A 62,241-nucleotide genomic window follows, 5' to 3' on the forward strand; every position below is an offset into this window, starting at 1 on the left:
TGGTCTGGAGCTAGTCAAGATCTCCATCTAGCAGCAGGACACACTTATTATTTTAAAGTGCACGTGAAAATATTAAATACAGTTAATGGTAAACAGTATCACGATGTAGTGACTATGTTGGACATTGTCGATAACAATGGTAAGATATTTGCCAAATAATTTGATACGTTCACAATATTGGCAAGCTCCTTGGTCCATTACCACTTGAAGCTTCTGATCGCCAAAATAGGGCATGAAGTCTGCTGGATATGGTCGATAGCAATGGTAAGATATTATTTGAGAAATACTTTGATAAATTCAAAATATTGTCAAGCGCCTTTGCCCATCATCATTGCGAAGCTTCTTGTCGAAAACAATAGGGCCTGACGTATGTTGGATATTATTGATAGCAATGGTAATATCTTATTTGCTAAAGACTTTGATAAGCTCCTTTGTCCATTAAAAGAAGCTTCTGTCTAAAGGTTCTGACATTCTGCAGCCTATGGATATTTCTTCTTTGCTAAATAGAGGTTGGGTGGTCGAGTGGTTAACGCGTACGTGTTGGATCATAGGGTCTTTTTTTGAATCAAGTGGCGTGTTTTCGATTTCCTGCTTGTACGTGACAAGGAGTAGAGTCGCCTGTCCATCCTCGTGGGTTTTCTCCGGGTCCTCCGGTTTCTCCTTACTGCTAAAGATCCCTACGCGCAAGTGAATTATTGAAATAAAATTGGACCATAATATGTTAGTTCCAAAATCAGCTAGTTTGTGTCGAGTGGACGTAAAACCCCATTCCCCCCCTCTCTCTGCTATAAAATGAAATCAATCAGAAATATTGGCATCGTCCATTTCTCTCATAGCACTGTATGGCACATGGTTAATCTCCATTAGCTCTGTCGGTGCAGAAAATTAGGAAATTAAACCCCATTTCATTTTAATTTCTATCTTTAGGTAACCACAAGTATGATTCACCTGGTTCGACTAAATTTGTTACACCTGGTCAGTGGCATCTTGTGGGTGGTGATTACCACATTCCTAGTAATAGTAAGTATAGCTAAGTGTTGATTACCATACTCCTAGTAATAGTAAGTATAGCTAGATACATACATCGGGTTCTGTTAGCAACGTCCTTTGCACAAATAAAGACGTTGTTCCTGGGGATCATTTGTCAGATTCTTGCTTACTATCGGTTCTTACTACACCAATGCATTCATTAAAGACCATATGTTAATAGGCTTCCTGTGGGTACTAGTGGGTTAAAGCATGAGTGTAGGGTCAGCCGGGTCAGTCAGATTATTGCTTATAGCTAAGTGGTGATACCACATTCCTAGTAATAGTAAGTATAGCTAGATACATACATCGGAAACCTAACATTGAACGAACCTTGAACTTTGTAACTCGATTATCACAGGTAGACATTTTTGCTGGAAAGCGCGAGTCTGGGTATTTGCGATAATCGAGGAATCTGATAGGCTCTCATTCTGGGTCAGTACCGAATTGAGGATGGTTAGCAACATGCTGCACGCAAATACAGACGTAGTTCCTAGTGAACATTTGTCAGATTCTTGCTTACTACCGATTCTTTTAGAACACTATTGCAATCATTAAATGCCACACAGATGCATCGTCCAGACTAGTGGGTTAAAGCATGAGTGTAGGGTCAGTCAGCTTATTGCTTATTATCGATTCTTGCTTACTACCGATTCTTTACAAACATTATTAAATTTATTATACATACGCCTGGTTTCCATGAACAAACCCAGAACACCTAGAACATGGCCCTGCCAGATTCGTACTTCCGATCGGTGAACATGCAAAGCCTTTATAGACATAATAAAGATACCAAATAAGCATAAACCGTTCAATATTACCAACGAGATGAACTATGACTACATTTTTTACTAAGTGTTTTATTTTATGTAATATCCCATATTACTTGTTTTTCTATCTCAGCGAAATCCGTTAGATTTTACGTCCAGACAAAAGAGCCTGGTGTTAATTATTTGATTGATGATGGTGAATTAACACAAGTTCAAACATTATCACAATTTGCCAGCGATGCTAATAAGGGAATAGATCATAATAGAAAAGCCAACTTAAAAATCAGGTACGCTAATCCGAGGTATAGTATAAGGATGAAGACCACTAAATATTTTCGCGTTGGCTTTTTTAAACCTGTTTCCACCTCTAAATGGTAAATCGTCACCCACACAGAACATTCCAGTTAATATCCTCTATTTAACCAGGAGCCACGGTGGCTCAGTAGGTACGATGCTAGATTGCTAACCTGGAGGTCCCGTGTTCGATCCCTCGTTGGCCGGGATTATCCGACGTGGTTCCTCCATGTCAGTGGTGCAGGACCCAGGGCCTGGCAAGGGACAGCGTATAGTCGTTCGAAAACCAGAGGTCCCGTGTACACATCGACGTGCTCGTTAAAGATCCTTTGGCAGCTGGAATTCGACGCTGTTCGAACAGGACAGTAGGACGTTAAACCTGATTTCATTTCTTTTCGATCACAATATCATTAGGAGAGGACGGGGTGGAGTGACTATACATTCATTACAGGTGGTTTACCTCTATATTTTTCATATGTTCTAATAATTCGAGAAGACATCGGTTAAGATGTCAATATGTTTCTATATTTAAGATGATCTGTTATTTGAGAAGAATGACGCATGTGCGTTTTATTAAATTCTATTTCTATTTTATTTTATAGCAAAAGCTATACGATGGATTAAAAGTAATGTAATATCGATTTTGTACAGAATTTGCTGTAACCGAATTAATATAACGTTTAATGAAATAATGCGAATTATTAAAACATTCTACTATTTCTAACAAACCTAATAATAACAAATAATGTAATGTTGATATTGCTGGATCTACTTAACATTTAGTAGCTGACGTCGCTATAGGGTTAAATATAATGACAATATATAATTATTTGTCCACAGTTTAAGCGGAAGTTCTTATCCGTCTGGAATTAAAGTTGAGGTAAGCACTGAATGTTAATGGTATTTTATTTTGAATGGCTTAAATATATATTTAATGGATAAAACGCATTTTATGTCATTATCTGAGAGGAGGTCCCTCGTCTCATCTCGTCGCCAGAACAAGCAATCGATATAATTGTGTAGTTTAAAAATTTGGTTAAAAAAAAATGGAAGTCGACCTAATTACCAAACCAAATGTAGTTTCATCCTTTTTGTAAAACCCTGTCAACAGTGGAAAACCAAATCGGCTGTATGTCAACACATGTTTCATCTAAATACGTCATCTGTCATCACACACACAAAAAAACCCAACAAAAAACAAAAAAATCAAATAAAACACAATACATTGAACAATTTATTTACCCCGATAAGGGCGGTGTAATTATTTTCATACTGTATTATTTAATCTTGTTTCAACGGTAACGGAAGCCGCGGTGGGCCAGGGAGTAAGACCGTGAAAGTTTCCCGGTATGGTAAATGGTGTAGGAACAACGTATAGCCGTTTGGATGGGACGAGCAACGGTGTACACATTGACATGCACATAAAAGTGTAATTCGTAATAACATTTGGCCGTAGCGCCGCTGTCCGGCAAAATTTCCCTCAAAGTATACATCATGGCATTGCAGAACAATAGAACGTTACATCCAATCTCATTTCAATTGTGACAACTAATAAAATCCAATAATATCGAAAATTATTTACCCAAATCAGAGAAGGTTCTAGCCATTTTAACAATGATATATTATCAACAGATTCAACAAACCCGAAGTGAATTTGGTTGGGGTTCCGCCGTTAACGTTAATTACATCCACGACTCCAGTCATAAACGCTATCAAGATTTCTTCTACGATATATTTGAATGGGCAGTATTAGAAAATGCTTTAAAATGGCCATTTCTCGAATATAGCAAGGTAAGGCGCATTTTACTAATAAATAGAGTATCAAACATCAATGTACATTTAATTATTAGTCCAGTGTCATAAGTGTCATTTTGGAATGCAATCAGAACGATAAATGTTCGTGTATTTTACATTCACCGCTATAGTTTAAAAATAAAAGATGTTGGATATGGATGTAAATTCGTTATCTCCGCGGTAAACCTAGCGTAATTTCAAACATCAGTGCCAACTATGTGTAATGCAAATCAAGATGGTAAATGTTGAAGTATTTTATTGTCACAGCCATAACCCATTTAAAATTGAAAAATACTGTGTATGGATGTAAAAGTAATAGGTTTCTTTTTTGTATTCACAGGGGAATTTCCAACCCGGTAATGCCATGAATGCTATTAATTCCATGCGTGTTAAAGGGTAAATTTGATTGATAAATTGCCACAGTATTCAAATTATAATGATTCCAGTCCCGTATTATTGGACGATTGTATTTTGTTACACTTGTCACCACGCCCATCCATCTGCGGAGTGAATTCCTCGAGATTCCCATTTCAATGGTAAAGGACGTAGGGTTTGACAAGGTACAGCTTCTAGTTATTGTGTTGTCCTAAACACCGAGAACACTTGTCCACGCGGGAGTGTAGGCGAGAGAATCCTTGGCAGTTGAAATTGGAAGAAAAGCTGTTTGAAACGTAACGCACTGTTCAGTCAAATTGTCCGTTATAGTGCACTGATGGCAAATTCCAGTTATCATAAGCTCAGTTCGTTCAGAAAAGTAGGACATTAAAGGACCTAAGTCCGTAACTCAAAATCCTCCAAAATCTTCGACATCGAAAACACGAATTATTGGTCAATTTAAATCAACATTGATGAGTTTCTGATATCCGATATTTAAGATAAAATAATTTTTTTAACATTGGTACACGAATCGTGTACCATAATGCGCTTCAGCCCCAGTTGTATTGAGAGACTCGAGGGACGAGGCTAGACACATTGCACCAAATCAAATGGAGTTATGTAGACTAGAATAACTAGACTCTAAAAATTTGCACTCGATTGAGATTGCTGACTTATTTCGCCTAACATAACTGATTTGAAATTGGAGTAAAAACGGAAACCATTTAATGTAAATCAGTTTATATACATTCATATTACAGTATTATATGTGTTGCGACCCACTTTTGTGAATTTCTAGGTCCCAAATGTTAGCGATTTAGCTCCTTTAAACCCTTTTAATGTTGCTTAAAATTCAAGATATTATCACTAATCGAAATGTACCCTTTTTTATTAGTATAAAGGTCAGAGGTCATAATATATTTTGGGGAGGATCGGATGTTGTTCCGTCGTGGCAGAAATCAATGTCTGGATCGGAATTTAAACCACTCTTAGAAAAACATATGAGTGATATGGCTAAAACATTCAGGGCAAAGTAAGTAGATATTTCGTATCCATTAAAGTTTACCAAGGTGCTGGTTGACCGAATGATCTGCAAGCGAATTATATGTTGGTTGGTTGGTTGGTCGAATGTTGTGCAAGCGGGTTATTTGTTGGTTGTCCGAATGATCTGCAAGTGAATGATATGTTGGTTGGTTGAATGTTCTGCAAACGAGTAGTGTGTTGGCTGTCCGAATGATCTGCAAGCGAGTGATTTGTTGGTTCACCGAATGGTCTTTAAATTGTTTTAGTCAGCCAGAGCAATAATGCTCACCTGTAAGTCTAATCTAAGCTTGACATATCTAAAGCATATTAATATGTCTGTCAATTTTACCAAGTGATGTCATGACCTATCGCAATAAGTTAATCACGATTATTGGGCATATCACATGGCCTTCGCCGCATTCACCGAGATGCCGCAATGGCGTTGTGAATAAAGCATTTGATCACTAACCTGAAGATACCGGGTCTGATACCTATGTTGGTCCAGAATCTTCTCCGGAATATTCTAGCGTGGTTCCCCCCCATGTCAGTGGGCGCAGGACGGAGACTCACGTTGGCGTGCACGTAAAAGAACCCTTGAAAGTTGGAATTCGCTATAAGTGAAGACTGTAGCACCACCGTCTGTCTACAGGTAGCTCCACTTTAGAACATTGTGATATATCGATTTTACACACGATCTTCAGGTTCCAGCATTGGGATGTGGAAAATGAAAATCTACATCTCCACTTTTACGAAGATAAGTTACGAGACCCTCACATCACTGAATGGATGTTTCGAGAGATGCACAGAATAGATCCTCCAACTCAACGATATTTGAATGACTACAGCATTGTTGATGGTGGACAGTCGACAATGGTCAGTAGATGTAAATATATCTGATATCTCGAGAATTTCACTCTTCTAAATATCAATCTAATTGAAAGTAGATTCCAATTTTGTTTCGTATATTGTTTAGAATTTTTAAAAAAATAAATCCACTAAGATTACAATTTGTTTCGTTGACTACATTCTGATTTTCACCCCCCGCCCAAGGCAGAGATATCTAGATCTCAATACAGATTCTCCTAAACCATGATCAATCAAACGTTAGTTCCTCGATACAGTTAGTCTAGATATGCCTAGTTGTTAACGTTGTATTGTAATCAGGGCGTATATTAATGTAATTATTTTGAATTCTTCAGGCCTATGTAGACCAAGGAATGCGTTTTAAATCTGCTGGAGTACCTGTATCTGGTATGGGCATACAGAGTCATCTCGTTGGTGATATTGACATTTCTGCTATTAAGGTAAAGTATTATTAAATGAAATGAAATCAGGTTTCATGTTTTAGTTTTGGGCGTTCTCTTATTTCGATCTTTACGTGTACGTCAACATGTACTCTGTTTTTGTCACATCTGTACTTTTCTTGCTTCAAGGGTACGCGAAGGTCAAAGGAACACGTCATATCTATTATCTAAAGTCATGTTAAAGATACATTATGTAAGATTTAGATAAAGCGCTGGTCATTCTCGCTATAATATTTCAAAAATAGATAATAAAAATGAACATACTGTGAATTTCATTCAAATCACTTTATTTTGCTCAAAGTTATCAATGGTTGTAGTTTTGACAAGATGCGTGCATCGATCGTAACTACCGTACTGGTCATTCGAGTCTTAGCCTCGCTTCTCTATTTATAAATTATATAAATAAGGTCGAACTGTTCTTATCTACTTAAAATCGCAGGAATCCGATTGCATCGAGCGTTGGTTATGCTCTTGTGATGTTAATAAATGTCTAATTAATAATTTATATAACATTTAAGGCCCAAAGAAAGATCTACAATAGACAGATTTAGGTCTTACATAATGCCGGTTTAAGTAAACACGTTGATAAGGGGTGGGGCTGTATTCCTGTATTTAATCAACTTGTAATAATGAAGGATGTAGCTCGCGCGAAACAGGATATGCTTACTCTTTACGAAACAGTACACCTGATACACCACGCATTCACTAGAAGCACGTTTATCTGTTCCTGTTGTAATGTCTTCCCGCGGAACTTTACGTTAGCTAGTAGCATATCCTATTAAGAAAAGAGCTAACATCTGACCTATTCGTTCATTCAATTATGGTTCTTAACTTCCGATTTCAACCGGTTGTACTGTTTATATTTTAGAGAAGACTGGACGAAGTGGCTAAAGTCGGATATCCTATCTGGATAACCGAGTTAGATATAAGCCAGGGGGACAATCATAAGAAAGCGCAATATTATGAGGACGTCATGAGACTATACTTCAGTCATCCAGCAGTTAAAGGTGTTATGTTCTGGGGATTCTGGGATGGAAAACATTGGCGACCACAAGCTGCACTTGCAAATGGGAATAATGTTACGGTGAGAGAAGACCTTTCCATTTTTTATATTTAAAGGTACAGCAAATTAGTGACCCAAGTAGCGAACGATGTCGGGCACGGAATATTGTACACCACTTGACACTTCCTCTACTTTCAAATCATGCCATTATTGATGGAATCTTCGATCAAGCATGATAGAACCCATACGATTGAGTAATCGAGGTCCTTCAGGCACAAACCAGGTCATCCACATTAAAAAGTCCACAATATGCACTATTTTCTTTTTACTAGAAAGCACATCCGAGTGGTCAGTACTGAAACAATTCCACCATTATTATAATGAAATAATGCGTTTTTGTAGTTAAGTACATCGGGGTATTTGTGTAATTCACCCGGGGGTTATGGTGCAAAATGTGAACTTCAAGTGACCACAACTATTTATAAATGAAACGACTTCTGTTTGTGGTTGATCTTAAACCAAAAAGGCGCGTTTGTTAGTAATGCAATGGAGGACGTCTTTATAATATTTTACGATTTCGGTATGTTTAAATCAGACGAGTATACCATGACTGAAACTTTCATTATTTAACTTTGTTAATGACATTCACAGCCAAATGAAGCAGGGAAAAGGGTACAGCAACTGCTAAAACATACATGGAGAACCAACGAATCACATAATATAAGTCACGGTCAGACAGTCAGTATCAGAGCTTTTAAAGGTTCCTATAAATTACTGGTACACCATAATGGTAAAGTTATTCATACCGAGAACTTCAGTCTTGGTCAAGCTGGAAACACTCTAAAAGTTAATCTAAGTGGATCAGGTAAGCTTTGTTACTTGACCAGCAACTAGGTACCAAGAAATCCCTTCTTGCTTTTGTTGGTTGATCTTCTTCTTGGGGCGACCAATTCAAGTACGATCGGCATGGTTCTTGACTTGGTTGTTCCTTGGACAGTTGCACGTGGATTGGCGGATATGACATCACAATTCCATGATGGCGGCAAGGGCGTAAAGCTCAGTTTCTGTTCCATAGTACGCCCATACTTGTGTTTGTATAGTTCAGATTACAAATAGTGTGTCTATTATATATCAGTTGTATACAGATAGTTTCATGAATAACTGTAATATTAAATATATATTCCTCAACTTCCGATCGAGCAGTTCACATATCGGGCAGATTTTCATGTCGTTATTGGCCATTACTTCTATTATTTCAACCTCGTAAGTTTTCTCCGGGTCCTCCAGTTTCCTCCAACTGCTAAAGACCCCTACGCGCAAGCGAATTATTGAAATATAAATTGAACCATTGCCTAGTTTGTGTCAAAAACCTATAACACCCCCCCCTCTATCTCTCAATTGTTTCATACTACGAATTTGATATAGTTATAAGAGTTGTACTAGAAAATTATAAAGGAGATATTTTTCTGTTTCCATGGAAACAGATTGGTCTAATTTTTGTTTATACAAGTGTGAGTGAGGCTTTTTGTTATTTTAAATAATAATTTCCAAGACCAGGTTTCTTATAATTGGAACTGGTGTTCCAGAAGTATCATTGAAACTGGATTTTTGTTTGTTACAGGCTCAAATCCACATGTTGATAACGTTTTAATTGGTTGATGGAGGAAAGCGACGCAGATATGGTTTAATGTTAATATTTGAATGTATGAAATAAATCTTAGATATGGTTGTATCGGTGCATTGTTTTATGTAGTGTACCTCCATTACCATAGCCACGAACCTTGATGAGATATATTTTACAATAAAAATCATGTTGGATGTTGATCAGGCAATGCAATTAGATTAACCCGAAATTATAATTTATTTTTGAATATTAATTTTATGGGCGTCGCCATCTTTCCTCCAATATTTCGGGCATGGTAACAAGAAAGACCGGATAATTTAGCATATGTCCTAGATATACCCAAACTATCTGTCTGAATGATAGAGTCTACAGTCATAGGGCGTGTTCCTTACAGATTCAAAATCCGGATTATACCTCGATCAGACAAATCTACACAAAAACCGATTTAATAATATATATATAATAATTTAATAATATTATTAATAATAAAATGATATTAGAACGGATGAGTTCAAGTACGAATATAACAGGGGAATCACGTGGCTAAGTGGGTAAGACGCTGGCTCGCTAGCCTGTAGGTCGGGTGTTCGATCCCTGCATTGGCCGAGAAAGTTCATCCAGATTTTCCGGCGTGGTCCCCCTTGACAGTGATGCAGGACTGTCTAGTCGTTCGGATGGGACGAAAACCGAGGTCCCGTGTACACATTGGTGTGCACGTAAAAGATCCCTTGACTGTTGGAATTCGATATAAGAGTAGGCCGTAGTGCCGCTGTCCGGGCAAAGTTTCCCTCATAGCACACTGTATGGCGTATGCCCGTCTTCATTAGCCCAGTTCGGAGCAGAACAGTAGGACGTTAAACCCCATTTCATTTCATTTCATTTCACGAATATAACAACTACAAATAATAAAATAAGTATACGTACAAATATAACAACGTTGATCAGAATGAATGCACATGTTACTCAAAGTATTTAATTTTACCAGTATTCGTTTGGAGTCTCCTTTACTTTCGGTGCTTCTACTGCTTTGATGTAGTAGTTTGTAGACAGTATTTTACAGATGTCTTCTCGGCGTTGGCGTAGTAATTCCAGAGTTGGCAGAATTACACAGGATCTTGATCTTCCAAACCTGAATAATCCTTCAATCGGTATGATCCGATGTGATAATAATCCACAACAATAATCTTGAACTTGGAGATAATTTCTCTTAAAATAGGAAAAATGTAAAACAGAGAGATAATTTCTTTGAATAAAAGCACAATAAATGCAACGGCACGAAATGGCAATAAATCGAGAAAACAGACCACGTGGGTCAAATAGAAACCTATACGATCAACATCTAGCTCTGGTAAGAAACTTCTACCCTTAGACCGGTCCGGCTTATATAGTTTTAGGAAATTCTAGAACTTTCTGGAACATTCGCCACAACGTTTTCCAAGTACAATCGCCTAAAATTTAAATAAACGATAGATTGTGAGCAATTATCAACTCAACCCTGTCATGAGTCAGGGAAATATTGCCCCCCCCCCCTCGATCTCGATGTAAGAACCGCACACATAATTACATTTATAAAAAACTGAATACAGATAACCCAAGTAGCAAACATACAAAATAGGGTTAAAATTCACCAATTGAGAGAGGTAGTCGCAAATGTCTAATTTTGCTCGGTCAAAACAAAGTTTCACCGCCTTTTTTTTCCTGAGGATTATATTAGTCTCTTTCTGAGACGTATTACTCATCCAAATCCTCTTTGTACTTTTCGTATAATATAGACATGACAGAACCCAGGATTAAAGAGTGGGAACTATTATAAAGTAATAGTTTATATCTTGTTTGTGTCGAGTGGACGTTACACCCCCCCCCCCCAACTCTCTCTCCCCACCCCCTCTCTATCTCTCTCTTATAAAACGAGAATACAATACACAAACGTAGATCTTATTTATTCCCGCTCACACCATATCCTCTCCGTTCAGGCGATAAACTGAAATCACCTCCTCAAAATCGTTGAAGCTAGTAATCAACAGGCATGCAGAAGTTGTAGCCCTTTATTTTGGTTATAACGATCATAATGATTACATTTCGACAGTAATGGTAATGTAATTCATTACATTGGCAACGTAATGACACCAGCCCTGGCGCAAGAAGTCAGAAAATGGAACGCTTTAGAAGCAGCTGTGCGATAAGTAAATAGCCAAACTCAGTACTAATAATATGATGGTGTTTGGTAAACAATACTATAGCATACGTGAAAACTTCACCCAGTATGAAGAACCAATCCAAGAAAAGCATGATGTAACTGATAATGGATTGCTGTATGGAGTTTTGTTCAAACATCTAACGTCAGCTTTAATACGACTTTATATTATATATTGTATAATTGTTTTAATGATTTATCCCCGTTAAAAATCAGTGGTATCTTAAAACATTTAACTGTGGATAGAAGAATTTACCATAAATATTTAATCTGTAAGAGAGCTGATCCTATCAGAAAAGTTGATCTCACTATCACCGTTTATAAGTTATGTTAAACGCGCCATTTTAAGCAATATATATATATCAGTTCTATACTGGTTTAATTTCGTTCATTCAGTATTTAAAAAGATACGTTGAATTGAAATTTCACAGATCTATGCTGCTCGTTATGCAATGAACCCGTATTTTGATTTTGCTTTCTTAATTAAATGTTAAATATGCAGTCTGAGTATACATGTTGGCGTGAAATAAGCTGTAAGAAATCCGATATATTAGAGACAATTGCCAGTTACGAATCGTTACTTGTTTGATTTGAAGAACGTGGTGAAACTGAATAAAAAAGAGTTCTGTTGTTTTTTTTAGATTTTTACAAGATAAACAGAATAGATAACCTCAATGAGAGATAAATAATACGCGGGTTGCAATGAGAAAATCAGCACATTTTAAGGGTCAAGGTGTTCATAGGTGAAATGTTGATTTTAGGTGCTTACTTGTAGAAGACACTTTGTAAAGCCCCAAGGAAAATGATTCAGTGTCTTGTGCTTACTCACTAATACAGAAGTCACGCGTTCGATCCCAGTTGTGTGGCTGAGAAAGTGCCTCGGGTTTTTCCACAGCGGTTTGTCCATACTGGACAGGGGGTGACAAGGAACAGTGTCTAGTTGTGTGGATGGTACGACAAGCCAAGTTCCTATGTAAACGTTACCGTGCACGTAAAATAAGCCTTGACAGGAGGAATTCGAAATAAAAAGAGGCCGTGGCGAATCTTTCTCGACACAATTTCCCTTATTCCAAACTGCATGGTGTATGCCCTTCTTCATTAGCTCATTCCACTTCCGACCCAGGGACTGTTTTATTCTGCTTTATCCAGCAGATGTCCTAATTCTTTTAGTGTAACCATAGCACCTCTTTAAGCTACTATCAACTCTGTCGTCATAAAATTGCCAAAGATAAGATTTATAAGAAATCTTGCTATAAGTGGCGCCTATCTGACAAATCAGTACTCATTCGGGTTAACGCAGAGAGGCGACATGATTTTCATACTCCTGCTCTTGCCTGAACTTCTGGTCGCGCAGAACCTATTTCAGAATCCTGGATTTGAAAGTACCAGTGGTTGGGTATGCAATTCCTGTACTGGTAGCCTTTCGTCTGATAAGCATGGAGGATCCCATAGTTACAAAGTTACAGGAAGGTAGGTGTGAATTAAAGAAAATCGGCTAATGGAGAAGAGTGGAACATTTTTCCCGGAGAGTGACGCTATGGTCTACTCTTATTTTGAATTCAGCCTGGCAAGTGGTCTTTTACGTACACGCCTTTTCTACTTCTAGAAAGACTAAGTAATTGACCCGTGTCAGTTCGCTATGGGGGACATTTTTTCCGAACAGTGGCGCCAGGGCCTAATCTTGTTTTATATTCAACCCGTCATTGATTCTTTTACGTGCATGCCAATGTGTACATAGAGGCCTCATTTTGTTGTACCACCCGGACAACTAGACGCTGTTTCTTGCCAGGTTTCCTGTCCCATGCCTCCTTTCCTAGGCCTCCTGTCTTTTAAAACTGATAAGGGAAAACTGGTAAATCGCCGAGAAACCCCGAGAGTCCCGGACCAAACAGCTTTTTATTCAGTGTTCATAGTCCTTTAGTCTTATTTCTTCATTTGTTGTCGTATTTCGACATCTGTACACTAAAATTAGCATTTATATCTTAAAATCAATATTTGTTTTACAAATCAGACATTTGTCATATCAGATTTGTAAAATGTATTTTAATTGTACTTTAATATAAAGATAAAATTTATTTTAGCCTACAGAGAAATATAACGAAAAACAAATCTGGAACAACAAATTTCTAAATACAAATCTTCAAATACAAATCTTTCAAAACATTTCTCCAAAAACATTTCTTCTATAACATTTCTCCAAAACATTTCTTGGAATCCATCGAACCGGAATATTATGACGACATGAGCGAAAATCAACCTCGAATAAAATAAGTCACCATACAATAATGATGAATCGAGCAAGCATATACACAGTAAGAAAAATCGCTCGATGACCGCGACTCTAGTGAAACCACGTATGGAAGACCAAAAAGGTCTTTATTCAGTGTTCTTAACTCTTAGTTCTTAATTCGTAGTCCTTAAATCTTATTTCTTCATTTGTTGTCGTATTTCGACATTTGTACACTAAAATTAACATTTGTATCTTAAAATCATTATTTGTTTTACAAGTTAGACATCATCATATCAGATTTGTAAAATGTATTTTTGTTTAATTTAATTTTATTTTAATATAAAGACAAAATTTATTTTAGTAAATCAAAAAAATAGAAAAAAATAATCTACATTTACATTTCATCATAGACATACAACGAAACAAAAATCTCGAACAACAAATTTCTAAATACAAATCTTGCAAAACATTTCTCCAAAACATTTCTTCAATACCATTTCTCCAAATTCATCGAACCGGAACACTGAATAAAGAGCTGTTTATTCTTCCATACCGGCGGATCAGCGAGCAATCGCAGCTCCCCGGTTAAAATGGAAGTATCAAGAATGTTATATTTCTAGGCCATGATATGATCGATCTATTTCTGCTTCTAATTCCAACTGTCGATATATGCACTGGGGACTTCGGTTTGTCTCCGCATCCCAATGACCCAGCGGCATTGCTCTGTGCCCACCCCACAGCCGCCACCAATGACAAGTCAGAACTAAGCCCGCAAAATGTCGAAGGTTCTTCTCGATCCATGCCAGAATCCGAACCCTGACATTCGAGTGGCAAGGCTATAGTTTCCTATCGCTACCGACGTTGGCGATGTGTAAATGAAATGAAATGGGGTTTACGCCACACAGTTAGCTATGAGGACAATTTTGCCCGGACAGCGGCACTACGGCCTAATTGTACTGAATTCCAACAGCCAAAGGATCTTTTACATACACATCATTGTGTACACGGGACCTTGTTGTTACGTCAAATCCAAACGACTAGACAGCTGTCCTAATCAGGACGTCCGTCCTGCACCACTGACAAGGGGAAACCACGCATAGCGATGTGTAAGACAGAGTACTTTTAAACCAAGAAGTACTTGTTCTTTAGAAGGAAATCTGTGTCGTTCAGCAGATCCTAAATTAACCTTTTAGCTATATCATTCTGATTTACGGATAACGATCTAAATAATATTTATCTCTCGCTAGATGTTATCTGTTCTATTTAAGAACTTCAGAACCGGGGCTTTATTCACGAAAGGTTAACCAATTGAAGCTCTTGGTCAGTGAAAAGGCACCATTCATGAATACGGTCACTGTTTTTTTTTTATCCAATTTATCCGCGTTCTTCGAATCATTCGGTAATTGTGGTTAATTCCTCAGTGATGCTGGAAGGAGAGCGTGGCAAGGAACAGCGTCTAGTGAATCGCTCGAAAGAAGTTTTTTCTTCTAAACTTATAATATGGGAACTAAAGCCCCTCAACGAGCACAACTAAGTACTTTTGATTTTTAAATAAGGTTTTTTTTCTCGAAGAATGAAGAAGGAAAATTGTTACATGTATTCTCGTCGCCTTATGGGAACAATTATGTTGAGTTATGAAAGATAATTAATTGATTTATTATTTATAATAGACAACATGATTGGGCAGGAGCTAGACAAGATCTCCATCTAGCAGCAGGACACACTTATTATTTTAAAGTGCACGTGAAGATATTAAATACAGTTAATGGTAAACAGTATCACGATGTACAGACTATGTTGGACATTGTCGATAACAATGGTAAGATATTTGCCAAATAATTTGATACGTTCACAATATTGGCAAGCTTCTGGTCGCAAAAATAGGGCCCGAAGTCTGCTGTATATGGTCGATAAATATAAGATATTATTTGAGAAATACTTTGATAAATTCAGAATATTGTCAAGCTCCTTTGCCCATTATCACTGTGAAACCTCTAGTCGAAAACAATAGGGCCTGAAGTATGTTGGATATTATTGATAGCAATGGTAATATCTTTTGCTAAAGACTTTGATAAGCTCCTTTGTCCGTTGACAGAAGCTTCTGGTTTATGGATATATCTCCTTTGCTAACTAATGGAATCAATCCATCTTCTGTCGGTGCAGAAAATTCGGAAATTAAACCATATTTCATGATAGTTTCTATCTGTAGGTAATCATAAGTATGATACACCTGGTTCGACTAAATTTGTTACACCTGGTCAGTGGCATCTTGTGGGTGGTGATTACCACATTCCTAGTAATAGTAAGTATAGCTAAGTGGTGATTACCACATTCCTAGTAATAGTAAGTATAGCTAGATACATACATCGGGTTCTGTTAGCAACGTCCTTCGCACAAATAAAGACGTTGTTCCTGGGGATCATTTGTCAGATTCTTGCTTACTATCGGTTCTTACTACACCAATGCATTCATTAAAGACCATATATTAATAGGCCTCCTGTGGGCACTAGTGGGTTAAAGCAAGAGTGTAGGGTCAGCCGGGTCAGTCAGATTATTGCTTATTATCAATTCTTGCTTACTAGCCATTCTTTAAAAAACATTATTAAATTCATTATACATACACCTGATTTCCGTCAAAAAACCCGGTTTAACAAATACAGACCAACTAGAATATTGTTGCCGACGGACCTGTTAGATTCGTGCTACCGATTCATTAGAAGCGTGATTAGGGAACAAGCAAAGCCTTTATAGACATAATAAAGATACCAAATAAGCATAAACCGTTTTAATATTACCAAAGAGATGACATTAACTATGGCTAGATTTTACCAAGTGTTTTATTTTATGTATCATACCATGATACTTGTTTTTCTATTTCAGCGAAATCTGTTAGTTTTTACGTCCAGATACCAGAGGCTGGTGTTAATTATTTGATTGATGATGGTGAATTAACACAAGTTCAAACATTATCACAATTTGCCAGCGATGCTGATAAGAGAATAGATCATCTTAGAAAAGCCGACTTAAAAATCAGGTACGATAATCCGAGGTAGAATATGGATGAAGACCACTAACTTTTCCCTCACAGTACACTGTATGACGTATGACCGTCTTCATTGGCCTAGCGGGAACAGAACAGTATCAACAATATCAACAACAGAGCAAGCCATGCCACTTGTGGGGGGGGGGGGGGACGGGGTGAGATGACTATACATAACAGGTGGTTTATCTTTATATTTTATGTTCTAATAGAGAAGAATGTCAATATGTTTCTATATTTAAGAACACCTGTTATTTGAGAAGAATGACGCATGCGCATGTTCTTAAAGTTGATTTGATTTTATAATAAAGCTATACGATGGAATAATAGTAATACAATAACGTTTTTTATAAAGCACTTGCTACATTTTGTAACCGAAATAATATAATAGTTAATAAAATAATGCGAATTATTGAAACTTTCTACATTTTCTAACAAATAATAACAAATACTAGTAACAAATAATATAATGTTGATATTGCTGGAACTAATTTACATTTGGTAGCTGATGTCGCTAATGACAATATATAATTAATTATCCACAGTTTAAGCGGAAGTGCTAACCCGACTGGAATTCAAGTTGAGGTAAGCATTGGATGTTAATGGTATTTTATTTTGAAGGGCTTAAATATGTATTTAATGAATAAAGGCAATTTGTTACTATGTAGCAAGATGTCTCTCGTCTGGTCGCCAGAATTTGCAATCCATATAATTGTGTCACGTTTTACTTTTTATTGGGGTTTTCTTATGTCTGTTGGAACCAGCTTTGCAGCTTAAATTTAAATTTTGGTTTCGTAAAATTAAATGGGAATCGACCTTTGTAACCAAACCAAATGTAGTTTTATCATTTTCGTCCTACCCTGTCGACATTGGAAAACAAAATCGGCTATAACTCATCATCTGTCATCACACACACAAAAAATCAACATATAAAACACAATACATTGAACAATTTATTTATCCCGATCAGGGCGGTGTAAAATATAAAACACAATACATTGAACAATTTATTTACCCCAAATAGGGCGGTGGAACATATAAACACAATACATTGGGCAATTTATTTACCCCAAATAGGGCGGTGTAACCATTTTAATAATGTATTATCTACTCTTGTTTCAATTGTAACGTAAGATGCGTAGGGTCAGGGAGTAGGACGTTGCCTTGCTAACCAGGATGTCCGGTGTTTTGGTCGAAAGAGTTTATCGGGATTTCCCAGTGTGGTCCAGGCATGGAGCAACGTATAGTAGTTCGGATGAGACGAAAAACGGAGGTCCCGTGTACACATTGACATGCACGTAAAAGAATATGACAGTTGTAATTCGAATTAACAGTTGGCCGTAGCGCCAATGTCCGGGCAAAATTTCCCTCAAAGTACACTGCTTGGCATTGCAGAACAGTAGGACGTTAAGCCCCATTTCATTTCAATTGTGACAACAAATAAAATCCAATAATATCGAAAATTATTTACCCAAATCTGAGAAGGGTGTTGACATTTTAACAATATATTATTAACAGGTTCAACAAACTCGAAGTGAATTTGGTTGGGGTTCAGCCGTTAATGTTAATTACATCCACGACTCCAGTCATAAACGCTATCAAGATTTCTTCTACGATATATTTGAATGGGGAGTATTAGAAAATGCTTTAAAATGGCCAGGTCTCGAACATAGCAAGGTAAGGCGCATTTTATTAATAAATAGAGTATTAAACATCGATGTACATTTAATTATTAGCCCAGTTGAAACAGAACGGTAAGACGCAAAACTCCATATTTAATGTCTTCGATCCTTGCATTGGTAGGGTGACCCACGCACCTACAGAAATACAGTCAACTGCTGATAATTCGAGACTACCACTGAAGCGTGCACATTCGCCGTGTCGAGGCCAACTTTCTGACAGTATGATACTATAAATAGCCATGGCACGTGCAATTCTCTACAAATCTATCAACTATTACAGCCGTAAAAAAATTATTGTTGACGATTTTGAATAGCAGTAAAATTAAGCTTCTTGGTTATTACAGCAGATTTAGAAATTACGTTCGTTTCATTTTTTAAATCGCTTTATCATTAACTGTACCGTTAAGAGCGGCATCTTTTGGTTTAGTACAAATAATATCTCTGAAACACTCAGGTTAGACAGGAACATGATACTATCAGTAGTTTCATTTTACTTTTACAAGCTTCTTAAAACAATTGTTGAGCTAGCTAACGTGCTCATTTCTAAATTCAATTTCTTGTTCTAGCTTTCTGTTATGTTTCGTAAAAAAGTAGTCTTGATTATCCCGACCTGTCAATCAGCCCTAGAATGGTCGATAGACTGGTTAAGCGAGACTAATTTCAAAACAAGGGCACGTAACCTATCTTTTACTCAAAAGTGTCTGGATGTTATGGACGACACATGGAACCAGTTTTCAGTCTATTATTTATACATGATTAATGGTCATAGCTTATTAAGTACAACATGATCGTTTATTTAGTGACTATAATTGTGTGAAACTGATTTGAGGCTTGGCATATATATAAATATTGTGGCGAAATTGTCGAGATATATGGAGATATTTATTTATGGTGGGTCACCCTAGCATTGGCCAAGAAAGTTCATCCAGATTTTCCGGCGTGGTTCCCCCTTGTCAGTGATGCAGGACGGAGGGCCTGACAAGAACAGCTGTCTAGTCATTCGGATTAGACGAAAAACCGAGGTCCCGTGTACACATTGGCGTGCACGTAAAAGATCCCTTGGCAGTTGGAATTCGATATAAGAGTAGGCCGTAGTGCCGCTGTCCGGGCAAAATTTCCCTCATTAGCCCAGTTCGGAGCAAAACAGTAGGACGTTAAACCCCATTTCATTTCATTTCATTTCCATTTAATGTCATTTTGGAATGCAATCAGAACGGTAAATGTTGGTGTATTTTACATTCACCGCTATGGTTTAAAAATAAAAGATGTTGGATATGGATGTAAATTCGTTATCTCCGTGGTAAACCTAGCGTACTTTCAAACATCAGTGTCAAATATTTGTATTTAATTAATGTAATGCAAATCAAGATGGTAAATGTTGGGGTATTTATTGGCACTGCCATCACCCACTTCCACCTAAAATGGTGCATGGATGTAAAAGTAATTGGTTTCTTTTTTTTATTCACAGGGGAATTTCCAACCCGGTAATGCCATGAATGCTGTTAATGCCATGCGTGCTAAAGGGTAAATTTGATTTAAAAATTGACACAGTATTCAAATTATAATAATAAACCCTATTTAATGTTGCTTAAATTTCAAGATATTATCTCTTATCGGAATGTACCCTTTTTTGTTAGTATAAAGGTCAGAGGTCATAATATATTTTGGGGAGGATCGAATGTTGTTCCATCGTGGCAGAAATCAATGTCTGGATCGGAATTAAAACCACTCTTAGAAAAACATATTAGTGATATGGCCAAAACATTCAGGGGCAAGTAAGTAGATATTTCGTTTCCATTAACTTTTACCAGGGTCTTGGGTGACCGAATGATCTGAAAGTGAATGATATGTTGGTTGGTCGAATGATCTGCAAGCGGGTGATATGTTGGTTGTCCGAATGATCTACAAGTGAATGGTAATTACGAACAATTGTACACATCGTCGTCTGGGAACTATCTTGGACTCACTTTGACATTGTACATCTTCGAGAAGCTGTATATTCACAAAGTCTCGTGAAATCACCCATGATGAGTTTATCACCTGATTATAACAAGTCTTTAAAAGTGTTTTAGTCCGCTAGAGCAACCAACACTCACTTGTAGATGACATATCTAAAGCACATTAATATGTCTGTCAATTATACCAAGTGATGTCACGACTCTCCGGATTGTTGGGCATATAACACAACTTACCCACATTTACCGAGATGTCGCAGTGGTTCAGTGAGTAAGGCATTGGCTAACTAACAAGGATTGCGATCACGGTGTTGGTCAAGAAACGTCGCCGGAATTTTCCAGCGTCAGTTGGAATTCACCATAAGGTTAGGCTGCAGCGCCGCTGTCTGTCTACAACTCCCTCCACTTGAGAACAATGTGATATAACGATTTTAATCACGATCTTTAGGTTCCAGCATTGGGATGTGGAAAATGAAAATATACATCTCCACTTTTACGAAGATAAGTTACGAGACCCACTCATCACTGAATGGATGTTCCGAGAGATTCACAGACTAGATCCAGGAACTCAACGATATTTGAATGACTACAGCGTTGTTAGTGGTGGACAGTCGACAATGGTGAGTAGATCTAAATACAATTGATATCTCGAGCATTTCATACTTCTATATATAAATCGAAAGGAAATTAGATGCCAATTTTCGTTTCGTATATCATTTTTTATATTTTTTGTTAAATACCTAGATCTCAGTACAGATACCCCTAAACCATAATCAATCAAACATCAGTTCCTGGATATATATGCCTAGTTGTTAACGTTGTATTGTAATCAGGGCGTCTTAGGTTGTTCACTTTTAGAATATGTATCCTTCTCAACGGCGTTTTTGAGTGAGGATATATATATTAATTTGCTATTTCCTTTTTTTCAGTTCAATAATAAAGTAAAAGTAATTCCTTCGAATTCATAGGTATTAAAAAAACATTAATTGTACAGTAAATGACGTATATCAATGTAATTATTTAAATTAAATCATTTTTAGGCCTATGTAGATCAAGGAATGCGTTTTAAATCTGCTGGAGTACCAGTATCTGGTATGGGTATACAGAGTCATCTCGGTGGTAATGTTGACGTTTCTGTTATTAAGGTAAAGTATTATTAAATGAAATGGAATGGGGTTTCACGTTATACTTTTGTGCGCCCACCAAGATACTGCAAACGGGTATACGCCATTTTTTGTGCGTTCAGAATGGAAATTTTACCCGAACAGCTGCGCCTAGGACTCTCTCTTATTTCGACCCCCAACTGCCAACCGTTTCCTTTACGTGCACGTCTACATGTACTCTGTCACATCAGAACAACTGGAGATTGTTCTCTGCTACAAGGGTACGCGAACGTCAAAGGTCAATCTGATTAAAATGCAGATCTACATTTCCTTTTTTTATACTTTCGAAGGCCTACACTACATAAAGATCTGGCAGGTTGTACTGCAAGGTTGCATTAGGGGTCATACGAGCTGGTTTTGACCCTATGACGCTTGACATTGATTAATCAATCAGTGTTGACGTTTCTAGTGGTATGTATACCCACAGTTCCGTGCATCAAACGCCAAGAACTCACCGTAACGGTCCGTTTCATTGGCTAATCCTTCACTTCAACCAGAACGTCGGTAATATAACAACTCTTTCAGATCCTAGTGTAGTAAAGACAAATAAAACGAAATTTTGAACTATAAAAAACGAAACTACATACGATCTGTGTTTTAATCAGATTGGTTAAAGGATAACGTCAGATCTATTATCTAAAGACCATTCTCGCTATAATATTTCAAATATAGTTAATGGAAAATGAATATATTGAAAGTTTAATTCAAATTACTTTATTTTGAGCAAAGTTATCAATGTTTGTAGTTTTGACAAGATGTGTGCATCGATCGTAACTACTGTACTGGTCAATCAAGTCTTAGTCTCGCTTCTCCATTTTTAAATTACATCGGTATGGCCGAATCGTTATAATCTACTTAAAATCGAAGAGTTGATTATGGTCTTGTCATGTTAAATTTGTCTAATTAATAATTTATACTGTATAAAATTTAAGGCCCGACGAAAGATCTGCAATAGGCAGAATAAGCTCTTTCATAATGCCTGTTTAAATAAACACGTTGATAAGGGGTTGGGAAGGGGGTTATTCCTCTTATTTAACCAACTGGCAGATGTAGCTCGAGAGAAACAGGATATGCCTTTACGAAACAGTACACCTGATACACCTGGTATCCACCAGAATCTCGTTTATGCTAAAGAGCTAACATCTGACCTATTCGTTCATTCAATTATGGTTCTTAACTTCCGGTTTAAACCGATTGTACTGTTTATATTTTAGAGAAGACTGGACGAAGTTGCTAAAGTTGGATATCCTATCTGGATAACCGAGTTAGATATAAACCAGGGGGATAATCATAGGAAAGCGCAACATTATGAGGACGTCATGAGACCTACTTCAGTCATCCAGCAGTTAAAGGTGTTATGTTCTGGGGATTCTGGGATGGAAGACATTGGCGACCACAAGCTGCTCTCGCAAATGGCAATAATGTTACAGTAAGAGCAGACCTTTCTATTTTTTTAAATTTTAAGGCACAATAAACCATTGACCCCTGTAGCTATAGGAAGTGACTGATGTCCTGCACGAGATAAGGTATACTTACTATTTTAGAACACCCGATGCCACTTGAAACTATCATTCTTCTCTACAGTAACACGGAGTTATCGTGACCTTAAAGCCACAACAAACCAGATAGACCACATATATCTCAGAAGTCCACAATATGTACTATTGTTTCTAAAAGTTTCATCCGAGTAGACGCAAACATCACGGGGAATGCGTTTGTCAATATGGAAACAATAGCACAATTATTATTCTGAAATAATGATTTTATGCAGTTAACTACAACTATTTAGAAATCAAACGACTTCTGTTTGTGGTTGATCCTAAACCAAAAAGGCGCGTTTGTTAGTAATGCAATTGAGAACGCATTTGTAATATTTTACGATTTAGTTATGTTCAAATCAGACGAGTATACCATGGTTCAACCTTTCATTAATTATTAACTTTGTCCTGTATTAAATTCACAGCCAAATGAAGCAGGGAAAAGGGTACAGCAGCTGCTAAAACATACCTGGAGAACCAACGAATCACATAATATAAGTCACGGTCAGACAGTCAGTATCAGAGCTTTTAAAGGTTCCTATAAGTTACTGGTACACCATAATGGTAAAGTTATTCATACTGAGAACTTCAGTCTTGGTCAAGCTGGAAACACTCTGAAAGTTAATCTAAGTGGATCAGGTAAGCTTTGTTACTTGACGCAGGTAGGTCCCACGAGATATACATGTACTACTTGCTTTTGTTGGTTGTTCTTCTTCTTTGGGCGACCAATTGTAGTGCAATTGGCATGGTTCTTGACTTACTAGTTCCTTGGACAATTCCACGTGGTTTCTGTTCCGTAGTACGCACATGCTTGTTTTTGTATAGTTCGGATTACAAATAGTGTGTGTATTATATATAAGTTGTATACAGATAGTTACATGGATAACTGTAATATTCTGCAACTTCCGATCGAGCAGTTCACATATCGGGCAGATTTTAATGCCTTCTTTGGCCATTACTTCAATTATTCCATACTACCAATTTGATATAGTTATAAGCATTGTACATTGTATTCAGTGGAATTTTTTTCAGTTTCCATGAAAACAAATTGGTCTAATTGGTGCGAGTGTTATTTTGTTTAATAATTTCCAAGACCAGGTTTCGTATAATTGGAACTGGTGTCATTGTAACTGGATTTTCTTTTTGTTACAGGGTCAAATCCACATGTTGATAACGTTTTGATTGGTTGATGGTGGAAGGCGATGCAGATAAGGTTTAATGTTAACGTTTGAATATATGAAATAAATTTAGACATGTCCAGTGCATTGTTTTATGTATATACCGCCATAGCCACAGCTATGGAACTCGATGAGACACATTTTACAATACAAATCGTGTTGGATGTTTGACAGGCAGTGCAAATATATTAGCCTGAAATGATAATTTAATCTTCAAAATCAATTCCATTGGCGTCGCCATCTTGCCATAGTCCTATTTACCTCTAATATTGCATGCAAGGTGACATAAAAGACCGGATACTTTAGCAAATCTCCTCGATATGCTCAAATATGGACAACTAGAATATTTGTCTGAAGGATAGAGACTACATGTATAATCATAAGGCGTGTGTGTTACAATCTCCGATTATTGACTGGAGTTTACAGATTCAAAATCCACATTATGCCTCAATCAGACAAACCTACACAGCAACCGATTTAATAATATATCACAATTTAATAATAGTATTAATAATAAAATGATATTAGAACAAATGAGTACAAGTACGAATAAAACAACTACTAATAAAATGATATTAGAACAAATGAGTATAAGTACGAGTATAACAGCGTTGATCAGAATGAATGCACAGGTTATTCACAGTCACAGTATTCAATTTTACCAGAATTCGGTTGGAGTTTTCTTTACTCTGGGTGCTTCTACTGCTTTCAAATAGTAGTCTGTAGACAGTCTTTTAAATTTACATATGATTTCTCGGCGTTGTCGTATTAATTCCAACGTTGGCAGAATTACGCAGAATCTTGATGATCCAAAACTGACAGGGTGAATAATCCTCGAATCGGTATAATCCGACGTGGTAATAATCCACAACAGTAATCCTAAACTTGGATTACAACAGAGAAATTGTTCGATATGAAGCAGGGAAATGACGAAGTGCGATGTGTTTCTATAACATTATCCTTTAATGAATCCTCACATCATATACACAATTAATAATATAAACAAACGATGTCAAACAAAACATCACTATCAGGTAAACAGCCATTTTCCCATGAACTTACTCCTCACATCATATACACAATTAATAATATAAACAAACGATGTAAAACAAAAAAAAACAAAAAACAATATCAGGCAAACAGCCATTTTCCCCTGAACTTAGCCTTTACCTCTAGCGAAAACTAAAGGCACTAAAAACTTTTAAGAGTCGCCTCCAATTCTACTTTGTAATATTATATAATTACTAGGACTGTGTCATTTCGAACAGAGATAATTTCTCTTAAAATAGCGCAATACAATGCAGAGAGATAATTTCTCTCAAGCACCACAATAAGTACAACAGCACGAAATCGCAATCAATCGAGAACACAGATCACGTGGCTCAAATAGAATATAGACGGAGATCACCTGAGCTGGAATCTATGTAGTGCACCAGCTGTATGGAATACATTTTCAGAAAATATCTGACAATAGAATTCAATATCAGTTTTAAGTCTACAGTCTCTAAAACGTCCTTGTTCCGTGGTTGATTGATACCACAGTAGACGCTTACGGCTGGCCGCCGGGGCTATTCGTGAACTTGATTTGGTATTTGTTGGTTTTGTTTGCATGTAGTGCGGTCCTACTGTGCTTACTGTTTAAATGAATATGCATTATTACGGTTTTAAAGTTTCAAAAACAAATCTCTGTCCCCCGACTCTGATGTAGGCAAACTTTATGATCCATGTCATTTCATAACGAAATATTCTCCAAAAAAATCAACACCTGATCTAAAATATATAAATACATACATAAGGACGTATTAATCTACTATTTTAATAGTCTTAAACAGGTAAGTGAAAAAAATTAAAATAGTAATTTCTTTTCGATGATACGTGTGCATATCAAATTGTTATTCGTTCGACATCGCAGCCTCATATTAATATCATTTGTACCAGTAGGTGACAGTTACTCATGCAGTTACGTAATAACTTTTAAAATTGTCATTTGAGACTGAACATTCACTGGAGGAAGTTCAACTCTCTAGTTGTAAAGGCCTAGAGTTAAGTCACATTTCATTTTATGTCATTTCGATTTATTGCTATAAAATGAAATGAAATGGAGTTCAAGGTCCTATTATTCTGCCCCGACTGGGATAATGAAGACGGACATACGCCATACAGTGTGCTATGAGCGAAATTTTGTCCTGGCACTGGCGCTACGGGCTACTCTTATGTCGAATTCCAACTGCCAACGGATCCTTTACTTGCGCGTCAATGTGTATACGGACCTCGGTTTTTCGTCCCATCCGAACGACTAGACAGCTGTCTTTGTCAGGCCCTCCGTTATGCTCCACTGACAAGGGGAAACCACACGGGAAAATCTCGATGAGCTTTCTCGACCAACACCAGGAGCGAATCAACTACCTCCAAACGGGGAGTTGGATGGCTGAATGGTTATAATGTATCATAAAGTCTGTCATTAAGTCGACTGGCGTGGTTTCGAATCACCGGTTGTACGTGACCAGGAGTAGGGTCGCCTGTCCAACCTCGTGGGTTTTCTCCGGGTCCTCCGGTTTCCTCCCACTGCTAAAGACCCCTACGCGCAAGCGAATTATTGAAATAACATTAAACCATATGTTAGTCCCGAAATGACCTAGTTTGTGTCGAGTGGACGTTAAACCCCATTTCTCTCTCTCTCTCTTTCTCTCTCTCTCTCTACATCCAAACTAGCAAGCCACTTACCAACCGTATATATATATATAACAAACTGATCTCCAGGCTTCGTAGGATGCACTTGGAATATAGGAGCGACTCTATAAAGTGGTCATTGAACTATTAACAGGAATTCGGTTATTGTTGATTATCTGGTGCTTTATGTAACGACCGTGTCCAGCTGACAAGGCAAAGATAGGATCACACGACTATAAAAGATACCATGACCTAAAAACGGTATTTAGCCAGTGATAACATATTCATCGCAATGTTTCTGTTGTTGTTAGTTTTACCAGGATTACTGGCTGATGAAAACTTGTTTACAAATCCAGGATTCGAAAATACAGATGCTTGGATTTGTAATTCTTGCAAGGGGTCGCTTGTTAGCGATAGTCATGGTGGCTCACACAGTTATAAGGTAGAACAAAGGTAAATATGCATTCCAGGAGTAAACGGTAAGGGTTGTTCACACAATAGAACCAATCCGTACAACCATCATCTTAAACGGTCGCATCCGATCAATTTATCATACTAATGGCGGGATGAACCACTTGTTCTATTCTCATCCGATCATCCAACCCAACATGTTTTACCCGGCTCCGCTTAAACCATTTCTTTTGTACCCTGTGTGGGTCTTGTGTGAGTGGGTAATTCAACAGAGAAAGACAAACTTGGTCTGAGTAACTGCATGAGTAACTGTCACCTAATGGTACAAATGATATTAATATGAGGCTGCGATGTCGAACGAATAACAATTTGATATGCACACCCAGTGTCAGGCGAATAGTAATATGACATATGCATTCGATGTCGAACGACGTGGACGTATGTACGGATCAGGTGTGTGACAAATAGAAGTTTGACATCCGAATATCCACAGCGTTTTTAGATTCAGCACATATCATCGAAAATAAATACGTGTACATAAATATGTCAGCTATGTCGGATAAGAAGCGGCATCAGATGTTCTTGGTAGTTTACGCATGACTCGTGGATTTTATCCGTGTCCGCTGGTTTCCCCGGTCTATTAAAGACCTCTGCGCGCATACATGTACTTATTATTAAAATAAAACTGAATCATGTGTTAGTAACGAAATGACCTAGTTTGTGTCGAGTAGACATTAAGTCAATCATTGAAATAAAATTTAACCATGTGTTAGTCTCGAAATGACCTAGTTTGTTAAACCTCATTTCTCTTTCTTCCTCTGACATATTTATACACCTACATTTTCACGTGGAGGTATTATACCGTCGCCCCTGTGTGTGTGGACACTCTACAGGTCACAATTCTTGTTCGATTTTGACTAAACTTGAAATATAGGTTAATCGCTAAAAAATCTCGACTCCTTTAGATATTGGTATGTATCGGATCAAAACTTTATGAATTATGGCCCCTGACTGTATGAAAAACCAAGGTTTCAGCTTGTGGACACTCTAGAGGGCACAATTTTTATCCGATTTAGATGGTACTTGAAATGTCTGTTTAGAATCTTAGATCTTGGTTATACAGGAACGCAACTTTCTGTATTATGGCCCCCTGAATGTACGAAATATTTAGTGTTTAGCTTGTGGTCCCACTACAGATCACAATTTTTATCCTATTTAAAAAAAACGCTCAAATCACCGTGACACCATGATGACGGTTGACTTCGAATTTCGTCAAAATCGGACCAAAGCTGCCGGACAAATTGGCCGCTCTATGTACGCAAATAGTGTAAATGTATGTACTGTAAAGGTCGTGGACCCTCCAAAGGTCACAATTATTATAACATTTGGATGAAACTTGAATTGTGTGTTACAAGATCGTGGTTCCTTTCAATACTCGCGTATACCGGATTGTAATTTAATTTCCTGGATTGTGGCACCTGATTTTACGAAAAATCAAGTTTTTAGCTTGTGGCCCACTCCCCCTACCCCCCCCCCCCACACACACACACATAGGTCACAATTTGTATTCTCTTTTGAAAATCGTTTAAACATATCACAGTTACACCCCAATGGAGGCTGAGTTCGAAATTCGCTCCTTGTACGCAAATAGTCTAAAAATATGTATCATACCACGTTTGTGGACCCTCCAGAAGAACAATTTTTATCTGGTTTGGATAAAACTTAGAATGTATGTTTATAACGCAAAGATCTTGGTTCATGTCGATATATGCGCATATCAGACTTCCTAGTCACAATTTTTATCCGATCTTGATGGAACTTAATACAAATGTTTATATCTAAATGATCTTGGTTCCTTTTCGATATCCGTCCGCATCGCACACAACCTCCTGGATTATGGCCACTGATTATACCAAAATTTGCATTTTTTTAGGTTGTTCTCCATCCATCTCTTGCAAAATGTGGGTGTATCTTGCATGGCAACCGCATGTTGAATTATCTGGACATTCCATAGGACAGTAAATAGACTCAGTAACCATCTTAAAATAAAACTATTGCGCTTTTTCCGATAAGAAAGATAGAGAGAAATTGGGCTTAACATCCACTCGAAACAAACTAGCATATGGGGACTAACATATGGTTCAATTTTATTTCAATAATTCGCTTGCGCGTAGGGGGTCTTTAGCAGTGGAAGGAAATCGGAGCACCCGGAGAAAACCCACGAGGTTCGACAAGCGACCCTGCTCCCTGTCATGTACAACCTGGGAATCGATACCTCGTCAGCTGACTCATTGCCAGACCTTTTGATACAACGCGCACGCTCTAATCATTCCGACATCTAACGCCAACTATTTCCGATAATAATTATCAGTTATATTTATTTGTTGTGGAATGCTTTTGGTGATATTTTGCTTTATCACTTCAGAAAATACAATTGGGGTGGCATTTCACAGGAAGTGTTTATTCAACCAGGTCATAATTATTATTTTAAAGCTTATGTTAAACTGTTAAACACAGCGGACGGTAAACAATATCATGATATTGAGGGGATGTTGGATATTATAGATACAGATGGTCAGTTTATTTTTAAATATATTCAACAGATTATATATATTTATATTATGTAGGACTTAAAGGACAATATTGCTGCCAGTCATTATCACATATGTGATAGAGCTGGTTAAACACATTCCAAATATAATTTTAACACAGATCATTGCTACGATAGCTGAGTAATACAGGTTTCCTAAATCGGAAGTGACGAACGCCAAAGGAAAACACGAGTCATCCATCTATATAACTGACTGATGTGACAAGTGATAACAGATACACGGCCGAATATAAAAAGTTTTGGTCTTCGAAGGAATTATCAGTGAGCAGAAATTCGCGCGTGTATCGGTCATTGCTCGCTACTTCAGTCAGTTATATGGATGGATATCTCGTGTTTTCCTTTTTCTTTCATCACTTCTGTTTCTTCAAATTGTCGTTACCCATCTATTGTAACAATAATCTCTGTGTTAAAATTATATTTGGAACGTGTTTAACCAGTTCTATCACATATGTAATAATGGCTGACACCAATATTGTCCTTTAAATCTCCCTGTGGCAGATCTTTTTCTGGCTTCAAATTATATAAGTTATCCTTTATTCATATGACAAGCCCATAATCAATTATTTAGACCAGGCCATCGAATCGCCAAGATATTAAATGGATTAGAACAATCGGTCGATTTAATACTTTATTTTAAAATTTAATCAATTTAATTTTATGTTAATGGAAAACTATTACAATAACGGCTAGAAGTCTCTTGCAAAGCTGGTAAAAAAACAGTTTACTATATTATAGTTTTATTTGGATACATTTAACTACTGTAATGGATACTAGCAGGCCTGTGCACAGCTGTCAATAGGTTTCAGGTGAGATAGGGAATTTAGTCCCTATTACAAACTGAACATTAACTATTTTAATCGATGCTAAATAATGTAATTAAATGTAACATAATTAAATAATTAAAACGTTTAATGTGGAGTAATCGTATGTGTCATACAATAATCGACGGTGAATTATACAATTCAATGAGTTTGTGGGACGACTGGGTTGCTATAAGCCTAAGTTTTGTTGACGGACAACACCATACATTACATTGAGATTGTGGGATGACTAAGTGGATGTAAGCCTAAGTTTTGTTGACTGGCAGTTGATTGGAATTTTTCAGGTAAACACAAATTTGATACATTTGGTAAGACAAGTTTTGTCACACCTGGTGATTGGTTTGCCGTAGGTGGTGATTATTATGTTCCACATAACAGTAAGTTTATTCAGCTTCACTCAGAGAGTTGTCCCCCTGGTTTATATCTTACTCGGTTATCCAGATAGGATATCAGACTATAGCCACTTCGTCCAGTCTTCTTTAAAATATAAAAGAGAAAGAGAGTGAGAAATGAGATTCAACGTCCACTCGACACAAACTGTATGATTCAATTTTATTTCAATAATTTGCTTGCCCGGAGGAACCACAGAATGCCCTCAAGGTTCAAGTTGAACAGGCGACCCTATGATTCACGTACAAGCGGGGGAATCGACACCACGCCACTTGACACGAAGACAGACCATATGACGTAACGTGCACTTCATTCGCCACCACCCCCTTAGTTCTAGTAAAAGGTAACAGTTCATCTTATAGCATTGTTTATTTCAATTTCAGCCGAGAGTATTCGATATTATCTACAAGTACCGGAAGTAGGTGTCAACTATCTAATAGATGATGCAGAATTAACACATATACCATATATATCAAACTTTATTGGTCAAACAAATGATCAGATAGATCATATTAGAAAAGCTAATTTATCAATAACGTAAGAATGTGTAAATGACTTTCATTTTTTTTATTTTCATTGCATGCCTGTATTTTCGTACTATTTTTTTTCAAACTATATTTTTTTTTCAATAAGAATAGGATTGGGGAATAAGCTAGGCCTATATAACCCCTCTCCCTTTAACAAAACAATACAAATTTAATAAATTTATTAATTAATAAAATTTTGAAAGGAAACAAAATTTTACATAATGGTTGCTGTTGGATTTAAGGCCCGAAAGTGTACTACAATATGACAGCCTAGTGATGGTAATGATAATAGACGATTACAGTACTTAAAATCTATTATTTAATTCTAAAAAATTTTGCACCTCAGAAAATTTATTTATTTATTTTGTTCAAGTGAAATATCCATAGTGCCATACAATAGAAATTTTGTGTTGGCGTATTCTGTTGATAAAATTGTATATACATGTACATGTATTTCGTGCATCTGAAAATAAGGGACATCCCAGGAGTAAGTGATAAGGATCTTCAAAAAATGTGTCCACATCAGCAAGATGGCGAGTTATGTATTATGTGTCTTACAAATGCATGTGCATTTAAATCACTATTTGATAAGCGAAGTCTTGAATGGATGATTTGACATTTTCTTTTGCCAATATTGTAATAATTAAGGTACCAATTAAGTGATCATGTTTTGAACGTTTTTGTTTAAAAATATTTGAATTACGTATCGAAAGATCTAGATTGTTCTAAAGTCTGGCGGTTGAAGGAAAGAAATAATTATAAAATTGATTAGTTTTACCAAGTTAGTTTGGAAGGTTTTAATCATTTATTAATGAATATTTAGTTGTTTTTGTTTTGTTTTGTTTACATTATCATAAAGTTAATCAGTGGATAAAGAGTTTATTATTTTATATAGATATTTCACGATACAAAGATATAGTTAGAAGACTTGGTATTCGATATCTCTCACCTGCGAGTAAAACTAAGTCTAGTCCTTAAATCAGACAAATGTTTCAATTAGCAAAAATGTATATACAAAATATCGTTTTGAATGATTTATGATATATGCGGGGTTTTCTGTCTCTTTCAGTCTTGGTGGTTCAAATCCATCGGCTCTGGAAATAAATGTAAGTAAAGTTTTTTTTATGATTTGCACATAAACAGCCCCGAACCATTATACAGTTGTCAAATTTCCGATAAATTATCAATTAAATAAATGAATATTTTGTGTTGCGGTTCGACGTCCTACATTCATCACCATCAACTACGTGGACAACATACATACACAATGATGTATACATGACACTATTAATTCCTACGCTGGGCACCCACCAATATAATGCAAACGTTATTTTTAGTGTTTTCCTCACCTTTCCATTTGCCCTCTTTTTGCATCAATATTTTTGTGTATAGCGTTCACATTTAGGGTGGCCATTGCATGGTTACTTGTATATTACTTTTAGTTTGTGAATATCAGGATTTACATTGGTGAATATATGCCCCAGTTGCTCCATCTGTGGTAGAAAGCGTTTAACCCAACGAAAATTTTGGCGAAAGTTAGAGGCGGTCAAAGAGACCGGAAATAACATTGGGGGGAATTAATAGGGAAATTAATGGGATACTTTGTCCAGGAAGCGCTGCCCACCCTCGTGTTCTTCTTGAGGGCGACGTTCTTTCGAGATGGCGGCGATGACGCCATGCTCAGTTCTTGTCCATAGTACACTCTTACTTGTTTTCAATATGCATGGATTGGAAAAGTATGTTGTTACTTAAAATATCTTACTAGTTATGACTGAGAAATCCTATCCTGGTTAAAAGCTAATTATCAAGCCATTACGAGTAACACGTCATAAGCAATTCGAGATATCTTTGAGTTGTAGGTTCAACAAACTCGAAGCGACTTTGGATGGGGTTCTGCCGTAAACGTTGACTACATCCATGACTCTAAGCACAGAAACTATCAGAACTTCTTTTACGATATATTTGAATGGGGTGTGTTGGAGAATGCTCTGAAATGGCCAAACTTAGAGCAAACGAAGGTATAGTTAGTTTTACTAAAGCTGCTTAAAGATGCATATATTGAACATTTCACTCATAATTCTGAGCGAAGATTGTTTATTTTCCGTTTTATCATTACATGTTTAAATTTCGCGGGCATTCTAATTCATTAAAATCGCCGATTGTCCAGAGGTGGTAATGAATGTCTAATTAATAATAGTTTATATATCAATTGAAGCCCAAACAAAGATATGTGTTTTATTTATCGTCCATTAACACACATTGCATTAATATGGTTCTGAAAAGATGATCAATTGGTTAATATAGTTGTTTTTAAATATAATAATAAAAAGTATCGCCCCGTTAAATGCCAAGAGAGAAATAAATTAGGTTTACTGTCCACTCGACCAAAACTAGGTCATTTCGGCACTGGCGTATGGTTCAATTTTATTTAAATAATTCACTTGCGCGTAGGGTTTTTCGGCAGTGCGGGGAACCGGGGGACCCGGAGAATGCCACGAGATTGGACAGGCGATTCCACTCCTTAATAGCTTGGAATTAATTCACGTGACTCAATGACATACTTTATGACGTATCCCCCGCCTCCTTAAATGAAAGGAGTAATGTGACGAAACGATTTACATCATTTTTGTAGGGTATATTTAAACCTGGTAATGCGCTAGCAGCTATAGATGCTATGAGGGCAAGAGGGTAAGTAACGTACTATTTCAATTCATCCTCTTTTATTGAAGGCGCTGGTTCACTAACCCAGGTCCTGTGTACGTCAAAGATAACTCGACAGATGGATTTGAATTTAGAGTAGGCCGAAACCCGAGTACAGTTTCCATCAGAACACACTATAATGAGATGTTGAGGCCATTTCTGGTATTTGTTCAGCCTAAAATATTCTTCATGTTATTTATTTATTTTATCAACAGAATAAAGTTGAGAGGACAAAATATGTTTTGGGGAGGAGAGAAACACGTTCCATCATGGCAGAAAACAATGATACCAATCGATTTAAAACTGTCGTTAGAAAAACATATTATAGATATGGTGACTACCTTCAGGGGAAAGTAAGTTTATTTTATTGATTTATAACAGAATCTCAGACGCTTCTTCGGGTACACGTTTATTCTTAGGCGTTTTAATGTGGATAATAGTTCTTTCATTTATCGACCCACTTAAAGTCTACAAAACACAGCTTGACAGTTCTTGCCTAACTTATAATTAATAGCGATTTCCCGCGCCAGAATAAATAAAGATGTAAAAATCTCGGCATAACCACTTCAGTGAAAGCGGACTTTGAATAAAGCTATTTTGCACAAAGTGGACGTTAAGCATCAATGAAATTTAAATGAAATACGGTTTAACGTTTAATTCCGACTGGAATAATGAAGATGGGGCTACTATAGAGACTTGTGACTTGTTAAAAAAAACTGAAATGCTTCCCTTTTGGTCTATGTGAAATTATTCGCGGAGGAGATGTAGCACACAACTATACTGCGCCCATTCGAAAATCTGGACAATCGCATGGCTGATCAATAAACTATGAATTTAATAATCCTATAGATATGCAATAAAAGACGACCTATCAACGTCTGGTTAACTTTGCGATCACGTAAGAGCCGTTTTACCTTATATAATTTTCTATTTATACAAGGATCACATTGTTGCCCAAGACAGACCCACGCGATTTTCCAGTTTGGTTTCCCCTGGTCAGTGGGGCAGGACGGGTGACCTGACCAGGACCAAAGTCTAATCGGTCGGGTGGAACAAAAACCGAGGCAAGTAAAAAAAACCTTTACAATTGGAATTTGTCTGGGTAAAATAGTCCTCTTTGCATATTGCATGACGTGTAGTCGTATTTATTAGTCCGGTATGGGCAGAAAAGTAGGACGTTAAACCACATTTCATTTTATTTTCGTTTTACAGATTACAACATTGGGATGTAAATAATGAAAATATACATCTACATTATTATGAGGACCAACTAAAGGATCCGAAGATAACCCAATGGTTATTTGAACACGCACATCGTTATGACAACAACACTGAATTATATCTAAATGATTATAATATTGTTAACGGTCAATACTCCACGGTGGTACGTATTATTGTTACACTCCGCAGTCCGATGTCGCGGTTGGAGGGAGAGAGGGAGAGAGAGAGAGAGCGAGAGAGAGAGAGAGGAGGGGGCGGGTAACGTCCACTTTACACAAACTAGGTCATTTCAGGACTAACACATGGTTCAATTCTATTTCAACAATTCGCTTGCGCGCGTAGTCGTCTTTAGCAGTGGAAGGAAGCGGGGAGGCGACCCTACTCCTTGTCAAGTACAAGCCGGGAAACTAAACCACGCCACTTGATCCATTGACAGACCTTCTGATCCAACGTGCACGCATCAACCGCCCCCCCCCCCCCGGCACAACTAATTACTTCTGGTTACGTTCGTATAACTGGTAGTTGACAAAGCTAAGATTATCCGGATTAACCATCTTGTTTTACTTTATTTTATCCAGGCATATCAGGATCAAGCCATGAAATTTCTAGCAGCCAATATACATGTTGATGGTATTGGGGTACAGAGTCATCTTGGTGATGCTATTGATATCTCGGTTATCAAGGTTCGTAGTTATAAGACTGTAATATGTTTGTGATACTATTGAGATCTCGGTTACCAAGATCGACAATAATATAAGACAATAACGTGTGTGTGATAGAGAGGCCAAACTGATTTAATTGATCAATACATGACCCACTTCTTGTGGGCGATGTTTCGTTAAAATTTCAAAACTTCAACTTAAATATTCGGAACTAAAAGCCTTGATAAGAGCAACTTTGTCTTTAGATTAGCTATTTTCCAGATGAAAATGAAGGCCAATTTTCAATGGGTGTTCCCGGGGAAATGAAATTCAAATAAGTGCGGAAACGTCAATCATTACACTCAAGAACATCTCTTTAACGTCCATTCGACACAAACTAAGATATTGCTGGACTACCATGTGCTTCAATTTACTTCAATAATTTGCTTGTGCGTCGGGGCCATTAGCGGCGGGGAGGGGGGGGGGTGGCGACGACCCCATAAAAAAAGACAGATGACCCTACTCCCCGGGATTGTAACCAGGTTACTTGACTCAATGACATCTTATGATAGACCAGGACCACTAGACCCCCATCCCCCGAGCTATTTGTGAAGCGGAGAATACAGACTTGTGTACTCTTAACATATTTTAATACACAGACTTATGTGATAGTCAGTACAAACAAACATTTAACACTGCTTAGAGAAATAGGGTTTTATTTCCACTCAATACAAGGGACTAATACATGGTAAATTTGCATTTCAATGAATCACTGGCTCGCAGAAGCCTATATCATTGTGGGTTACTAAAAACCTACGAGATTAGGCAGGCTACCCAGGCCAGATTTTGCCTTGTGTATCCAATATTTTGCTTTGTTTACCCTATATTTGGTTTTGTTTACCCTATATTTGGTTTTGTTTACCCTATATTTTGCTGTGTTTTCCCTCTATTTTGCTTTGTTTACCCAATATTTTGCTTTGTTTACCCAATATTTTACTTTGTTTACCCCACATTTTATTTTTTTTAACCTATATTTTGCAATAAAAATCACAGAACAAATGTATGTGCAATTGAATCACTATTGGATATGCTTTTTTTATAGAGAAGGTTAGATGAAATAGCCAAAGTAGGACTTCCAATATGGATTACCGAGCTGGATATCAACGAATCAAACGATCTGAGGAAAGCTGAGAAGTATGAAGAAGTGATGAGGCTATATTTTAGTCATCCTGCTGTAAAAGGGGTCATGTTCTGGGGATTCTGGGATGGACGACACTGGCGACCTGCTGCTGCTCTGGCTAATGGTCACGATGTGACGGTAAGAATTTCATTAAATATTTTCATCAAGATAGTTTTGTTACCAATAATGTCCATAATTTATAAATAACAATGAAAAGCAAAGAAACAATTCCATCACACCATTATCTTTCATGGGAATTGTCCTCACTGATGGAAATCAATATACTGTTTTGACCCATAGCATGAAAAGCAGAAAATATAGACAATATTAACATATATTCCGTTATGCTAGGTTATACCACTAACACGATTCGCGCTACGATTAAAATCGTGGTTTTAATCGTCGTGATCCTATGAGGTCTCATCATATATTGAGGTCAGTCGTAACAATCGTGTTAATCGTATCCGAACATATCTGCACATACCAGATCGTGGACCTACAGGGACAATCCTATCGTAACGCACGGCACTGGGAACCCAGAGTTAGCAAACAGTGTGTGTTATTTTGAATACGTTACACTGGAATGATATTAACATCCTACTTCTCTGCATCAACTTTGCTAATGAAGACGGGCATATGCCATTCAGTGTGCTATGAGGAATATTCTTCCCCAATAGCAGCGCAACGATCCACTCTTATATCGGATTGTAACTGTAAAGCGTCCTTATGCGTGCATACCCAAATGTGCGCGAGGTCCTGTTTTCCGAAAAACGGGGATCACGGTGGCTAAGTGGGTAAGGCGCTGGATCGCTAGCCTGGAGGTCGGGTGTTCGATCCCTGCATTGGCCGAGAAAGTTCATCCAGATTTTCCGGCGTGGTTCCCCCTTGTCAGTGATGCAGGACGGAGGGCCTGACAAGGACAGCTGTCTAGTCACTCGGATGAGACGAAAAACCGAGGTCCCGTGTACACATTGGCGTGCACGTAAAAGATCCCTTGACAGTTGGAATTCGATATAAGAGTAGGCCGTAGTGCCGCTGTCCGGGCAAAATTACCCTCATAGCACACTGTATGGCGTATGCCCGTCTTCATTAGCCCAGTTCGGAGCAAAACAGTAGGACGTTAAACCCCATTTCATTTCATTTCATTTTTTCCGAAAAACTAGACCATTTGCCTTGCCCGGCACCAGTGATAATGGGGAAATCAGGATAACCAGATCCAGGTCACCACTGCTGCGCATTTCAATGATTTTACATTGTTTACGAATCATATTTTATAGCCGAATGCAGCTGGGAAGAAGGTAAGAGAATTACTGAAGCAAACTTGGAGAACCGATGTGCATCACAGTCTTGCCCATGGCCATACCATAAATATGCGAGGATTCTTAGGTTCTTATGAACTGAAGATTCGACATGATGGCAAAACTATTCATACGGAAACATTTGATCTAGGGAAGAATGGAAATCACTTAAGAATAAGTCTAGCAGGATCTGGTAAGTAGTCACTTTCCTGTATCTTAAAGTTAAATAGGCCCTCTCCTGTCCCGTTAAGGTAGCCCCCTAATCTGTGTCCGGCAGGCATCCCCCTAATCTGTGTCCGCGGCAGGCAGCCCCATTCCTGAACCTGGATGGTAGTCCCCTTCCCGTATACTTAAGGTCCCTCTCTCAAATCTTTGGCCTAGCAGTTTCCGTGAAACTTGAACATAGTCCCTTATCTATACCTTGACATTTCTGGTAAGTAATTCTTTTCCGTAACTTGATTGTACTCAATGGTAGTCCGTTGTCTATACTTTGACGGTTCTTATAAGATTCCGGAGGGTATTCCCTTTCCTGTACCAAAATAATTGATGGTAATTCCTTTCCTGTATATTTAAGGTAGCCCTTTTCTGTACCTTGAAGGTATTCCCATTCATGTACCTTAAATATGCAGGAAAGGTACTACCATCAATTTTTGGGTACAGGAAAGGGAATACTCCTGTCTCATACCTTTTATAATAATGCCTTTCCTCTACCTTTATAATATTTCATTTACTCTACCATGATGGTAGCCCCTTTCCTCTACCATAATGGATGTCCCTTTTCCGTAACGTGAAACGTGATTGTAGTCCCTTACCTATAATTAAAAGGTAATTCCTTTCCTGTATCTTGAAGGTAGCGCCTTTCCTGTAATTTAAAGGTATCCTTGATCGTATCTTTAAGGTAGTCCCTTTCCTATACATTGAAGGTAGTGGCCCTTTGCCGTATCTTGAAGCAAGCGTCTTTCTCGTATCTTGAACGTAGTCTCTTTCTTGTAGTTTGAAGTTAGTCACTTTCTCATATCTTGAAGGTAGTTCCTTTCCTGTAATTTGAAGCCTGCCATGTCTCTCATATCTTGAAGATAACCCCTTTCCCATATCTTAAAGGTAGCCCGTATTTTGAGGGGAGTTCCTTTCCCATATTCCCGTATCTTGAAGGAAGCCCCTTTCCTGTAATTTGAGGGAAGTTCCTTTCCCTCAGCCCCTTCCCGTATCTTCAAATCAGTCCCTTTCCCACATCTTGAAGGTAATCCATTAGTTTTCTTTCCTGTAATTTGAAGTATTAAGTTCATTTCCCCTATCTTGAAGGTAATCATTGTCCCGTTTCTTTAAGGTAGCTCCTTTCCTGTAATTTAAAGGTAGTTCTTTTCCTGTAATTTAAAGGTAGTTCTTTTCCTATAATTTGAAGTTAATCCCTTTCCTGTAATTTGAAGTTAATCCCTTTCCTATAATTTTTATGATCTGGTATTGTAAACCGTTTCCTAACGAAGGGCATGCCTTAATTAACACTAGGTTTGGATAAAAAGCTCCCAACCCAGTACCATTCCTGCCCCATGACATTGGGAGATCCTAGTATGTAACTCGCCCCTATATACCCATCCAATCTGAACAAAGCCTGTCCCGTATGTTTGATACAAATCCAATTTAAATGGGAAAGGAAGGACTGGAATGTACACCGTGCCACTCCTTCCTCGTCCATTCCCAGTGTTGGATCCCATGTGAACGCATTGCTGCCTATCAGCCATTTATCAATACTCTCTTGTACATTAGAGATATTGTCCTCTAACAGCGAGCTTTTAAATGTTTGTATTTGATTTATATACTGGATAAACAGGAAAGCAAATATGATTTACCTTCCTATTTTCTTAATTTCAGGAAATAGTACAAAGGTTGGCCATATCATAATCGGATAATTCTGCGGCAAATTTATTGTTTTAAGAATTTAGTTTTTAGAAATTCTAATATAATAATGCATTAATAAACAGTGGTTGTATTACAAACAAATCTTCGTCTAGTCTGTCGTTCAAAACTGTTACAATTTGAATAAAATGAGGATGACGGAATCTCACATTTTACTTGCCAACTAAAACAGGTTAAACAAAAAAAAATCAAAATTCTATTTTGGATATATCGGATGGCCCAGAAAAAGGTGTACACTATTTAAAGTTGAATAATTCAATCAGTAGAGTGCCAATATCATTCAAATTTCATTGACGTTTGACTACATTTTAATTTGCAGACCGTACCGGTCAAATAGAGTTAACATAGTACGCGTTTTAATAACGATGTCAAATTATGCGAAAGTGTGATGCGACTTCTCAGACCGGCAATTGTCAAAAATCCATATTGTACAACATGTGGAATATGAATGATATGTATACAATACAGTTTGAATTATTCCAATTTAAACAGTGTATCCTGTTTTGTCTGGGCCATTCAATAATGTAGGTGAATATGACAATCTTACAATTATAGGGTTGATTGGTTTGTTGACATGAACAGTCTGTGGTGACACATCTGAATCATTGTACCATGCGTTTGAGTTTCAAAGTACATTAACAATAGGCACTGAAATCAAATGTCAGTCATCCGATATATTTTGGTCCAGCTTGGCACTCTAGTCCCGATAGCATTGCATCAGAAATGAAATGAAATGGGGTTTAACGTCATACTGTTCTGGTCCTAAACTAGGCTAATGAAGACGGGCATACGCCATATATTGAATATAATTCCAAAGACACTTTACCGTATATCTTTAACTGCTGATCAAGCTTTCAAACTTTTGAAAACTTTACAAACCGCCCTTCCCAAGATTTGTTTTGTTTCTTGGGGATTAAACTTTAGTTGCAGAATTTGTAGCCGAAAGGTGCAAAGTCCATCGTCTGTGACCCGTGACTGCGATCTCATAATGGTACCCGACGAGTTTGAATTGAAATGGGTTTGTGGCCAAAATGTGCAGAAGTCCACCATCTCTGGCCCTTAATTGCGATGTCATAAATGTACCCAATGAGTTGGAATTGAAATGAAATGTGTTTTAGCGTCCTACTCTTCTGCACAAATCAGGTTAACGAAGATGGGAGTATACGATTGTCCTTGACAGATCCTCCTCCCTTGATCAATGACAAGAAGAAACTTTCTCGGTCAACTCCAGGGTTGAATGTTCTGATTCACTAAATGATCGAGGCTCCCGTCGCCTTTGCCAATATTTGTCAAGTTATTGTAATGATTTAACAATAGAATGGGTGATGTATGATATCTGAATCATTGTGTTCTTCTTTCTTACTGATTTTATTGCGTCTTTCATGCCTGTTGGCGACATCTGCTAGAGACAGCGGTATTGTTAGTATGATTTACTTATAAAATGTTCTACATGTTTTACACCGTGCCTAAGATTACATGTTCTATAAAATGTTGATGTGAATAAGGCTATATAATTCAGCCGAGAGACAGAAACAAACACACAGTGGAGGTAGACAGAAGCAAGCGGTAAGTGGAACTTTTATATTCGCAGAAACAAGGTGAACTTAAATGAAAATGTCCAAGTTGTCTGCACGGACTGGAGAGAGAGAGAGAGAGAGAGAGAGAGAGGGGGTAACTTTCACTCGACACAAACTAGGTCATTATAGGACTAACATAACATATATACTCTTCAAACAAAAGTAGGGGATATTGAAATGCAAATACCTATGCATATTGTGATATGATAAATAGTCAGGAACACTTGACATGCTTTGAGAATATGTTCACAGATGATGAACTTATCGCCCCAACAGAACTACCGAGCTGCAAGTGCGACACGCAATAGCGTCATACACGTGGTTCATTGTCAAATTTGACACTTTAAGGAATGGTTGACGAAAACTGCCGATTACTGTTTTATCTTATCCATGTTTGCTTTCCTATCGGTTTTTGCATTAGATCTACTGTTTAGCGAATCTTTGCTTTAGTGTGTTACGTTGAATTTGATCAACGTCAACCGACAACACTGCAAGAATTGGCCGTGGCATTGCAAGATGAGTGGTTCAGATTGGCCCAAATCGTGATTGAACGGTTGATTACGAGCATGCCACGACGAACTGCTGAATTGCTAAGGATTGGTGGAGCAATTACTCATTATTAAGACAAAAATCAAAAACGTCCATTTTCACTTTTGACAGTCTAAATCTTTGCGAGTGAAATGGGGCCGTCAGATAAGAAGACAATATGAACTGTTTATTATGTTCATGTGTAGGCAATTGGCCCGTTATTAACATACACTAGTTACCTGTAATAAAAACAGCAGTGCATTTCCGCAGTTTTGTATTGTTTCTGAATATACCCTACTTTTTTTGAAGAGTATAGTTCAATTTTACGGGTATTTCGTAGTGGGAGGAAGCCGGAGAAATCCCGCGAGGATGGACAGGCAACCCTACTATTTGTCACGCACAAGCGGAGATTCGAACTCACGTCACTTGACTCAATGACAGGCCTTCTGATTCAGCGGGCACGCGTTAACCTCGCCAGACTTTTGGGAGGCATTCAGTGTACCATGAGGACAGCGGCACTGCGGCCTCTTCTTATTTCGAATTCTAACTGTCAAGGTTTCTTTTACGTGTACGCCATATTTATACGCTCGGTCTCGGTTTTTCGTCCCATCCGAACCACCTTACTCACTGAGTCACAGCAGTTATATTTCATGTGTGTATCATGTTTATTTGTGAAGAGTAATTTTGCTGTTAATTTAAATTAATTTGTTAACTTTATTCATAATATATCATTCATTTTGTGGATACTGAATATTCTTTACCTTTATTCATTTTAAAAATATGTTACACATAAGTCTGCACAAAAGACCAAGGGAAATCTTGCGAGAGTTTTGTTTTTCGAACAAGTATTTCATATTTTTTCTTAATTTTTCTTGAATTAATATTATCATATAGAATCTTATGATTATATCCGGTATTATTCAGATCATGCTTATATTATGCTCTAATTACAATTGCACTTTCATTCAACTATAGTATAAAATAGGAAACATACGCAGGAGTCACGGAGAGTTAGTGAATCAGGCGCTGGTTTTCTAACCGGAAGGTCCTGCATTGGAATCTCTGTGCTGGTCGAGAAAAATCCCGGTGTTTGTCAACGTGGTTTCCACTTCTCAGTGGAACATCACAAGTGGTTGGAGAAAACAATAAGACGTTAAACGCCATTTTATTTCAGCAATCCTATCAGAGGATGCGTAGCTTATACGCGATGCGGTGTGTCAATTAAGAAACGGCGAAATTGTCCGTTTCTACCTGGTCAATTGTCATCTGTAAACTTTGGTTTTGTCCATCACGAACGATTCGGGAGCCGTGGTAGTTCAGTGAGTAAGACGCTGACTCGCTGACCTGATTTTCCGGCGTGGTTTCCCCTTGTTAGTGGTGTAGGTCGGGATGTCTGACAAGAAACAACGTCTAATAGCTCGGATGTCCCGTGTACACATTGGCGTGCACGATAAAGAACCGCTGACAGTCGGAATTGAATTACTGCCAGGGTAAAATTGCCTTCCTAGCACATTTCATGGCATATGCATGACTTCTTTAGCATGTTTAAACCACAAAGGTAGGATGATAAACCCCATTTAGTAACCGTAAGGATTAGAATACTTTAATCTGTGTAATGTTTTTACGAAGAAGTGTGTTATTGTTAGCAAATGGATGGTAGACCATCTCATTTAAAAATATTATATAATTTCAGGTTAATTTGAAAATAAAACATAATTTTATTTGGTCAACATGAAGTGTGAGATTGTAATTACCGTGTTCTTGGTGTTCACAATGGTTGTACAGAACGAAGCTTTTGTGTCTTTGCAACCCACAACTGTTAAAAGATCACGTAAGTAATTACCAATCAGAATTCTACTGCTACTAAGACTACTATAGTATTACTACTAATACTACTATACTACTACAACTACTGCGAGTACTGACGGTACTAGTACTACTACTAACGGTAAACGACTACTATGGCTACAGTCGGTACTATTACTACTACGGGCGGCACTACCACGACTATTCCTGTGACTACCAGAAGTACTAATACTATTCTAGGGATTTAATCCGCTTTCCCTTGGGTGATATCGCGGACAACTGAACAGTACAAATCTGGTCGATTCCCCATTCCCTGACATTTACCATTTCTCGACTTGATATAACAATTTGTGTATTAAATATAAATTTTATGTTTCGACGAAATACGTCAAGGTAAAAGTGACCTTTTATGTTTCGACGAAATACGTCAAGGTAAAAGTGACACGGTACCTACCATTCTGAGTATCCAAAGAATTTTATTTCGTACACCCATTTTCGATTTTAGCTGACGGCACAATACTAGAGGAATGGTGTGATGGACCAACCGGACGACTTGAGATAGGAGATGGAATCAGAATAGACTGTGTTGACTATGAATGCAGAAAAGGACATATGTCCATTACTGGGTAAGTTTTAGACAATATGTAATACATGTACAATTTTTAGAACGCGTGCACACCAGTTAGAAGACTTGTACACTACGTGTATTTAGAAATGAAATGGCGTTTAACGTCCTACAGTTCTGCCCCAACTAGGCTAATGAAGATGGACATACACCATACAGTGTGCTATGGGGGACCTTTTGCCCGGACAGCGGCGCTAGGGCCTACTCTTATATCGAATTCCAAATGTCAATGGATCTTTTGTACACGCAACTCGGTTTTTCGCCCCATCTGAACGTCTATTTCTTGTCCTTATCCAAACCCACCACCCTACACCACTGACAACCGGGAACCACGGGACCTCCAGTTTAGCGAGCTAACGTCTTACTCACTGAGCCACCGTGGATTCCTGTATATTAATTAGAACACTTGTATATCAGACTTGTACCATTTACAATACTCGTATACGATTGAGAACACTTATTTAAAGTGCACATAAGATGGGCTTGGGAACTTTACGATGCGTGTAGCCAATGGTTACTATATCAACTTTACGGCAAGTTCACACCAATCTGATTGAAACTAATTCAGTTATCTTCACTCAAAGTCGTAAAAATAGACCTCCCTTAAAAGCGACTTTGCCAATCATCGAAAACACTCTTAATACCCTCAGACGCCAGTGACGTCACAGTGACCGAATGCATATTCAGAATGTTTCGTCGTTCGTTTCTAGAGTTTTAAGTCCACTTCCACCTAGGGTGATATCGTAGACAAGCAGAATGTTTATTCCTTAATTACCTCCCGTCTTCATTAGCCCAGGTTAGGAGCAGAACAGTAGGACGTTAAAACTCCATTTCATTTCATTTCCTTAATTACCTATATACAGCCGGCCTGTGTATTCATTAACGCCTGGCTGATTCATTAATCCCCCTAATTAAATAAAACAATAGACTACGGAATAATTTGTTTTGTAATTCATTTTAATTTAAGATCCAATTTAGAATTTGTTTCATAATGTACGGTCGTTCTCGTTTCTCACGACAGCAATTTTAATACCCTCTAACATCGTGTGCAGTCCAATCGATTCGAGATACATATTCGTCAAAAGAGTATTGTGGTTCTAATTTCCCCGAGTAAAAGAGTACAGGAGTAAAAAGATGTGGTCATGCAAAATGTATCATAAAAGTCAAACATGATTGAAAAGCGATTTGTAAATGACGATCCGTTATCATCGTACGGCGGATTTGACTTCATTACTCTGAAATAGACCGTAAAAATGAAATACGAAAAAATATCTCAATATACGTTAGAATTAACAGTACAAATAAATTTTGTGGCTAACCATCTAAATGGAATAACAGACAGGTTGAGAGGGGTCATCTAACTATCTTTGTGTATTATGGCAAGTAGTGTCGTTAATATCAGTCATTAATTAATCAATCCGACTAAAGTAATACAGACTTGGGGCCATAAATTAATTTACATCTCGGTGTTAGCAGGGATTGTTAGTGGGATTAAGAATGCTGATTAGGTAAATTATCTTTTTTACGCCGGCCAGATCAAAGACATCACTCTAGGTGGAACGTGTGCGTAGTACCCACGAATGAACTAATGGTAGAATCGTACGATAAAAGTTGTTCTTTGTGTATAGAAATGGTTATTATTATATATAGCTAATAATGAATATATCGACAACTGACTGACACCATTTGTATTTCTGTACTTATAGAGAATAGTTTGGGATATCAAGTATTACGGGGTTATCCAAATTACCGGTAAATGCGCTAATTGCTTAGGTCGTCTTTAGTTGTCACGGTACCTATTTAAACAATGACACCTTAAATGGGTCTACGGCATGATACGGCATTTTAAATTCACTCTAAAGTATTCCAATCACAAATGTCTAATCTATAACAACACCAGACGATAATTCGGTGATTATGATTATGCCAGTCACATGTTAATTGGACACATACACACTTGTCAACTGGTGGTGTGTATTGTATTGATAACGTATATAGTATGTGCAGTGCATGTGACGTCACCAGCCAATCAACCGGATTAAGGTAGTAATTGAAAATTTGAAAACCGTTTTTGGCTTTTGAATACTTAAACCTCAAAAGCTGAATTTATTTGTCTGCGATATCACCTCGGTGGAAGCGGACGTAAAATACAACTAACTAACAACAACAACAATTTATTTTACTGCGATATCACTTCTGTGGAAGCGGACGTTAAAACAACAGATAGTAGCAACAACAATTAATTTTATTGTCTGCGATATCACTTCGGTGGAAGCGGACGTAAAATACAACTAACTAACAACAACAATTAATTTTAATCAGATTGGTTTGAACTTGCCGTAAAATGGATATAGTAACCATTGGCTATAAGTACATTCAATTAAGATTTTTAATCTTATGTGGTCTTTAACGTTATTGAACGTGGATAAGGCTGAGTACAACAAGCATAGATCAAAACAATGATACATTAGAAAATGGGGAGGGGGAGGACTGGAGGACCCGAAGAAAACCCACGATGTTGAGCAGGCAACCCTACTTCTCGTCACGTACACGCAGAGCGTCGAAACCACGCCACTTGTATCAATGACAGACTTGCAGCATATTGCATGTCATATACCCCTTCATTAGGACATTAAACCCCATTTCATTTCATTTCATTTGTCTATGTTAAGTATAAAAATGATATCAAAACCATTAATTTCTGGATTTTATAATTTATGTTATGTTTTTTATCATTCTAGTGTCGGTTACAACGCCTTTGTCTATTCCTCTCCTGACTGTTATTTAAAGAAGAAACGTGACTGTTGCTACCAATTGGTTAAACGTGATCATAGAAGCGCCCCATGTAACAAGGGAGAAAAAGTTCAATGTCCTCCACCTCCACCAACACAGACGGGCAAATAAATAATCTTCCCGAGTAATAAAATGAACTGAAATCTTTATATGTGTTTTGTATTTGTTCCTGTTAGACTATATACAGCAATTCCCTTTCCCCATTTTCATAACTATTTGTTCCGCTTTTGTTGATATAGACTGAAAGAAGTTATATTTTCTGCCATGAATTAGAGGCATAAGGTTTAGGAATTGGGAAAATCATCTATAAAATTGATAAAATTGATTCCGCGGTCTATAGATTATTTTAACCTAATTATATTTTAGCAGATGGTTTTGACATGTTGGGTTATGTGAGGATAACAAGATCAAAATAAACAGAATCTTCAACAAATGTTCATAAATGCTATAAATTTAACATTGACTTCAATGAGGAGAGAATTACTGGACGTTGTCTTCTCTTAAAGTTCAGACTAGAGTTGTGTTCTCTTGAAGATTAAGCTAGCTCGAATTCGAGTCTTGTATATCTTACCATTCACTTCAACTGAAGTAGGGTTTAATGTCCCACTTTCCTGAAAAACAACCGGCCTAATGAAGAGGAGCATGCCATACAGGTTGATTGCGGGGCGCCAATGTTTACACCGGTGCTTTGGTGTTGCTCGTCACATTCGAACGACTAGACCCTGTACGTCTCAGGCCTTCCGTCCTGCATCATAGCCGGGGGGAAGGGAAGTTGGAGGAGGGGAGAGGGGTCAGCCAATACCTGGAGCGAACACCGAATTGCAGGTTAACATAGAATGCTTTTTGAAAAAGATTGTCAAATTATGCGAATGTGAGATGCGACTTATCAGTCTCGAAAGAGTCAATATGACATTATGTTAAAACTATTTGCCCGGCTGACCTACAATTTGAAGTAAGGTTGCCAAACTCCCATAGTGTACTATATACGTGAAATGTTATTGAATTATGCCAATTTAAATACTGTACTCGCTTTTTCTGGGCCACCCCATATTGTAGGTTAAAGGTGCATTATGTAAGATTTAGACAAATAGCAGACAGTTCTTTCTATTATAGTTTAATAATAGATAATGAAAAAAGGATATATTAAACATTTCAGTCAAATTACTTTATTCTGAGTGAAGTTATGTCTGTTTGGGAAATAGTGGATTCTCGATTGTTATTGCTAGCGTTGTTACGGTAGTAAACAAAGTCTCGATTATCCATTTTTTTTTTAATCAAATTATTAAAAGACGATATTGTCATTGTTTCAATACATCGAAAATCGCAAGCATCCGATTGTCTAGAGCGTTGATTATGGCCATTTCATGTTAATAAACGCCTAATTAATAGTTCATATAACATTTGAGCTCTTACATAATGCATCTTGAATATGACATCCTTATGGTTAGTTGATATGAACAGTCTGTGGTGACACATTGGGATCAATGTACCCTGGGTCTGTGTTATAAATTTCCTTAACAATCGGCATTGAATTCAACTGTCAAATATTCGATATAGTTATAAATACAGCCTGACAAGCATGTCGATAATCCGATATTTTTTGGTCCACCTTGACAATTAAATGTCACTACTGCCTTTGTTATCTGTACCTACTGCTCGAAACACCAGATACTACCAGAAATATACTTGGGGGATATTCTGTACAACCTTCAATATCGAAAATCAAAGAGAACAGGTAGCTTGTCTGCGAATCCACTGCTCACACATCCTCATACCTGATTTGACATGTGTTATAGGAATGTCTATAATAGAATGGGCGATTTATATCTGAATCATTGTGTTCTTCCAGATTGTTTGCGTCATCCCCGTTGACGACATCTGCTAGAGACAGTGATATTGTTGGTATGATTTACTAAAAAAAAATGTGTTTTAAAGCTACAATTTCATATTTTTAAGTTATATTTTTAAACTTTATTAAAATAAAGTCTTAAAATAGATGGTATCCATAAACCGTCCTACCTTGTTAAAGAATAATCCTATTAATCCTATAATTCACTATTGCCAGCTGAGAAATTGGCAAAAATATCATTTTCAACTTCAAATTCCAACGTTTGAAGGTAGCTAATGGATGGAGGCAATAGGAAAACAAGGGAGGTAATTGTGTTATTATTTCCTAGCTGTGTTAATGATTTTTAAGGGTCGTATAATAGTGAGTTGATAACCTATTGAGCAAAAATAAACAGAAATAACTATGTTTTGACTTTCTTAGAAAATATGAAATTCTCGCTTTAATTTTCCCCAACAATACATGTGCTGTGACAGTTGATGAGTTTAAGGCTATATAATTCAGTCGAGAGAGTAAAAAAAACCCCAAAAAACAAAACAAAAATACAGTTTACACTGACAGAAGCTAGGGTTAAGTAATATTCAGAGAAAAGAAATGAAATGGGGGTTTAGCGTCCTATTTTGCCGCTTCAACTGACCTAATGAAGAGAGGGATACGGCATACAGTGTGATATGGGTAGTTTTTTTACCCATCCGGACGGCTAGACAGTGGTATTGCCAGGCTCTTTCATAGAAAAGAAACAGCAGCAAGTTTGTGTTTGGAAAGCTTGTGTTATTTTTATTTATGTTTAGTAATTTTGATCATTGACATTATTCATGTTATATTTCATTTATTTTGTGTATACCGGAATGAATGAAATGGGGTTTAACGTCCTACTGTTCTGCACAGAATGGGCTAATGAAGACGGGTTATTAATCGCCTTTATTCAGGCCCTTTCATAGAAAAGAAACAGCAGTAAGCTTTGTAACAATATTGTCGTTGTGACCATATTATGTCATTGAACAATTATTGGTTTTAAATTCATAGACAACGAATGGAGCAATAATGGTGGCTGAAACAATTTTGTTATCTTAACAAATTATTGATTCCATGTTCGTAACTTAAAATATAAACATGTTGGTCATTTACATTTTTCAAGGATAAGTTTTTGTTTGAAATACACGTGAGTGGAACAATACTAATTACTTCATCCAGGCATATATAAGGGACTGGATTTGGGCGCTACAAGTAGACAAGCATTGGGTTCTTTAGACCATCATTTCATCATGTAGTGGTTCCTGGTTAGACTTTACAGGAGTCGGGTTGGAGGGAAACGCTTGTTAATTTTAAATATTGTAATATAGACTATTGTTTAACTGTTGTGTTGTAGAAACGTAAAGGCAAAACAAGAATCGACTCGCTAGCCTGGAGGTCTGGTGTTCGATCCCTGCATTGGCCGAGAAAGTTCATCCAGATTTTCCAGCGTGATTCTAAGCCATTAGAAATCGCTCAACATTTAATTCAAATTATCTTGAGAGCCGCCAGAACCAGACACCACCGGGAGATAACTTATTTACAGCATCTACAACACTAGATACAAGGTAAGTTAACGATGGATCACCTTCATGATGTCAGTGAGTTAACGATTGTGTTTGAGATCATACAGTATGACATTCAGTCAAGTGGCGTGGTTTCCATTCCATGCTTGTAAGTCGAAAACGCGTAGGGTCGCATGGCCAACATCATGGGTTTTCTTCGGAACACTGCTAAGGAACCCTCAGTGCAAGCGAATTAAGATATTTTAATTGCACATAGTTTTATCTGAACAACAATCTTCCGTTTTATTACTGGGGGTCACGCTATCCTGGAGGTCAGGTGTTCGATCCCTGCATTGACCGAGAAAGTTCATACAGATTTTCCGGCGTCGTTCCCCTTTGTCAGTGATGCAGGACGGAGGGTCTGACAAGGACAGCTGTCTAGTCGTTCGGATGGGACATTGGCGTCCACGTAAAATATCCCTTGACAGTTGGAATTTGATATAAGAGTAGGCCATATTGCCGCTATCCGGGCAAAATTTCCCTCATAGCACACTGTATGGCGTATGCTCGTCTAAACCCCATTTCATTTCATTTTCATTTCATTTATTGTTACATATTTAAATTCGGTATCGTGAGAAAACACAACGGTGAAGTCCTTAAGAAGTCAGTTCAGGGTCAAACCAATCTCTAGACGATCACCCCAAACAAAGATATGTGGCAGCAGTAGTGCTACAGCTCGTGTTAGGAAAGCTTGTGCTATTTTTATTTATGTTTTGTAATTTTGTTGATAATGAAGATTAATTCATTAACAATAATCATATTATTTTTAATTTATTTTGTGAATACCGAATATTCATGACCCGGATTAAAGGTATCTGTAATCACACATAATAATCCTATTGTTAGTTTTAATTACGTAACTCTAAGTTTAGTAAGAAATAAGGCGTTTTACGGTTTTAGACCGTTACGGTAATTAAAACCGACGATATGCGAAGTAAACGTGCACATTATATACCATTCATACGTAATAAACAGATGAAAGATTTAGGTTTTCAGACCATCTTTATTTAAAGCATTTTACACTGTTAAAGTTACAATTTCATATTTTCTAAGAAAGTCAAAACATAATTATTTCTATGTCTTTTGCTCAATAGGTTGTCAACTCACTATTACACTGGCAATTTCTCAACTGGCAATAGTGATATATAGGATTAATAGGATTATTCTTTAACAAGGTATGACTGTTTATAGATACCATCTATTTTAAGGCTTCATTTTAATAAATTTTAAAAATATAACGTAAAAATATGAAATTGCAACTTTAACATTATATAAATATATTACTCGGTACGGATAAAACATTCTTAATAAGGCTTTCTATTATCTCTAAATATCCAAATAGCTTGATTTGTTTATTGTAATAAGAATATATACTCTTAAAAAAACAGAAAACGCGCTGCCCATTTTTCATCATTGTTTTATTTGAAGGGGATCGCTGTTTCCATAAATCTTATGTATGGTTAAAAGAAATGCATTATTATTTTTAAATGTACGGTCACTAATTGTGACTGGTCATACTTTTTGCCGAAATTTGTTTTGGGTTAATTGCACCAAGACACACGAGTTTAACAACTTCGAAAGCTTTTCGCATGAAACCCAAATCTAAGGCCTTTAAAATCCCAGGGTTCTCGGTTTCAAAATCAGTAGCACATGTAAACACTCAACAAGCCAAGTGATGCCATACCTGAACGAATACCAACCCAACAACGCTATCGGTCGGTTATAAGCAGGTGAATCCCAGAGAGATGTAGCTAGGCTGCCGAATGTTTTCCTGAGTACCATTTCTCGATTTTGGAATAGGTACCGACAGCGAAGGTCACCACGTGACCGCCCAAGCTCAGACTAAACAAAGGTGACCCCACCTGCCCTGGATCGTCATATCCGGTTACGTCATTTGCGGAAACGGTTCACAACAGCGACCCTTACTGCAGCAGCAATTCCTGGACGGCATATGATCTCAGACTAGACAGTGCATAAACGCCTACGTAAAACCGGAATGCGAGCCAGACGCCGACACCGTCAAATACGACTTCAGTGGGTTCAGACACACAGGGTATGGCCACAGCAACGCTGAAGAACAGTTTGGTTCAGCGACGAATCGCGGTTCCTGTTGCAACGAGGCGATGGTAGAGCGAGGGTATACCGACTTCGAAATGTCACTATGCGTTTCTTTTTTGAAGACAATATCATGCGTCTTATATATACAACATAATTTAAAACATTTTATTAACACTGCATGGTTACATTATATAACTGTTACTTTATATTGACATATCATAACCCCATAACAATCTTAGGTTGGCTGTCTACAGTAGTTCCGCTTAAAACACACACACAAAGCTAAATGATAGACATTTTAAGTCCTAAATCTAAGATTTTAGTCGAAAACACGAAGTATACTTCGCGAATTTTGTTATATATATTATGCTTCCATTTAATAAAATTGAAAAAGTTTATTTAGTCTTTGTGTGTATGACAGAGTAGAACCGTATCACAGTATATTAATTTTTGGATATGGTGGCCATTTAGGGCAGAGATCTATTCTCAAAGTATGAAATAGAAGATATTTGTGTGCCGAATGATCATAACCCGTTGCTATGTTATATGATGTAGTAAATATGCGTTTGGTTGAACACATACCCAATTTGATATTTAAAGTTAAAGATACATTATTTGGATAAAGAGCGGACCGTTCTAGCTATATAGTTCAAAAATAGAAATGATATATTAAAACTTTCATTCAAATTACTTTATTCTGAGCCACGTTATCACTATTTGTAGGTTTGACAAGATGTGTGAACTGGTATATTCTAAGTTAAGCCTCGCTTATCCATTTTTAAATTAAATCATTAAATGACTGAATTGTTCTAACTTAGTTACAATCTCGAGCATCCAATGGCATCAAGAGTTGTTATGGTCTCGTCATGTTAATAAATGTCTAATTAATAATTTATATAATATGTAAGGCCTAAAGAAAGACCGGTAGATAAATTTAACTCTTGAACATTGTTTAAGTAACGTTAACACTGAGCACCGAGCCCAACACTAAACTCACCCAGCTGGTCCAGAGTTTAAATGGTGTATCATATTTTATCACGGGAACCACGGTGGCTAAGTAGGTAGAACGCTGGCTCGTTAGCCTGGAGGTCACTGTCTAGTCGTCCGGATGTTATGAAAAACCGAGGTCTCATCTACACATTGGCGTTGACGTAAAAGATTCTTTTGCAGTTGAAATTCGATATAATAGTAGGCCATAGCGTCGGTGTCCGGGCAAATTTCCCTCATAGCACACTGTATGGCGTATGCCCGTTTTCAATATCCAAGTTGCAGCAAAATAGTAGGACATAAAGCCGCATTTTATTTCATTTCATGTTATATTTTATCATGCTTACACATTCAAATAAAACACTATTTATATTTTATCATGATGTATCACGTTGCTTAAAGCGATAATTTCATATTTTCTAAGAAAGTCAAACATAATTATTTCTATGTCTTTTGCTCAATAGGTTGTCAACTCACTATTATACGATCATAGGTATTATTCTCCCACTTAAAAATCCTTTGACCCCGGAAATAATAACACAATTACCCCCCCCCCCCCCCTTGTTTTTCTATTCCCCCCATGGAGTAACTATCTTCAAACGTTTGAATTTGAAGTTAAAAATGATATTTTTGCCAATTTCTCAACTGAGAATAGTGAATTATACTATTACTAGGATTATTCTTTAACAAGGTAGGACTGTTTATAGATACCATCTATTTTAAGGCTTAATTTAAATACATTTTAAAAATATAACTTAAAAATATGAAATTGCAACAATCAAATACAATACTATTTATATTTTATCATGATGTATCACGTTGCTTAAACAATCAAATACAATACTATTTATATTTTATCATGATGTATCATGTTGCTTAAACAATCAAATACAATACATACTATTAATGGATACAAATTACAATGGTTTATTTATTTATTTTTTAAAGTATTAAATACAACACTATTAATGGATAAACATTACAATGGTTTATTTTAATTTTTTAAAAAGTATTAGTTATGATATAGTATGCTTGATAATGAAATCGTGTTGAAAAGTCGCGGTGAAATGAACCATAGTAATTGTTATCCATAAATTGTATTGTACTTGATTGTCTTCCAATTGCTAAATGACTTTAAAGAATATATATTGCTTGCACAACTGATGTATGTGTGAAACATGTACAAGTCAATATCTGCAATGTGTCAAATACAGTCAAGTTATACGGCGGTGTATTGTTTAACACAGTTTATCAAATCAAATCAATATTGAAAAACTTTGTACAGTCTGAATAGGTGTTAATAGCTAAATATACGAATTAAAATATACAGGATGCATCAAGTAAACTGGGTACAGATGAATACAAATACTAGCAATCTAATACTGATTAGCTAATTAACATATTGCATTTCGGTGGAAACAAGAGTTAAATAAAGCTATTTCATACACGCATAAGCCACGACTGTGATATGGGTGTACTGTTCTTTGTTACATAAATCTACCTTTGAAAATTCCCCAAAACGCAGTGGCAGTTTCAGCTGCAAATCCAGTCACAGTTTCAACTGCACCTATACTTACAACTGCTTCTGTACCGAATGCAGCGGATGCCCCTGCAGCTACAGCTGGGCCAACCACTCTAATGAGTACAGAAGAAGCTATCTCAGATGCTATAGAAATTAAAAGTTGTTTATTCCTGGTAATATTTTCTTTAAGTATAGGTTCTACACTGTCAGGGGTTATATCTTGACCGTTTTTCCTCAAAGTGTCTTCGATTTCTTTTCGTTTTTCATTTAATTTTTCCTCTGCTATTTTATACATTTCTTTTGTGTAATATTCACCGCTGTTGGTGCGGATGAGCTGATGTAGTAATCGCATAATTGCAGATACATCTGACTTCAATTCATTGCCATTGGCTAAGTTATTAATGAAACCATAGCGATAGTTCACCCTTTTCAAGAATTCAAGGAACTGGTTTGGAGCGGTATTAATATATTCCTCTTCTGATAAACCATCCTCCTTCAGATCATCTTTACGGGTGAAAATAACAATGACGTGTTTATACACTTCTTCTTCATACACGTCAACCAAAATGTCCAAGGCATCAATTTCTTCGTCAGTTAGTTTACCAATACGTACTACGAAGGCAAACACATGCGGTCCCGGTGATGACAGACAGATGCTTCTGACTAATTCCAGTGCTGTATCTCTGTTAGGTTTTCTGGTATCAAAGAGCCCTGGTGTGTCGATAACAACTAGTTTAGTTTCTGAATCTAGAAATTTTGCACGAGATGTGCCTGTCGCTGTTGTCGATGAAGCACCACTGGAAGATGGAAAAATATCTTTTCGACCCATCAAATTACTACCGAGTCTACTCTTACCAGCTCCTGTTTTACCAACCAAGATCAAACGAATTTCTGGACGAGGAAGGAAAAAAAAATCAAAGTTTTAATTAAAGGAGCAACGATTAACGAGGGAAATGTATAGTAAATTAAATCGTTCAAACAAGATGTTACATCTATCATGCTTATAGAGATGGAATTAATACACTATATTTCAGATATTGTATAACAATACAGTTTGAATCCCACCTCCACAAAATAATTCCTTTGTATATAAGATCGATCACAGTGTTAAATGGGGCTGGTAAAGGGAAAGAATGCTAAAATTTCATCAAAATAGGATGAAAGGGTGATCTCTGCAAGATCCAAAACCTTGCTATTACACGCTAATTATACTATTTGCGAAAAGGGAGTGGCCATTTTGTCAGATAGTCACTATCCGATTTTCACGAAAGATTCCAACTCAATCGTAATTATGGTGTAACGGTGATATGTTTGAAATTTCAAATAAAATTGCGTTTGTTCGTAAAATCAGGGGCCATAATTTAGGAAGTGACTACCAAAGTGTCCACAAGCAAAAAACATTTTTCGTACAATCAGGAGCCATGATTAACGAAGTTACGGTCAGATACATGCCAATACCGAACGGATCTAAGATCTTTGGGATATAAACCTATATTTCAAGTTTTGTCAAATCGGAACCCCTAGCGGGTCCCACAACATTGGTACTACATACTTTTACACTATTTGCGTGCGGGGATTGGCAATTTTGTCGGGCAGTTTCCGTCCGATTTATACACAATTCGAACTCAATTGTCATTATGGTGTAACGGTGATATATTTAAACGTTTCTTTTAAATGGGATAAAAATTGTGACCTAGCTATACAGCGTCCACAAGCTAAAAACCTGAGTTTTCGTACATTCAGGGGCCATAATCCAAGAATACAATACTATTTATGGACAACAATAACAATGGTTTATTTCAATTTTTTAAAATGTATTTGTGTTGATATTTGCCTGATAACGACTTATGAAATCTTGTTGAAACGTCACAGTGAAATAAACCATAGTAATTGTTATCCATAAATAGTGTTTCATTTGATTGTCTTCCAATTACTAAATGACATTTAAAGAATATATACTGCTTGCACAACTTATGTATGTGTGAAACATGTACGAGTCAATATCTGCAATGTGTCAAATACAGTCAAGTTATACGGTGGTGTATTGTTTAACACAGTTTATCAAAAAATGTCAATATTGAAAAACTTCTTATGCTAGGTCCCCACTATCACGATTCGGGCAACGATTGAAATCGTGGTTTTAATCGTTGAGTAAAGCTCGGTTCATACTACATCCGTATCCATAAACGTATCCGTATCCGCACCCGCATCCGTATCCGCGTTTTGCCGTTCAAATAGAAAACGTGAAAACGTCGGACTTTCAAGGCTGAATTGTCTGTCAGAGATTGAGTTTCGGCGATCTTGAAGCGCTCTGAGACCATTTTCCGTCGCTGTAGCAACACTGTAAGGACGCCACCGCGGTCTGACGGGGCTATTAGATTGTATGTATACTCGTTACAAGAAGTTGCATTCTAAAAAAAAACAAATCAGTGATTGTTTCGCTGTGTAGAACTGTTGCAATTACTGTTGTTTCCTTGACCTTACACCATATGAAACCTGGAAATAAAAGCGATTGAACTGCTTACCTTACACTGTTTCGCTACCACGTAGATATGGGCTATAGAAATATAGAGACCTTGGTCTCTTACTAACATTATGTAACCAATGCATATTAAACGTATTTATTGCCGTGTATTGCTTTCAAGGCGTACCATTACATATAGCGTCCCAGAGCATAAGGTAATCTAAATGAAATGAAATGGGGTTTAACGTCCTACTGTTTTGCTCCGAACTGGGCTAATGAAGACGGGCATACGCCGTACAGTGTGCTATGCGGGAAATTGTGCCCGGACTGCGGCACTACGGCCTACTCTTATATCGAATTTTTGCTGTCAAGGGATCTTTTACGTGCACACCAATGTATACGCGGGGCCTCGGTGTTTCGTCCCATCCGAACGACTAGACATCTGTCCTTTTCAGGCCCTCCGTTCTGCATCACTGACAAGGGAGAACCACACCGGGAAATCTAGATAAACTTTCTCGGCCAATGCAGGGGTCGAACACCCGACCGCCAGGCTAGCGAGCCAGGGTCTTTCAAAATGTTTACTGTATCTTAACTATTAGATGTCAGGAGCCTACACCACAATTGATTTGAATAGACCTATAATTCGTGTTTGTAATGTGGAAGACTCTGCATAATATTGGGTAAGATATTTACGCCGGGTTTGTGTTCCATCCGCAAGACTAGACCAAATTTAACCTGTCGACCTGGCAGGCATAACCACTAGACCACTGACAAGTAGGAACCGGACTAAGTCTTATGTTTGATTTTGATGTGCACCAATCCTTCTATTCCGTAGTTATAGTTCTTTTCCGAAAAACTTGTGAGTGCTATAGTTGGTTTGGGGCATAATTGGGGGCCGTGCGATGATAGACTGTATGATATGTTAGACCACTCAGTCACGCCCCGCCCCCAAACACCCCAATCCACCGCCCACACCCACATCCATTCACAGTCAAGCCAAGATTTAACCATATGATCTAAAACTAACGTTTTTGTATAGTTGTGAAAAATATCGATGTTGATCATGACGACAGAAAATAGTTCGGTAAAACCAACGCGTTTTGTTTTTATCCAAGAAAGGATTATTTTTAAGTGAATTTAGGGTTTTTGGTAAACGTTCGTTATTTTTGTGAGGGGATGGGGGTGGGATAGGCCTTCCTTTCCCCTTTCATTTCACATAAGATAACCGTATGTTAGTCTCAAAATAATGGAAGTATTGCGTTGACACGACACTAAACCCCATTTATATTATCGTGTTCAGTTATACGTAGAATGGACATATTGGCGTGCACGTGAAAGATCCCTTTGCAGTCGGAATTCGATATGAGTGTAGACCGTTGTACCGTTGTCCGGGCAAAATTTCACTCATAGCGCATTGTATGGCGTGTGCCTGACTTCAGAACAGAGCAGAACAGTAGAACGTTAAACAGCATTTCATTTCATTTCACTTAATCGTAGAATAGATAATATTTTAGAAGTGCTTTCCAAGAAAAATGATTGTTTCGATTCCCCGCTTATACGTGACAAAGAGTAGGGTTTCCTGTCCAACCTCGTGGGTTTTCTCTGGGTCCTCCGGTTTCCTCCTACCGCAGATGCGAATTATTGATATAGAATTAAACCATGTGTTAGTCCCGAAATGACCTAGTATGTGTCGAGTGGACGTTAAACCCCATTTCTCTCTCTCATTGTCAGAAAAAAAGCAGATCCCACGCTGTTTCTTCGACCCCTTCGTTAAAAGCAATAGCAAACGGAATCTCCTTCTTATTCAGTATATACTCGTAGTTCAATAAGATTGTTATAAGATCAGTCGGAGTGTTCAAAGATGGTTAATATTTATACCATGTTTAATAGGCCCTACATTTAAATGTTTTATAGGGAGATAGATAGATAGAGAGAGAGAGAGAGAGAGAGAGAGAGAGAGAGAGAGGGTGGTCTATTCCGGGCATCGAATATACCTAAAATATCAAAGAGATTTACCTTTACAGGTTTATAATTGATAATATTGGGCAGTATTTGATCAGTATTTGGTCGTATTGGGTTATTATTTGTTTATTTTGGGTGATATAGGGAGGCAAATGGAACAGCCAGACATCGGTATAATCTCATTTGAAGTAAATTTCCCGTAATTAAAACTCGCTAATTTTGAAAACAATGAAGTAATATGCCCATTTTGCGTCACTATGTAGTATTGGATAGTATGTGGTAATATTGGGGTTGTATTGGGTAATATTGGGTAAATCGTCCCGCCCCTTTGTATCTTGTAAATATCGAAACATGAGTTTTCAGGTCGGTTATTTGTTCAAAATCATTATAAAGTGTTTTAAAGTTGGTTGGGGTCTTTATTATCAGTGAGCATATTTTGAAATTCTACCTACTGTCCAATCCCTTAATCGATAATCTATAACATTGATCTGTTTACTTTATTTACATATAGGACAGTAGGTGATGTCTCCACTTATATAAAAGTATCGGGTTTGACTGATTTGTTGACATGGATTTAGTTAATATTTATTGTCAAAGTAGGCTAAACAGTTTAAGTCACAAGGATCAGCAGTGAATATTCGCTAGGCAACTACAAACACGGAGAGGGATGACATCGGTGCGTGCGAGTTAATTACCTAACAAATATATTAACTTTTTACCTTCTGCGAATTAAATTCTAGTACATTTTTTCTTAAGTTTTAGAAAAATGAATAAGGGTGTTAGGTGAAGAATGCACGGGCCATCGAGCCAATGATCGACGCTGTGTGATGTGACGTCACATGTAGAAGGCCAATGAACTTAAACAGGTCAGTCATGTTATACAGAGTTAGAAGAATTCTTTGGCAATACCTTTGTGAAACATTAAGTTTAAGTATAGGTACGCCACAAGACAAAGCATTGAACGTGTTATTTAATAAAATAAACAGGGTTTGAAATGAGGGAATAAACAGGGATATTAGCATACCCCAGTCGTAAAATTTAAAATAAAATATATGTTTCCTTATTTGGTATTAATCACACCTATATAGTATTCCATGGCATTATTTTGTTATTGGAGCCAATGTGGCCCAGTGAGTAAAATGCTAGCTTGTATGTTTTGTAATTCATGTGTCAAAGGTGACATGATAACGTTTCCATAATATTCCCCTATTGTGTAACACATGTATTATTTGTAATTCCGCGAATTAATTCATTTCGGTAACGTAATTGAAGTACTATGTTAGTTTTTCACAATAATATGGTTAAAATATGTTGTGTGGTGGTGTTTTTAAATTGGTACTGGGTGTTATTAGGTAGTATTGGGTGTTATTAGGTAGTATTGGGTGGTATTTGGTAGTATTTAATTAGCATTGTGTGGTATTTGGTAGTATTAATTAATGCTGGAGGATGAGCCATTTCGCCGCTATTTGGATTGTTTTCCACTTCTCAGTAAAGACTAATATCTAATAACAACATCAGCGAATAAACCATTGTCATGTGTCAATTAATGACCTTTGATCCATAACGTTGACAGAACACTTTTCAAAATGTCGCTCAAATAAATTAGTGGCTGTTTATTACTCTACACGCATTTTTCATCTGGCCGTTGGTTTTAATGGATTGCCTGTACCAAAGGTTGGAACGACGCTATCTTTACCAAAACCCACATCCCAGTTTTTTATAATCCCATAAGGGTTCCCAATATAATTAAAGAGTCAAATTGAGGGGTCAAGTAATTGCACACAGATCCCGCCCCCTCCCCCCCCCCCCCCACGTCCGCTATAATTCTGAAGCATTATTTAACGCCCACTCGACACAAACTATGCAATTTCTAGATAAACGTATAGTTACGTTTTATTTCAATCATTCGGTTGCGCATA

General features: G+C 37.3%; 3 protein-coding genes and 1 long non-coding RNA gene across 5 annotated transcripts; all 4 read left to right on the forward strand.

The window, feature by feature from the left end:
- Positions 1-1,299: 1,299 nt before the first annotated feature.
- On the forward strand, positions 1,300-9,338 carry LOC126822357 (uncharacterized; the record flags this gene model as incomplete). The annotated part of the gene is made up of 11 exons (XM_050551260.2): positions 1,300-1,312; positions 1,930-2,083; positions 2,931-2,970; positions 3,723-3,881; positions 4,225-4,280; positions 5,155-5,292; positions 5,984-6,155; positions 6,482-6,586; positions 7,455-7,670; positions 8,241-8,454; positions 9,211-9,338. Coding segments are annotated over 11 exons (1,305 nt in total), but the record flags the coding sequence as incomplete, so codon positions are not given.
- Positions 9,339-12,722: 3,384 nt separating this feature from the next.
- LOC126820833 (uncharacterized) lies at positions 12,723-24,275 on the forward strand. 2 transcript variants are annotated; one of them, XM_050548992.2, is made up of 13 exons: positions 12,723-12,877; positions 15,308-15,456; positions 15,847-15,939; positions 16,518-16,671; positions 17,223-17,262; positions 18,196-18,354; positions 19,828-19,883; positions 19,997-20,134; positions 20,763-20,934; positions 21,355-21,459; positions 22,692-22,906; positions 23,441-23,654; positions 24,168-24,275. In XM_050548992.2, exons 2-12 carry the CDS (start codon positions 15,432-15,434, stop codon positions 23,475-23,477), a joined length of 1,194 nt encoding a protein of 397 aa, XP_050404949.1. In that variant the 5' UTR covers positions 12,723-12,877; positions 15,308-15,431; the 3' UTR covers positions 23,478-23,654; positions 24,168-24,275. The 2 variants fall into 2 exon arrangements, 1 of the variants encoding a protein (XP_050404949.1); XR_008785881.1 differs by lacking the exons at positions 12,723-12,877; positions 15,308-15,456; positions 15,847-15,939 and adding an exon at positions 15,954-15,980.
- Positions 24,276-27,155: 2,880 nt separating this feature from the next.
- On the forward strand, positions 27,156-40,641 carry LOC126812063 (uncharacterized). The gene is made up of 9 exons (XM_050538243.1): positions 27,156-27,316; positions 29,700-29,848; positions 33,484-33,641; positions 34,256-34,303; positions 35,588-35,707; positions 36,123-36,227; positions 37,288-37,503; positions 38,643-38,856; positions 40,533-40,641. Exons 1-9 carry the CDS (start codon positions 27,156-27,158, stop codon positions 40,568-40,570), a joined length of 1,209 nt encoding a protein of 402 aa, XP_050394200.1. The 3' UTR covers positions 40,571-40,641.
- Positions 40,642-41,995: 1,354 nt separating this feature from the next.
- LOC126822828 (uncharacterized) lies at positions 41,996-48,055 on the forward strand. Its single transcript, XR_007681066.1, has 4 exons — positions 41,996-42,143; positions 44,376-44,513; positions 44,994-45,114; positions 47,855-48,055. It is a non-coding gene; the product is annotated as an uncharacterized LOC126822828 (long non-coding RNA).
- Positions 48,056-62,241: the final 14,186 nt, after the last annotated feature.

Source organism: Patella vulgata, chromosome 1, assembly GCF_932274485.2.
Source record: "Patella vulgata chromosome 1, xgPatVulg1.2, whole genome shotgun sequence".
NCBI classification, from domain to species: domain Eukaryota; kingdom Metazoa; phylum Mollusca; class Gastropoda; family Patellidae; genus Patella; species Patella vulgata.

What these genes read in the sequence shown, in the direction of transcription:
- LOC126820833 (XM_050548992.2), top strand. Translation starts at nt 15,432, where the DNA reads ATGTTGGACATTGTCGATAACAATG. An exon ending in AAAGCCGACTTAAAAATCAG is followed by an intron (nt 16,672 to 17,222) that starts GTACGATAATCC and finishes AATTATCCACAG; the next exon opens with TTTAAGCGGAAGTGCTAACC. An exon ending in AATGCCATGCGTGCTAAAGG is followed by an intron (nt 19,884 to 19,996) that starts GTAAATTTGATT and finishes CTTTTTTGTTAG; the next exon opens with TATAAAGGTCAGAGGTCATA.
- LOC126812063 (XM_050538243.1), top strand. Translation starts at nt 27,156, where the DNA reads ATGTTTCTGTTGTTGTTAGTTTTACCAGGATTACTGGCTGATGAAAAC. An exon ending in GGATATTATAGATACAGATG is followed by an intron (nt 29,849 to 33,483) that starts GTCAGTTTATTT and finishes TTGAGTTGTAGG; the next exon opens with TTCAACAAACTCGAAGCGAC. An exon ending in CTAATGGTCACGATGTGACG is followed by an intron (nt 37,504 to 38,642) that starts GTAAGAATTTCA and finishes CATATTTTATAG; the next exon opens with CCGAATGCAGCTGGGAAGAA.